The following is a 72,089-nucleotide window of genomic DNA, read 5'->3' on the forward strand; positions in this document are numbered from 1 at the left end:
TCTTTATCTCATTACAATTTACACTTCAAGGGACAAGGTGAAGAGAAAAGCAGTTATAATAATTACATCCTCTCACCCATGGTATATTACCTTCTTTATATTTCAGTGGGCAATCTAATTCCATGATCTAAAAAATATATATGTATTCCTTGGTAAGTGAAAAACAAGATGATTTTCACAATTGTGTGATGCCACGGAAAACAGAGGCAGCAAAAGTGACAACTTATTGGTATGATGTCAAGTACTCAGAAGCACTGATATTATTTTATGACAAAAATACATAAATCCCATGAACTATGAAAAAATCATTTCTACCCACTGCATGTAATTGTAATTAATGGGTTATATACCTCTACATTGATTCCGGTCACTGCGTAGTTATAAGTTTATATTTCTCTCTCTCTCTCCAGATAGATCGTGGTATCTTTGAAAGTAGGAAACAGAATACAAGGTGCTTCCCATAAATTATTTTATTTAATCCTCATACTATTATAAGAGCTTTAGGATCAGTAACTCAATTTTCTAAGACAAGAAAACTAAAGCTCAGAGAGATTAAAAGATTTGCTCATTCTGATATCACCAAGATGGTGATGTAGGTTGTTTCTTACAACTTTGCAACCTCTCACAAGAAAAATAACCTCTCTTAAAGAAGAGGATATCACTGAGAGACTCCCAGATCTAGGGGTGAGGCTGAAGCACCCCCAGGACAGAGACAGACCACATTCGAAGGGGAGAAGTAGCCACACATTGACCACACTGTCACTCCCCCCAGGCCAGTGCAGCAACACACGGGGAGATCTCTTCTGAGTGCCCAGTTCCCCCAGTGGGAAAAGAAAACATAGAGTGAGGACCAGCAGCACCCCCCAGGACTGTGGGCTGCTTGCTGGGGCCTCTGCTCTGGTCTTGCACCATGAGGTCACAGGAAAGTCTGTGGGGCTCAACCCCTGGGATCTGTGATGACGAAAAGGCTTGCAACACCCATCACAGGGATCTTGGCAGACTGAATTTATACCTGCAGTTCCCAAGTAGTTTTCCCAGCTAACAGCTCTGTCCACCTGTAGAAGCAAATAGGGGGTGCACTCTGACCGGAGGACTCAAAGGGGTGCAGATCTGCCTGATCTGGATCCTCAAAGGAGGAGTTTTGCTGGCTTTAGAGCCCAGGTTGCCTCCTCCCAGGCAGGGAGCTAAATCACAGCCCCACCTGCGGTGCAGAGTGTCTTCTGGCCCCCTCTCACCAGAAGGGTTGAAGACAATGTCTGTAATCTGTGCATCCTGGCAGCACTTGAGCCAAGAGGTGGGTGGGCAGAGCTGATAGTTTGCTGAGCAAAGCCAGTGGTCTTGTTCCATCCAGAGACGTGGAGTGTGGGTTGGCTTGAGTTAGAGATAAGACAACAAACAGAAATCTTTACTGGCTTTACAGCTGCTTCTCCCACTGCCCCAGAGCTGAAAAACTAAAGCCTAGTCCCACTCATAACTGAATACAGGTTTCAGCCTGTTCTATCAGAAGACCTCACCAGAGCATGGCGGGAGTCAGCACAGCCCATTCAATGGCCCCACGCACAGTGGCATTCACACAGGGAACATAGCCCATGGCTTCCCCCATCTGCAGAGTAAAACCTGTAGCCTCATCTGACCAGGGAATTTAGTGCACACTCTGGCCTGATCCAGGTCCCCAAACAAAGAGCTATATAGGTCCCAGTTTCCATCCTGCTGCCCTATCAGAGCAGATAAGTTAATTCATGGCCCTTTCACTAGTGAATCCAGGGTCCAGTCCCAACCATGTCATAAACTTCATCAGGAAATACAGGCAGCTACAGAGGCCACCCTACAGTCTCACTGGGACAGAGAACCAGCCAGTAGTTCTATCCAACTGTTCTCAGCCATGGTACATCCTTCAATCCCCATCCTCAGTGCATGTAGATCAAACCACTATGCTGTATTGCTTCACCTTATATAGTGATATATGTCAATTATTTCTCAATAAAACTAGAGAAAATGTTTTCCATTGCAATACAGATAATAAAAGGCTGAGCCACAGTTGATACCCAAATGTGTCTCCAAAGACTTCAAGAGCTTAAAGCTTGCTGATACATACCACCCACAGAAATCTACTCAAGCCCATCATACTGTTTCACACATAGAGCTTTTTTTCAGTTAAATACTTGAAATGAACAATCAAGTTGTGACTGCTTTCCATCACGCATACTTTAGTATGAATCAATACTCAAAACTCCATTTCTACATAGACTAAGATCTTGAGGAAATCAAGAAGAGAGGAGGATAATTCTATAAACAAGCTTCAATTACTATGCAATTTTCTTCTAAAGCTCACAGCAATATGTCAATATTTTGCAAGTATTACACAGATATGTATTATTATTAAAATATTACCTTATGCTAGACTCTAGTGGGTTTGTGATTTTCAGAGATAAAGATTATTTAAAATTTTAGTTTAAGACAACATTCTATTCACTTTAAGTCTTATAGTCAAATTTGAGTCTCTATATAAGAAAATATGGGCTTCCTCAGTGGCTCAGCTGTAAAGAATCCTCCTGCAATGCAGAAGCTATTGGAGACCTGGGTTCTATCCCTGGGTGGAAAAGATCCCCTGGAGGAGGGTGTGGCAACCCACTCCAGTATTCTTACCTGGAGAATCCCATGGACAGAGGAGCCTGGTGGGCTACAATCTACAGGGTCGCAAAGAATTGGACCCGACTGAAGTGACTCAGCTAGCAAACATAAGGAAATATATATGTGTTTAAGGTTATCTGATGGTATAGTAACATTCTGACAATGGGATGTTAAAGCTATTATTTTAATCTTGTTCCCTAGATACTGATTTTAGTTCATTTTATTAACATTTTCCTTTGTTTACTAAGATACTTGTCTTTTCCTACAGAGGATAAAACACTAGAGGATATATATAAGCAATATTATTCCTTGTCATGACTTCACATCAGGAATACACATTTCAGTAATAGAAATTGCTATTTATGATGCAACGCTTATGTCATTTACCTAGCCTTTGCAAACTGACATAAGCCAATTTGACCTCAAGTTTTAGTAAATAGACAATACTAGAGACAAGTTAATGGCTATATGTTTCTCCCACACAAGCTTAACCAATAGGTGTTATATTCTGATAAGAGCTAGTTTCAGATCAAGTTCTACCACATCAAACATATATTTGCAAGCAGGCATAGAAAGTGATCATATTATATTTTTGGTCAAATTAGTAAAGTTCTTGTACTTTGACCTGTTAGTCAGTCTGATCCTTCAAATGAGTTTATTTTGAGGTTGCTGAATATCCCCAAATATTGCTAGACAATCTATAAATCAGGTTGATTAGAAAACACTTTTGGAAGCAAAAACACCACTTTGATGGATCTTAGAAGGGTCTGTAAAGGAAGAAGTCAGAGGTGACAGGTTATAGGGTTTTATCATCTGGGTTCAAATTTTTTGAAGCAGATTTTTAATGGTATAAAATTTACTTGTTTTGAGCAAAGTAGTTGTTAACCTAATAACTGAGGACTGGTACACAACAGAGAAGGGAAGACCTTCAAGCAAGGCATGACCAGTAAATTGTGGTTTGATAAGCAAGGTATTTGCCTTGGTGTACAGATTGTTGGAGGCTTTCCCAGGGGGTGCCAGTGGTAAAGAACCCGTCTGCCAATGCCTATGCAGTAGATGTAAGTTTCAATCCCTGGGTCAGAAAGATCCCTTGAAGAAGGAAACCCACTCCAGTATTCTTATCTGGAAAATCCTATGGGCAGAGAAGCCTGGCAGTCCATGGGGTTTCAAAGAGTCAGAGAGGAGTTTGTGACTAACCAACAACAATTAAGTACTTAAATTCTTTGAAAGGCTGAGTAAATTCCTAATGTCAATTACTCATTTGAACAATTGCCCCAAGAGTATAATTAAAGGTCATTCACACATATCTATTGATATCACTGAGTATTTAAAATTAATTATAGTAAATATGACACTTGCAAATATACAGAAGAGGAAGTGCAGGAAGGAGTATAACATCAAAAAAAAAATTGCAAACACAGATCCCGCTGATAATGAGTAAACAGAATCATACTTAGCTATTTTACTATGCTATTTTTGCAGGAGAACATAAGAAAATATTTACCTTCAAACCATAAAATTTTGCATTGCCTATGCAATTGTGCAAGATATTTTTTCTTCTGATTTATAATTATTTTAGCTTTCAACATTTTTATTATTAATATTTTCAAAAATACAAAAGAGTTACAGGAAGTTTTACTAATCCATACTCACAGTCTAGGTTCGACAATTATCAATACTTTGCCATATTTGCTGTATTTATCTATTTTCTATCTACCATCTACCTAAATTTTACAGAACACTTTCAGAGTGTTTCAGATACCATAACACTTAAGCTTTAAATAGTTAACCATGTGAAGACTAAGGACATTCTCTAGCAAAACCTTCAGAAAATTATTACTAACTCTGTAAAAGTCAACACCCAGGTTATTATCAAATTTTAACATAAATATTCAAATCACATTCTATGCTAATTAAAATATAGAATTTAAACAAATTCCAACTTAATTGTTCTATAGCATTCCAAATCAGAACATACCCATTGTACTATTATAATAACTTCTATGTGTGAGTTATAAAGGAAGAATTTTTTATAATATTTAATCTTACAGAAATATATTTGAAAAATTAAATCAATGCACTTTTGCATGGTAATAAGATTATAATTTTCATGACATTTCACAGAAAATGGAATTCTGCAAAGTGTCAGTGTGAACATCATTAGAATGTATTCTACACTTCCATTTCAGAATATTTTATATGGCCCTATATTGCAGTTAATCAATACATTTTTTTTTGAGGTAATTAGAAGGATGATATCTTTTTACTTTATGTAGTATAGCTTAACTTATATTAATATTTGTGCTAACAACCAAATGCCTTAGTTGAAAAATGCTTATTCTCAAGTCATCCTCTTTTCTTAGCGATGTCACACCAGGTCTCACAATCCCTAGGGAGAGTGCCATGCTACTGCCTTAAGATCTCCAAATTGATTTTTTTAATGGGTCTTCTATGTTGAAGCAAAAGATAGGACATATTCACTGTTGAGTATATTTCCTCCTGAGTTTTATCTTCACCAGGGTCTTATTACAGTAAATGAAGGGGAAAAAAATCACTCTATCAATATGTACTTGTTAATTTTAAAGACAAATAACTTTAACCTCATTCTTCCTTTATAGGCACCCTGCACATTCCTAAAAAATTTTGAAATGTAAACCCAGCCACTGATCCCAATTAGCTCTCGTGCCATCAAAAATACATGATTATTTTCAAAGAATGTATTTAAATAATCTGTGGACTGACTTGAGTTTCTGAGTTTTATTTATGCAATATGTTAAGCAGAAAAACAATGTTGACTTGAAGGAAAAACAAAAGGGACATTATCAATCTTGATGATTTAATGGCAGAATATTATCAAACTGAGACTGGCATTATCCAATTCTGTGTATCCAGATATGAAGAAGCCATTCTAAGAAAATGAAATTATTTTTGCAAAGTAAACTCACATCTTTCCAACTCTGGGGGGGAAAGGCCAAACATAGTGTGTAATAGAGGAGTTGAGACTACCATGCAAATATGAACCATGATGCTATGGTCTTCTGAAGCTTGTTGAAAAGTGAAAACAACATATGAAAATATCCATTAAAAGGAAATATGGCCTGGGTGAGCTGAGCCAAAAGAACAGGTAGCATAGCTCTTCAGCCAACAATTGCTTGAGTGAACAAATAACAGCAAAGAATAATTTGCCGTCAGACATGCATCATCACTTCCTCTATTTCACACCCCGGCACAAGGCACCTTCTCAAAAGATTGCCTTGAAAGCTCTTGTTTCTTGTGAAAGAAATTATTGTGGTTGCATGCAGCTACTTGGGGTGGCGAAGAGTCGGACACGACTGAGCGACTTCACTTTCCCTTTTCACTTTCATGCATTGGAGAAGGAAATGGCAACCCACTCCAGTGTTCTTGCCTGGAGAATCCCAGGGACGGGGGAGCCTGGTGGGCTGCCATCTATGGGGTCGCACAGAGTCGGACACGACTGAAGCTACTTCATGCTTTAAAGTATGTTTTGAAATGACACACACCTGAGAATAGCAGGAAGCTGAGAAAGTACCTAGTTCCATGCTTTTCTTCTTTAATCTGCTACAATAAAAATACACAAGACTTCTTGTTTTAAATATATGCTGCCAACAGGAAATGAACCATCCGGATTTTATTAGCTGTGATGAAGAGATTAGTTGAGCAAAAGTACTTTAATTTAGAATGTGAAGTTATAGAAGGAATTACCTACAGTGTCGAGCATGACATTGGAGTCCAAATATTTGTGCCCAAATCTGTGTCTACCATGTGCTGTACAGTTTTGAACAATTTATGTAAATCTCAGTTTCTTCAATGGAACGCTGAAGTCATTAGAATCCATCTCATGAGTTATTGAGAGGATTCACGTAAAAATTTTGTAAAGGTTTTAGAAAATGATCTGGCATTTGTCGTTATTTTAATCTTATTATTATATTTTAGTTTTATCAGTGTAACCAGAAACACTGCTACCAGTATTATTTCTATGAATGTCCAATAGACTTCACTCTTTATTGAACTATAGTGCAGAAACTGATCTAAGTTTCTATGCATAACATTTTTTCAACCTGTCGTTGCCTCCTAAAGTTCTAGATTTAGAATATATTTGATTTCAGGAAAATGACTTTACATTTTGTGGCAGTCTCCTTTCTGACTTTTCAATCTCATTTCTCTTTTCTGTACATAGCGCTGCATTGTATTTTTCAGTATCCTTAGCAGGCAGGTTTGACAGTGTAGCTGACTTAAAGTTTATGGAGCAGAAATTACACATACTACATGTAGGCCAGGCTCCTAAAGCCCTCTCACCATACTCCTCTAGGTTTTTCCCGGTCTATTTTCTTCATTCAGAAGAGCAAGGCAACACTAGAATCCACATTTTAAATATAGAAAGAACACAGGGTGGAAAAGGTTAGGGTCTCTACATCATGTCTTAAAAGAGGACCGTCTACCTATCAGATCCACTTGTTTTGACTTACATGATTGAAAAATAAACTTCAGTTGCATTTAGCCTCTGATAATGTGGGGTGTAACTATTATAGCAGCTTTTATTACCCTAACTAAAATATCATTCATGGTGGGAAAATCTTATATACATGTTCAAAATTTAAAAGTCAGAACAAATACTCAAATCATCTATAGCCTTAAAAAGCTTGTTTTATCAGGTATTTAGAAACTAACTAATATAAATACAAGGACTGAAATTTCTTGTCTCTTTTTCTAGACATTAAAACTTTATTTCTATGTGGGGCTTATCTAGCTCATGACTGGATCTTTTCCACTATCATTTCTTAAGAATAATCAGAAGCCTATCTGTAAGTGACATCTGAAGCAGAATTCATATTCTGTGAAGCATGAATCTTTCATTAAGTTTGATTTGTGTAGACAAAATGGATTCATGAAAAGTATAATAGTCAGACCTAGGCTTAAATCCCAGGTCTAGTATATTTTATTTCTCTTTAAGCTATTGGTCAAGTTAACTTAAATTCAGGTAACCGGTCTATAAAAAGAGAGTAATAAATTAAATAATTAAAATAATAATTCTATTAATAATAATTAAATAATAATTATAAAATTTAATGCATACATATATAATATATAGCTATATGATATAGTTATATACTTCTCTGCTCATGAAATACATTATGGAAAGAGGAAAGGAATTAATTTACTGAACACATCCTGTGTGTCAGGCACTATAAGTATCTTTTAAGATGGGTATTAATGTATCTAATCCCCTGGAACAGGAAATAGCACCCACTCCAGAATTCTGGCCTGGTGGGGTCGAAAAGAGTTGGATATGATTGAGCACATTGCCTCCTCTCTAATTTATGTAATAACCCCCATGACCCTCTACTATTTTATCAGTTGAGTTCTTGCTGGAAAGCATATCTCCTTCACATGTGACAGGTAAAACGGGAGCTATTATAATGACTAAAATGCTTAATTATGGAAAGCCTTAATGATGAAGGTCAGGAAGATTATGGCTTGGATATAGGACAGTCACTAACCTCTTCAGCGTGAATCACAAGCACAGATGGAAAAATCCATGCCTCAGAAGGAGGATCACAAGTGAAAGTTCAAAGAAAGATCTGCGAAGTTGTCTTACTGTTCTAACCAGGCCACTGAATAAAGTCATGGTGTCTGATTTACACCTCCTTCTTAATCTTACATGAGTTCTTAGCAAACTCTAACTTGGAACTGCACCCCAAAGGGAATTCTGAGGGAGGCAATTCCGAGTTTTAGTTAGAATGGAAAGGTGTTGATGCTGAGCAAGCAACAGATGACCCAGCATGCTTAGATAGTGTTGTCCCCACAATTTAGAAAAAGTAATCATAGTAGCGACAACAATGTATCTGGCTTTAACTGTGTTCCAAGAACACTTCATAAAGTGGTTACATCTACATGCACTTAATAATCACAAGCTCTTTCTCTTTTACCTATTAGGATATAAGAGTAAGCAAGTTAAAGCAACTTGAACAAGAATTAAAACTGCTAAGTAGTAGGGTCAAGATTCAAACCCCATTATTTCTGATATTAGAGGTTGAGGCTTTTAAAAATGAAACCAGAAATAAAATTTTGATATGTTTAATTGCAAAGCCTATGCCATTGACATCTTTATCACTTCTGTGGTACAAAACTTGGGAGTTATTTCCCTCAAGTTAATTATTTAAGATAAAGACAGATAATATGGCAATATATTAATATGCTGTAATAGAGCTGTAAAATTACATAAATAAGTTTAAAATTGTTGGAATATGTGAGAGTCAGCTAAATTAAAGTAACTACAGTGAGATATATAACTAGAAATTAGGGACTTCCTGGCAGTCAAGTGGTTAAGACTCTGTGCTTCCACTGCTGAAGCACAGTGAATGGGTCTGATCACCGTTCAGGGAACTAAGAGCCGACATGCTGTGCAAACAGACAAAAAAAAGTAAAAAAAATGAAGTTGGATATTTATCTTCTACTAAAACACAAAAATCAAAACCAACGAAAATCCAACCAACCAAAAAAAAAAAAAAAAAGACATATAACTAGAAATTAATAATATGATTATTATGGATTTAATTGAATTTCCCCCATTCCCCAAATTTATGTTGAAACCTGGCTCTCCCAATGTGACTGTATCTGGAAATAGGCCCTTTAAAGAGGTAATAAAGAATGAATTAAGTTATAAATGTGGGACTCTAATTCAGTTATTACTGGGGTTATCATACAGTGAGGAAGAGACAGTAGAAATGTGCATACACACACAGAAAAAGTCATAACGACAAGGCAAGAAGCAAGAAGATAACCATCTTCAAGCCAAGGAAGGCACATCAAGGGAAACTAAACCGGTCAACACCTCAATCCTGGACTTCAAGCTTCCAGAAATGTGAGAAGTAAACGTCTGCTGTTTAAGTTATCTAGTCTTACAGAATCTTATTACGGCAGCCCTAGCCCTAGCCCCCATGTAAAGATCTTTACAAATCACAGTAAGAGAGGGAATGAATTCACCTGTGCCTTGGTGTGATGAGAAGTACTTTTAATTTCACAAAAAATGTATCAGTTTACTTCATATAATAGCTGTATCAGTCAGAATTCCTAGATAACAGAAATCAATCTGTCTAGTTAAAGCAGAAGAGGGTATTCATGAAGGGAAAAAAAAAATACTCCTAAAGTCATACATAATGATGAAAGATTGAATGATTTACCTTAAGATCCGCAACAGTTCTCAGAACTTCTACCCAACATATTACTGTGTATTATATCTAGTGCAAAGAGGTAAGAAATAGAAATAAAAAGCTACCAGATGAGATGAGGGAAAGTGAAATTGTTCTTACTCACAAATGAAATCATCTGTTTTATAGAAATGTAAAGGAGTCAACAACAGAAAATACAAAAACCAGTGGGTTTAGCCTATTTTCATGATACAAGATCACTATTAACAATTGTTTTGGTTTGGTCTTATATATGAATCACAAAAAATTGGAGTTGATATTAAGATATGAGAAACAATATTACTAAAATGTGAAGTATTTAGTGATAAATCAGACCAAAGATCTATAAAACCTGTAAATGAACACTACAAAGTATGGCTACAAGATTTTAAGGACTATATAAACAGAGACCAACCATGTTCATGGAGGGAAGACAATATCTGTAAATGACAATTCCCCTGAAGGAGATCTATAGATAGGTTAAATGCAATCCTTATCAAAACCTAGCAGATTTTGTGCGGGTATGCGTATGATGTGTGCGGAAAGCAGCAATCTTAAACTCATATGAACATGCAAAGGACCTAAAATAGCCAAAATAACTTTGAAAAAGAATAAATTAAAAAAAAGAAATTCAGGGAATAAAAAGTCCACAATTCTAAGACTTATCACAAAGCTACAATAATTAAGATAGAGTGGCACTGACACAAAGTTAGAAAAATAGATAAAAGAAGCAGAATGGAGAGTTTGGAAATAACTGACACATACATATACCACTTATTTTCAAGACAGGTAAAAAGGAGATAGTTGGAGAAAAGATAGTCTTGTTTTGTTTTGTTTTGTTTTGAACAAATGATGCTGAAACACTTTCAAAGCCAAGTTTATACCTAACCTATACACAAAAAATAACTGAAAATAAATTATAGAATTTTATATCTTATGTGCTAGATATATTTATGTTTTTATAACCATTAGTCTGGATAGAACTTAGATTAACTGTAAACAGTTTTATCGTTTCAATTCCTGGTATTAAGCTATCTTAGGAGAGGCAGAGGCACCAGAGATCAAATTGCCAACATCCCTTGGATCATAGAAAAAACAAGAGAATTCCAGGAAAACATCTACTGCTTTGTTGACTGTGGCAAAGCCTTTGACTGTGTGGATCACAACAAACTATGGAAAATTCTTAGAGATGGGAATACCAGACCAGCTGACCTGCCTCCTAAGAAATCTGTATGCAGGTCAGGAAGCAACAGTTAGAACTGGACATGGAACAACAGACCGGTTCCAAATCAGAAAAGGAGTATGTCAAGGCTATATATCGTCACCCTGCTTATTTAACTTATATGCAGACTGCATCATGTGAAATGCCAGGCTGGATGAAGTACAAGCTGGAATCAAGATTGCCGGGAGAAATATCAATAACCTCAGATGTAAAGATGACACCACCCTTATGGAAGAAAGTAAAGAAGAACTAAAGAGCCTCTTGATAAAAGTGAAAGAGGAGAGTGAAAAAGCTGGCTTAAAATTCAACATTCAGAAAACTAAGATCATGGCATCTGGTCCCATCACTTCATGGGAAATAGATGGGGAAACAGTGGAAACAGTGACAGGCTTTATTTTGGGGGGCTCCAAAATCACTGCAGTTGGTGATTGCAGCCATGAAATTAAAAGATGTTTGCTCCTTGGAAAAAAAGTTATGACCAACCTAGAGAGCACATTAAAAAGCAGAGACATTACTTTGCCAACTAATTTCTGTCTAGTCAAGGCTATGGTTTTTCCAGTGGTCATGTATGGATGTGAGATTTGGACTATGAAGAAAGCTGAGCATCAAAGAATTGATGCTTTTGAGCTGTGGTGTCAGAGAAGACTCTTGAGAGTCCTTTGGACTGCAAGGAGATCAAACCCATCCAGCCTAAAGGAAATCAGTCCTGAATATTCATTGGAAGGATTGATGCTGAAGCTGAAACTCCAATACTTTGGCCACCTGTTGCAAAGAACTGACTCACTGGAAAAGACTTTGATGCTGGGAAAGATTGAAGGCAGGAGAAGAAGGGGATGACAAAGGATGAGATGGCTGGATGGCCTCACCTACTTGATGGACATGAGTTTAAACAAGCTCCAGGAGTTGGTGATGGACAGGGAGACCTAGCATGTTGCGGTCCATGGGGTCACAAAGAGTCGACACATCTGAGCAACTGAACTGAACTGAGGAGAGGCCAGGTCACATTTAGTCACGTCCTAATTACTCTTTCATCATTCACACTCCTACTGAGGTCAAACCCTTCTTGAACTCTATCCAACAGCCTATGCATTTTAAGGTTTTCCATTCTGAATGAAGGCAAAAGGAATTACTTTTGGTCATGTGTAAATTCTAGAAATTGTTTCTTCTAATCTTTTTTGTTGGTTCTTCCTCAGCCTAGTGTAACTTTGTCATATGTATCCATTGATCATTATCCACGGGAGAGTGGAGAGAAACCTCTGAAACTCTCCTTTGTCCCTACAAGCTTGTCACCTTGGCTCTTCAGATACCTGGTCCCATCTCCTGAATTCAGAGAGGACGGGATAACTTACAGTGGACAATGTTGGATTTGTGATCTCCAAAGAAGAAGATTCAGCTTTGGCACCAGGGACCAGGCTTGATCACTCAAGAGCTTTTTTGTAGCAGTTTTATTAAAGTATAACAAGGGACAGAGAAAACTTCTGACACAGACATCAGAAGGGGGATGGAGAGTGCCCCCCTCACTAGTCTTAGCAAGGGAGCTATATACTTTTCCAATTGGTTATTACAATAAATCAAAAGAATGTCTCAAGGTTGTAAAGATCTTACTGGACCCACTCCCACAGTTTACATTTTAAGGTGACAGGATTAGAACTAACAGTAGAAGTGTCTTACCAGACCCACTCCCATTATATACATTTTAAGATAACAGGATTAGTCAGAAGGTTCTCAAGAAGGAGAAACTGTCCTCAAGCATGATACATTGTTATATAATCCTTGTGTGTGTGTGTGTGTGTGTGTGTGTGTGTTTTAGTCACTCAGTCTAACAACTCTTTGTGACCCCAGGAACTGTAGCCCACAAGGCTTCTCCGTCCATGGACTTCTCCAGGCAAGAATGCTGGAGTGGATTGCCATTCCCTTCTCCAGAGGATCTTCCTGACCCAGGGATTGAACCCTGGTCTCCTGCATTGCAGGCAAATTCTTGACCATTTGAGATACAGGGAAGTCCTTATATAATCCTTAGTACAGAGTTTAAGCTGAGTTGTTTTGCTGTGTAATAATCAGCTCTGTGCTTAAAGAAAAAACACATTTTATTTGACTATGACTAAGGAATGTAGGGGAAAAAAGCTTGTCCTTTCCTCCTCCTTGAGAATTCCAGACCCCTATCTCCTCTTTGAAAGACCCAGACCCTCTCTCCTCCTCAGGGACCCCAGACTTCTTATCAACCTACCTAGAAATTGACTCTCTCAACACCAAACCATGTTTCTCCTTGGGCAGCTATGGAATGTCTCTCAAGACAGAGAAATTAAAAGACTCATATTATCTGTTTCCCATCCTAGGGTTCATTGTCCTTTGTAGCCTGATAGCTTGAAAATTATTATTAATATCTATTTGGCCAAGTTTTTTCTTATATTTTTTACTGCTTCAAACAGGAGGTTACATCTGGTTCCATTTACATCATCTTAGCTACAAATGAAAATATCAAAGTCCTTTTGATTTGGATATAAAAATTAAATGCATTCAACAGGGTATGTGTAGTAAAGAAGGATGGAGCAAGAAAAAAGGAATCTGCAGATGTAGTCTTACCATATTTTTATAAATTAGAGGCTACAGCCAAGGACAGGTCATTTAGCCTTTCTAGACTTAGTGTTCCAATCTTTGGAATTAAGATAATATTATCTGACCTTTCTGCTCTATCCTGTTATTGTGAGGCTTCAGTGGCATGGCATGGTTTATGTATCTTAAAAGGAATATTGCAAGCAGTTTACCAACAATAGACATTTCCATGTTAAGAAAACTGATCATGGAAATATTAAAATACATATTGAGAAGAAAATAAATTTTGCTTTCAGTCTCATGGACTTAAAAACAGTTTCACCTACTTATTAGGAGTTTGGCAAGTTAATTAAAGTCACTGAATCTCAATAGCCTCTTTTTCTAAGTGAAAGTAACTGTAACTGCGTTAAAAGATTGTTACAGAGAATTTTAAAGGAAAAAGTATATAAGATTCCTAGGAAAGTGCATGTGGTAGAATGCTAATGAATGTGTTAATTCTTGAATTGTGAAATAAGGAGTTAAAAAAAGAGAGGAAAAGAACCAGTGGGAAAGATAACAGACAACTCTGTACATAGGTGCTACATATTTGTGTTGTCTTGACTTTTTTCTAAAAAGTGGGCATCAGGGCTACCACCAGTAGACGCAGCATTCTTGTATGAGCTGTAAGTAGAACTCACTTTGATAAATACCAAGGAGCACTGTTGCTGGATTATACAGGGAGTGTACGCTTGGTTTTTTATTAAAAAAAAAAAAACAAACTATAAATACAATGTGTGAACAAATTAGGAAAAGACACCTTTTGCTCCTGGTGATACAGCCCTTTAACAAGCAAACTGTAAACTAGATTTCAGCCTGTCACTCCCAGGACAGGTGTCACTGTGAAATGAACAAATTGTGCAGCTTGATACAGAGGCCGTGGTGGTATCAGCTCCCAGCGTACATTCACATCACTCTCTCACCTTCAAGCCTTCTTGCTCAGAATCCACACCATCAGACAAAAGGGAATAATTTGACAATCGATAGAAAATGACATTTGATCTTGAGCTATTTAGAAATATCTTTTCCTGAGTTCAGAAAAGAAGTTGAGTTGGAGAATGTACTATTTGGGAGAGGTTAGTAATTTTAAAAAGACAGATTTTTATGTGACTCTGTCTAAGAGCTAAACAATATGTGAATACTTTTTGAGAACTGGTCCTTTAAAATAGGTAAATCTTTTGTCTAAAAAAAGACATAAAAGTATATACAATTATTTTTAGATTATATTTCCCTTCTTTTGTGGAGGGCCTTAAAGATGGTGGTGATCCCTCTGAATTAAATGTCCTGGATTCAGGTAGTGAAATATAATGATAAACATCTGGTTTAGATTTTTAAAAGTCAAGTAATTAGAACTCTTGTTATGGAAGCCTATCTGTGGGATCTATTCATTTAAAAGGAAGAGGTAACATAAGTGAGGAGAATGAAGTGGCGCACTGCCAAGACAGGTTTCTGAAGGCTGACAGCATTCCAATCAAGAAACTCTCATTATTTATGAAAAAGTAACAACAGCCAAAAAAGCCATAAATCCATCTTTCAGTGAGATAAAGATGCAACATTATGAATAAAAGTGTTGTTTTACCTGACATTTATATGCAAATAGAAACTTCAAAGAATTTCAGAAATATCTGCATCGTGTTTATACCTTCTTTTACTCATTTACTCACATATCCATACACTTACTGAAAACAACCATGCCATCCTTCAATTTACTGCATCATTTCTGAAGTAAACATCACAGGAAAGGTTTTCAAAAGTGTTGTTTACATACAACCAGCAGTTCCATAAGTTCCTTTTCCCTTCAGCAGAGCCACACTTATTTCCCAAATGCCTACTAGAATTACTTTTGCTCAAGTTAAAAATGACTTAGAACTTCCTAATTTTTATAGTTCCTAACCCCTTCTCATTTTATCCAATTTCTCAATGGCATTCAAAACAGTTGACTACATTTGCCTTCTTTTTATGAAGATAATTTTTTAGAGCAGTTATAGGCAAAACTGAAAAAAACAGAAAAATTGAGACATTACAATGATTTCCCATACACCCTTACCCCAACACATACACAGCCTGCCCCATTTTAAACATCTTCCACCAAAATGGTACATTTGTTACAACAGATGAACATATATTTACACATCATAATCACTCAAAGGTCTTAATTTACATCAGAGTTGGGCTTCCCTTTTGGCTCAGCTAGTAAAGAATCCACCTACAATGTAGGCAGACCTGGGTTTGATCCCTGGGTTGGGAAGATCCCCTGGAGAAGGAAAAGGCTACCCACGCCAGTATTCTGGCCTGGAGAATTCCATGGGTTGTATAGTCCATGGGGTCACAGAGAATTGGACATGACTGAGCGACTTAACTTTCACTTTCTTTCAACTCTTGGTTTTGTACTTTCTAAGGGTTTGAACAAATGTATAATGACATATACCTATCGTCACAGTACCATACATAGTATTCCACTGCCCTAAAAATTCTCTGTGCACCACCTATCCATCCCTACTTCCACCCTCCATGTTCTCTTTCCTGGTAAGCTCTGATCCATTTACTGTCTCTGGAATTTTGACTGCTTCAGAATGCCACATATCTGGAATCATCAAATTGGTTTATTTCACTTAGTAAAATGAATTTAAAAGTCTTCTATGTCTTTGATAATGTAATAGCTCATTTCTTTTTAGCATTAAAATATTCCATTTCTAGGCGGTACCATAGTTTATTTATTTACCTACTAAAAGAAAATTAGGTTGCTTCCAAACGTGGGGAATTATGACTAAAGCTGCTATAAATATTTTCATGCAGGTTTTTGTGTGATATGAGTTTTTAACTCATTTGGACAAATACTAGGTGTTATGCCCGATGTCCGAATCCCTGAGCGGGAAGAGAGAAGGCTTCCAAGACAATGCAACTCTCAAAAAGGGAAGTTTATTGCTGACTCGAGTCAGGGCCCCTGCTGCAACCAATGCAGTGGTGCAGGATCAGAAAGCACTGAGCCCAAGCTGTTACACAAATTTATAGGGTGAGCATAAGCAGTTGGTAGCTGGCTTAAGCGGATTGGTTACATGTTTGCAAAGTAATCTTTTTGGCTCAAACCTTCACGGGCTTTTTTCACACTTGGGCGTTTGCGGGCTTTTCAGCTTTCCCCTGATAGGTTCCCTTTTTCTTACTGGGCGCATATTGATTGGCTGGCTCCAGGTGGCCTGATGGGGGTAAGGAATCTTACCATTTCGGGGGAAATCTAAACTTAGGTCCGGGCCGCCTGTCATGGTGTTAGCCCTGGCAGCCTCACACTAAGGAACACTACTGCTAAACTATACAGGAAGAATAGATTTAATCTGCAAAAGAAAAGCCACCGGATTGCCTTTCACAGCGGTGGAGCCCTTTGACATCCCCACCAGCAGTGAATGAGATTCTGGTTGCTCTATATCCCTGTCAGCAATTGGTTGGCAGTGTTTCGGATTTTGATCATTCGAGCAACTGTAGTCGTTATATCTCATTATCACTTTAATTTACATTTTACTGATGAGACATTTTGTAGAGCACCTTTTCATACATTTCTATGTATCCTCTCTGATGAGGCATCTGTTGAGGTTTTAGTCCTCTTTTAAGTGAGCTGTGTGTAGTTTTATTGCTAAGTTTGAAGAGTTTGTGTATTTTGAACTATCAAATATGTCTTTTGCAAACACTGTAGCCTATGACTTGTCTTTTCATTCTCTTGCATTAGCTTTTCCAGAGTGGAATTTTTAATTTTATTGAAGTCCAAACCTATCAATTATTTATTTAATTAAGTATGCAAGATCTCTAATGTATCTGAACAGTCATCACTAAACCCAAGGTCATCTAGATTTTCTTCTACTTTATCTTCTAGTAGTTCTAAAGTAGTATCTTCTACTTTATCTTTTGTAGGGCTTCTCTGGCAGTTTATATGGTAAATAATCTGTCTGTCATGCAGGAGACCCAGGTTCAATCCCTGGGTTGGGAAGGTCCCCTAGAGAAGGGAATGCCTATTCACTCCATTATTCCTGCCTGAAGAATTCCAAGAGCTTGCATTTTACATTTATATATATCAGTTCAAAATGTTGTAAAATTTCTTTTGATATGTCTTTTTTATTCATGTGTTATTTAAAAGTTTTGTTTAATCTTTATACCTTTTGGGATTTTCTGATTATCTTTTTGCTACTGAGTTCTAGTTTAATTCCATTTTAGTCTGAAGACATTGTATGATTTCTATTCTTATAAAAATTTTTAGATGTGTTTCATAGCCCCAAATGTGGTCTATGTTAGCGAATGTTCTATGTGATCTTGAGAAGAATGCATATTCTGCTATTTTTGAATGAAGCAGTCCGTAGATATTGATTATATCCAATTGGTTGATAATGTTGCTGAGTTCCAGTGTGTCCTTACTGATTTTCTTCCTGCTGTATTTGTCCATTTCTTCTTTTTATTCAGCTTTATTGAGATGTAATTGACATGTAAAATTGTAAGATATTGAGAGTAAACATGATGGTGGTTTGATACATGTATACATTGTGAGAGTGGATCTGTCCATTTCTGATAGGGGTGTTGAAGTCTCCAACCATGAGAGTAGTTTCAACTATTTTCTTTTGGAATTTCTTTCAGTTTTTTTGCCTCATGTAGTTTGACATTCTGCTTTTAGTACATATACATTAAAGATGGTTACATTGTTTTGGAGAATTGACTCCTTTATAATCATATAAAACCCTTAATCCTGGTAACTTTCATTGCTTTGAAGTCTGCTCTATCTAAAATTAATATGACAGTGTTGTCAATCAGTCATGTCTGACCCACTGCCACCCATGGACGATAGCCCGCCAAGCTCCTCTGTCCATGGATTCTCTAGGCAAGAATACTGGAATGAGTTGCCATGCCCTTCTCCAGGGGATCTTCCCGACACAGGGATCAAACCTGAGTCTGCTGCATTGTAGGCAGATTCTTTACTGTCTGAGCCACCGGGGAAGCCACTCCTATTGTCTTTTAATCAAAAGAAGTGTTAGTATGCTATATTTTTCTCCATACATTTATTTTAACCTACATGCCCCTTTATATTTAAAGCTGGTTTCTTGTAGACAACATGCAAGGGACTTATTTTTGCTTTTGCTTTTAATTTTTGCATTGAGGTGGAATTGACCTATATTAGTTTCACTGTACAATACAATGATTCGGTATGGATGTCTATCTTTTATTGGTACAGTCTTTTAAATTTTTTTTCCTTTATGCTTTAAAGGAAAAAAAATCAATATATTTTCTATAGATTAGATTTTTACTTATCTCTTTTCTGAGTCCTTATGGAAAAGATACTTAATTGTGTACCATATTTTCTGATCATCATTCTAAAACATAGAGGTTTCTTTCATAAGTAGTTGCCTGTTATTAGAAACTATATTGTCTACTTCACTTTTTGGTATGGCTGTGTAAATTACAGTTTTTACCAACGGAATGTGAGAGAAGGTGATATGTGTCACTTTTAAGTAATGGATATGCCTACCATTCTCCATGTTCTTCTTTCCCTTTTAATGACAAGTTCCAAGGGTATCTGAATTAATAAAACAAAAGAAATCTTAGTCTTTGAATCATCAAATGGAGAAAAGTCACTTGTAGATGGGACACCTCTGGTCTTAAACTACTGTGTGAAGGACTTGTGATGGTGTTATGTATTTGGGGATATACAAGGAAACTAAACTAATCAATCCTAAAGGAAATCAAGCCTGAATATTCATTAGAAGGACTGATGCTGAAGCTGAAGCTCCAATACTTTGGCCATCTAATGTGAAGAGCTAACTCATTGTAAAAGACCTTTATGCTGGAAAAGATTGAGGGTAAGAGGAGAAGGAGGCAGCAGAAGATAAAATGGTTGAATGGAATCACCAATTCAATAGACTTGAGTCTGAGCAAACTCTAGGAGATTGTGAAAGACAAGGAAGCCTGCTGTGCCGCAGTCCATGGGGTCACAAAGAGTCTGACACGACTTAGCAACTAAACAACAACAGTTTTCTTAGTATTCTGAATTACTATAAGTGAAATAAAGCCAATGCAAGACTATTTGAGTGGAGAGTTCTATAGCACAAGTGGAGGGAATGGGCTTACATAGAACAAGAACACTCTATAAATATGAGAAGAAAGGAGTGTAATGCATATAAAAGTAAAGTAAAATTATTAGCTTGAGATGATCAAAGGTATAGATAACTCTTAGCTGACTGCTTCTATTTTCTCCAGGACTTATGGAACAAACACCCAACAAAGAGTGAGTGGGAGGACAGGAGAGTTGAATAATATAGATGAAAAATACAAGATAGACATCACAACAAAATAAGAAAGTGTATTAAAATTACCTGACAGTGTTAAACATCAATTTGCAATTCATAAATCCTAGAGAATTTCCCTAGTATTATCCAGTTGCTCAGCTGGGTTTACCTAGAGAAAGAGATTAATCAGATGACTCTGATAAAAGACAGAGGGACAAAGAATTAAAGATTATGTATAAGGAAAAATAATCTTGTATCTAAACTAGACTGTGAGAGGAGGGAAGGAACTGTGAACATGGGATAAACTTTGAAACGTGGCTGAAACAACACAGAGCCAGAGAAAACTGAATTCATCATGCAGGCAAAAAAAAAATTGTGAGATTAGAAGGATTTGGATAAGTAAATGAAACGATACAAGGTAGTACTGGGAATCTCAGAGGGAAATAAGGAGTGCAACCTAGAAGTATGAACTTCAATGAAGTCGGGGATTTCTAGAGAAGAAGGAGAAATCATTTGAACAGCTCTTAGTAAAAGAGTTCTACAATACTCTGTCCATTCTTGACCCCTACAACCTGCTGACCTTTGACTGCTTCCAAAGAACCTTTCCCACAGCGCTATAGACCTACATAAGGTGGCGCTCTGCTATTCTTAACAAAGTTATCCTTGAACTGAATTATACTTTACTTGCATTAGTCATTTACTAGTTGGATGAAGGTTGTTTAAACTTTTTAGGTTACAGCTTCTTTGGCTCTTAATAAGAATAATGACATCTACCTCAAAGGATAAATACACAGATTAAAGGGTGTTTAAACAGTGCTTACAAAGAAAAGGTTAAATTATATGGTCTCAAAAATAGAATGTTAGCAAATTATAAATAATTATAAAATTGTCTATTTTTATTCTGTTATTATCATGTTGTGATTTCCAGAAGCAGAATTAAGAACCAGGATTAAAAGTTATAGTAAGTTCAGTATCCACTCAATCCACAGAAGAGCTCTTGAACAGCAAAACTATCCTGACTGAAAAAATCAGTCCAATCTTTTTTTTCTTTTCTCTCTCCAGGCTGTAGGATCATCAGAAAAGAAGGAAGAAAAAAATGGTATTTTATCTTACTTTCTCAAGTGGGCAACAAAATCTCTGTTTCAAAGACCTCTGAGTTATTGCTATAGTCTCAATGTTTGTATCCCTTCAAAATGCGTATGTAGAAATCCTAATCCCCAAGGGGATGGCATTTGAAGGTAGGGGTTTGGGGATGTGATTAGGTCATAATCCTTAGGAAGAGATTAGTGCCTTATAAAAGAGGTTCTAGAGAGCTTTCTTGTTCCTTCCATCATCTGATGACACAGCAAAAAGGTCCCCACTATGAGGAAGCCAGCTTTCACCGACATCAAATCTGCTAGCACTTTGACCTTGGACTTCTCAGTCTTTAGAACCATGAGACATAAATGTCTATTATTTATAAGCCTTCCAGTTTATGATACTTTTGCTATAACTGCCGAAATGAACTAGGACAGTTATCTTTTTCCTCGGTCTATGTTAAAAGATCTTCTCTTTTTCATTCTGCAATGATGAAAACGTGAGCATTAGTGAGATTGTTGAATTTCTGAAGAGGATAGCTATGTGAAAGTCAGAGGACTAAACAACCAGTAAAAACAACAGCAACAACAACACAAAACCATAGGCAAAGGCAAGAAAATGAGATTTTGCAATGAAATAAGAGTTAGGGATTGTATTTCCTTCTGTTCCGGCAGCATGTATGGCGAAGGAGACATTCTCATACACTACATACAAACTAACATTACAACAAGTTCTTAAGTGCCTATCTGAAATCTGGCCCAAGGACTAAATTAAAATTATACTGTTACCATAAAGCAGATTGATCATTATGTCTGACAGTAGGAGGTATTCCCGACCAGAAAACCATTCCTAATAACACAGCAGGATATGCTTCCCACACCTGGATGACATACCTATCTAAAAAATCATCTTTATGCAACCTGACAGAAATTCTTCCCATGTAAATATAGTCTGAATTGAAAATGACAGCTTCCTTTCCACAGTCCCCTATTTTCCAACTCTCTACAATTTCCAAAAGACTCATTTCTTTATTATTTCATTTATTTTGAATGCTGTAGACTTTCATACTTGCATTCATTGGCTTTGATGCCAGTTCCAATTCCACATTAATTCCATCAATTGCACTGAGTGATAATGTGCTGATGCTAATGTACTTGAAGAAAACTTCTTCAGTTCTATCGACTGCACTAAAGCAGGATGCTTAGTCTCAAACCAGACTCTCCTATTTTTCACTTCCCTGGAATCAGTTATTTTTCTTTGTCCAGGTCACTTTCATTTTTCTTGATTATCTTCCAGGAGATGACAAAGACATGGATGCAAGCTGTCTTCCAAATTACAAATCAACTTTATGCAAACAGCATTCATGTTAATCAGCTAGGTGCCTCCCAAAACATCCAAATGTTTGAAACCACCAGTTTATTTGAATTTGTTGATTGCAAGGTTAAGTAACAGTAAAAGAGAGACAGGTTAAACAGACATGAAACACATATCATAATATATTCTACTCAGCAAAATGGTTAAATTTAAATTTCTATACTTTAATACTTTCTATTTCCATGAGCATGTCTTTTATGAATTCCTCCCTCACTACAGGAGGTTTTTCTCCTTTCAATGCATCATGTAATCCCCAGCCAGATCAATCTTTCTAGAATGCTATTTTAATAGTATCATTTGCAGAATAAAAAGAAAGACTCCTTACTCACCTCCCTACAGGATAAATTCCAAGCTCCTTAAGCTACAACTTAAGGGTTGTAGGAGGGTCTGGTTAATCTAACTCCCTTGCCTTTCTAGAGGTAAACCTGTTCTTCCCTTCAAATGCCCCCTCAAGCTAGATAAATGTTTTCACTGTCTCACTTTGGCACCTTTGCACCTTCACTAAGACAGTTTTTCCTCCCTCTTCTTGCCTGCCAAAAATAATATTCTCCATCAAGGCCCATGCCAAATCTCACCCTACTTTCTATATTACAATAATCTTGCTGGTATAAACATCTGTAAGTTACAATCATAAGTAGTTCAATGTTACAAAATAACAAAAGAAAAAGTTACCCACTTTTTCTTAAAAGGCCTAAATATACATGAAAGGAGGCTGGTCACCTCAATAAGTAGTTTTATTATGACAATTCTTATTTTTTTTTTTTTAACCATTTTCACTTATTCTTTGTCTAACCTACTAGTTTGTTTCTTTTTTACAAGCTTCTCATATTTCTATGCAGGGAAGAGACTTTACATTGTTTTTACCCAATATAGAAGATGAAGATAAATAGACTCATAAGGATAGAAAATCTATGTGCCATTTTTCTTCCACTTTAGAGTTTACTCTAGTCCAGTACCTGACACAGAGTAGAAGGCAATTCATATCTGAAGAATCAATAATTGTTCACCTCTATAAAAATTTATATTGGAGTTATAGTATAAGGATCATGCCTATAATATTACAACCAAACTTCATCTGAAAAGCAGTTGTTAATGCATAATTTTAGGAAAATGATGCTATGTCTTGTTAGAAATGTAACATAGAATATGCTATGAATTCTTACACAAAAATTTTTTTTTAAATACCAGAGACTATCACTCTTCAGATGGCCTAAGTATACCTATTCAGTAGGGTTTGATAGAGTCAGATATGTTATCTCCAATTTCCATATTCAAAATATGTTTACTAATCACAGTCACTCTGTAAGATTATGGAAATACAAAAATTAGAAAAAACGCCCTCCGATCCAGAGCTATAAATTGAGGAATTTGACAAATGAACAAATAGGTGCAATGCAATGTAATATGGACTATGATATACCAAGGACAGGTGCTGAGGTTACGCACCTCATAATGGATTACACAGAGAAAGCTTCTCAGATACAATCATATCTGAGTTGAATTTTAAAGAACTAGTAAAACTTTAACTTTATTTAAAACAAATAAATAACAGCAGGGTTGGTGAGATGTTTGAAAGAAGTAAGGCTGTGTTTGACAGAGAATATCTTGTGTAAAATCAGACGCATAAACCCACTCGAGAAATTACATATATTTCAGTATGACTTAAGTGTGATTATATTGGGTTCTTAGGGAGAAGAGAGTGGGAGGATGTGTAGTGGATAAATCATCTATAACTTTTTATATTTGAGGATGCTGTTCAATGCTTTTAAGCATCAAAGTGAAATAGATTCAATTTATGCTTAAGAAACACTATTGACAGCAAAAGGTTGGATGGATTGCAAAAACAAGAAACAGGAAACTAAAGAAAAGAGTTTTGAGATTGTGCAGAAAGCCAGATGAGAAATCATAAAAGCCTGAGCTAAGGAACTAACAGTGAGGATTTAAAAAAAAAAAAAAAAAAGAGGATATATTTTAAAGACATTAAAGGAAATCAATAAGTTTCAGTGACAGATACTGCATTGTGTTAAGAGATGGGAAAGAATTAAAGATGACACTTGAGTTTGTGGCTTGACACACTTTTCAGATTGTGAAAATATCTATCTAGAAAGAAATAAAAGAGAGAGAAACAGATCTGGGATGGGGGTCATGATTTCTTGTGTTCCAAATAGCCAGAATCCTTACTGTTATAATGGTCATTTTAAAAAATAAACATGTTTTTTATTTGATAATGATTAAAATAGAACATGATCCTCTACAAGGATAAATTAGTTGCTATTAAACAATGAATTAGTATTGCTTAGTAGCATTTAAGACTAAAACATTACAGAATTTTTTTAACTAGAAGATACAAACTGCACTTAATCACACTAAACTTCAAATGTTATAAATCGTTGTCATGTTTCTTCTTTATCTTTGATAATTTCATTGATAGAAATGTTTAATATCACTGTGTGATTCAAGAAGAACTCAATGAAGCATTTTTCAAAGAGATTGCTATTTAATCATTCAGTGCCTGACTATTCCAAGTAGAAAGATAACATCAGGGCAGAAGAGAAGGCATTGAGAAGAAAGGGAATCTCTTCCTTTGTCATGTCAACTTAAGACCTTCCCTGCTTTAGGATTTATTCACATTTTTGTCCTTCCTCATATAGAAATGGCAACCCACTCCAGTATTCTTGCCTGGAGAATCCCATGGATGGAGGAGCCTGGTGGGCTACAGTCCACAGGGTTGCAAAGAGTCGGACACGACTGAGTGACTTCACTTATATAGACTACTTAAATAATGACACAGGTGTCTTCAGCTCCATTTCCTTGAAATATCTTCCTTTCTTCCTATCACACTTAAGGTAATCTGGAGAAAAAAGTTTGTCTCCTATATCATTGACTTTACAATGACCATTTTTATTCCATTCACAAAACATAGCATTACTCTCAGTTCATATTTCTATTTCACTTAAAGTGTTTGCTTGAAATTTATTTTAAAAATTATATTAATTAACCTGCATTACTATTATGTTAGTGTCTTTGCGACTACTATGTAACCAATATTTATATAGAGTGTTTTAAAACAGAAAAATAACTTTATCGTATAAGCCTTATAAAAGTAATACAGCGTTACTCTAAATAATTCAGACAATAGAAAAGAAAATAAGAAAAAAATACTCAAAATTCCATCTCTCTTAGAAAATCTATGATAATATTTCGATGAATGACATTTCAGGGGGGTGTGTGTGTGTGTGAGAAAGAGAGAGAGAAAGAGAGAGAGAGAGAAATGCAAATTGGTAACATAATTGTATATTCATGGAGTTACACTATACTTCCAATTTGATACAGTTTTTACTAAACAAAGCATGCTATCTGTCTTTCCATGGGGGCATACTTTCTGCTTGTTTGGGTAAACCATAATTTTCTTTTACCACTATCGTTTAATAAATTTGAGGTTATTTCCTTTTTTATGTCCATATAAATAGTGCTTCAGTATGAATCTTTGCTATTGGATTATCTCCTTAATGAAAACAATTTTATACACATTGCCAAGATGCACAGCGAAAAAGCTGTTATCAATCTCTACATCCACCAACTGCACATAAAATTACTGGTTTCCCTATACCCTTATGCTAATATTGTCTCTTTTCTTCATCTTTGCCAATCTTTTATAAAAAAGTATCACATTAGTTTGCACAAATGCTACTTGGAAGAAAAACTTCTCTAGTCACCTTCTATGCAAAAGCACAATTCTATTCAATGATCACACTTTGCCTCCCTTTTTCTTTTTTCATGGCATTTTCACTACCTGACATACCACATATTGATTTAGTATTTATTGTCTGTCTTCCCCTACTAGAATTTACACTCTATGAGGGTGTTGACATTGTCTCTTTAGTTTTGTATCTCTAGCAACTGGAGCAGATTTTGGCATATAGCAGATATTTTAAAATGTTGAATGAATTTTTAAAAATCATATAATTTTACTTTATAAATCACTTTTTATGTTTAATGGCCTTTTCTCAAACTTTATCATATGCTAAATTCCCATATTTATTCATATTTATATTTTGATTTTTTGCCGTAGTCCATAGATTAATATATCTATGTTAAAGTCAATATTACACACTTAATTTTACCATATTTCCCTAATACATTTAATTCTGAAAGGACATGCTGCTGCTGCTGCTAAGTCGCTTCAGTCGTGTCCGACTCTGTGCGACCCCATAGATGGCAGCCCACCAGGCTCCTCCGTCCCTGGGATTCTCCAGGCAAGAACACTGGAGTGAGTTGCCATTTCCTTCTCCAACGCATGCATGCATGCTAAGTTGCTTCAGTCGTGTCTGACTCTCTGTGACCCCATGGACACCAGCCCACCAGGCTCCTCTGTCCACAGGATTCTCTAGGTAAGGATACTGGAGTGAGTTGCCATTTCCTTCTCTAACGCATGCATGCATGCTAAGTCGCTTCAGTCGTGTCTGACTCTCTGTGACCCCATGGACACCAGCCCACCAGGCTCCTCTGTCCACGGGATTCTCTAGGTAAGGATACTGGAGTGAGTTGCCATTTCCTTCTCCATGAAAGGACATAACCAGTTCTATTTTGTTCTTTGGATGTTTCTAATAATCTCCTGCCTTTATATTCTTGCAGATGATCTTCTGAACCACTTAATCAAGTTTCACATAAATCTATTTAACCTGTAATTGGAATTCATTGACTCTGAAAAAATATTTAAAGAAATTTGACGTTTTTATTGTCATACTAAGACAATGCATGTTTATAATTATAAAACTTCATTTCAAAACACACAAAGCTTCATTTGTGTGTGCCTGTAGAGGATGTTACAGTTTTCTTCATATATAGACTGAACATTTCTTAAACGTCTACATCTAGGTATGCTACACTTTTGTCATCATTGTGTGCCATTGTGACTACACTATAACTCTGTTTAAATTTCTCTTTGAAAGACCTTATATTAGAAATTCTCAGCAACTCTACATACATTATAATGCCATAAAGCATACTGAAACTGAACTAAAACTTTACATATAAAATTATTTTAATAAAATATGAATTAATAGCTTAAAATGGACAAAATCAACTTATATTTACATGGAGTTTAAAAATCAACTTTATTTTTCTTAAAAAGGTACTGATAAGGATATATTCATAATTTTCTAAATGAAGCCCATGGTCCTTTATATTTAAAACAAATATTTTAGAAGTGTAGTTGAGTCATTTTTGCTAATTGTTTTCCAAGATGGTGATTCTCTCTATATAAAAGAAATATTCTTTTTTTCTCAACATATTTAAATAACCTAGAACTAAAGCCCAGTAGTAGATGAGAAATAAACACACACAATTAACATGGTCACTTTCTAGACTGCAATGTGAAAGAACTCAGGGATGCTTTGACCTGAGAAAAACCAAGAATTCTCACAAAGGTAGCTATACAGGTTTTGTTTGCTTGCTTGTTTTACATAAATGTCATGCTAATCTTTACGTACTCATAATTTGCATGGCTTAACCATTAGGGGCAGAACTAGAAAGCTTAAGATGTGTAAAGTTTCCCAAAGGTATTTCTAAGTCAAACTATTGTTGCTGAGTGAATATGACTTCTAATAAATGTGTTCACAATCACTTGAGTGGAGAGCCTGAGTAAGAAGAATGCTAAACTATAGCTTCCTGAGTATTTCAAAACTGACCATACATTTAATATATTATTGGACTTCTGGGTGCTGATTGCTAAATTGATTATAGCTTTTCGGTAGCCCAATCTCTTTTTGTCCTATTTCAGCTTGCAAATATAAACCATAACTCCTACACAGTTACATTTGCCATGACCTGAATGAATCTCCCTGTGTAATTTCCACTAATCATTTTTATTCCTCCATCTGTGCAAAAAATGACTTGATATTACCAACTAACCATCTGAATATTTATGGAAAGGCTGCATAGTGCCTGCTTATGTGAAACCACACATATCCTTTCCCACTGCAAATTGAATTCACTGAGAGAAGAGAAAAATATTTTTAAATGTTCTTTCTCTTATTAAATAAAGATACATAAGATAGTTAATGCAACATAATCAAGCTGCATAATATAAGGGTTAACCACAATATTTCAGTTTCATTCTTTGTGGGAAAAAAAGAGTTTTAAAAATTAATGTACAAAATAAGGAGATGGTTTTAAAGCAAAACTATGCTAAATTGGCAGCTTTGCCTCACAATATTTTGTTGGAAGATAAGAAGGCAATTTCTGCCAATTTTGCAAAAAGACCTCCATTTCTCTGCCTTAGTTGCTATCCCCTGGGCACTTTATATCTTTTCAAATAGACTAAGAAGATGCTTTTCCTCTAGGGAATGAAGGAAGAAGTAATCTTACCATTTGCTATTCACCATTCCAAGCTCTGGTTTTCTGAGATTTTCAAAAGCAGAGCTATGATGTTGGGAACCACATCTTTCACTCCTGGAACCCATTACCATAGACTTAGTCCAGGCTTTCGTCATTTGCAGTTTGAATGTTTTCTATCTTTCCTCAAAACTTCTTGTTTCTTTTGAAATATTTGAATATACTTGACAACTGAAATTGCATATTTTACTAATTTTCAAACATAGCTTGGTCTCCAAAGTTGTCTTTAATAAGATTTACTCAACAGGCTGCATATTTTAACAATCAGCTGGTATGCTTCCTTGATTGTGCTGCATATTTGAATACTTAAGATTTTATATATTTTTTGATTGAGGCTCATACTTTAATGAGCCACACAAATTTCATCTTTGCAGAGAAGGTTTGTCAGAAACTTAGAGTTGAAGTATTTGGGAGACTTTTTTCCTTGCATCATTGCATGCTTGCTCATGTATGTGTGTGTGTTGGGAGAGAGGTTTTGCTGCTGGTTGAGAAGTTGCAGTTAGACATAAGACTAAAGAAAATGCATTTGCTTAAAAAAAAAAAAAAAAGATGAGCACGGATTTCTAGTTCAGGTTAAAACTGAATGGAATTGTGCTTTCATGTAAAAAGAAAAATACTTAGAATCCCATTTCTTTGATATAACATTAATATTTTAGTGGTCAGTCTTCTATACATCTCTGTATGTAGGTATACATGTGAAGCACAAAGGATAAACTCTCAAATGCCCCGGTTCTGTCAGGGGAGTGTATCATTTCCTCGGTTCTGTCTCACAACCAGTGTTACAACTCAGCTTCATTTAGAAAGTAAAGGAAAATAAATCCTCCAGGCGTGAGGGCATGCCGACACAAAAGATGCGAAGAGAAGAGAGGCCCCTGGGCCCAATTTTGGCCTCTCTTTTTATATGTTTTTTTTTCCTCCTTCCCCTGAGCCTGCCCTATATAAATTGGGCTAGCCAGGAGCGCTGTTCGTTTTACCTGAGGTTCTCACACCAGTCCTTGAACCATCCTTTGTTCTATTTTCCTGGGCTTTTCCCTTCTTTGTCTTTTAGCCACTGCCATTCTGGACTCCTTTTTCCTATTCTAACTCCCAGCTTTATAAAGATGTGCTGGACTTATATCTTTAGGGTAAAATCAGACAACAGTTTCATTTTTCACTTTTTACTTTTTAAAAGCTCTGATGGTTCTCACTTCCCTGCCCCTTGTCAGCAATGTGGTCAGAACTCAAAAGTTTAATCGTAACTTTCAGGGAATTAAAAAGTTTAGTCTAAGTAAAATAAATACTTTTATCTTATATTTGATGCAAAGTTTGTTTTCTTTCCCTAGACCAGAGAACAGCAGTAAAAACAAAGTATGTAAGTGTGGTCTTTTCTTTCAGCCTCCTTTCTTCTCCCTCAACTACTATGATTATGAAAATGAAAGTGTTAGGTGCTCAGTCATGTTTGACACTTTGTGACTCCATGGACTGTATCCCAGCAGGGTCCTCAGTCCATGGAGTTCTCCAGGCAAGAATACTGGATGTGGGTAGCCACTTCCTTCTCCAGGGGATCTTCCCAACCCAGGGATTGAACTATCAAACCTGGGTCTTTTACATTGCAGTCAGGTTCTTTACCATCTGAGCCATTAAGGAAGCCCTGCCTCAACCATGATTACAATTTATATATATATATATGTCTTTCAATCACTGGAGCTATCTATTAAACTTTACTGGGTGTCAATATCTTCTACCATGAGTGTGTAAATGTTCAAACACCATTTCTCTGTCCCTCTGCTTTCTCTTTATCTGAAGGGACATTTGTGGATTCTTCACCTGCATTTCCTGCCCTGCTGCAGATTTGACTGGCATGGAAACCAGACTTTGCTGACTCTGACTTCTCACACTGACCCCTCAGACCTGGCTTCTGGCAGGCAATGTGCACCTCAGAGTTTTTTCGATGAAGCCCTGTGCAGGTAAAGTCCTTTTAAGACAGCTTTGCTTCACCGTGTACTAAAGCCAGAGCTGCTCCCTGCATCATGGCGCCGCCATCAAGTGGGAAAGTTTTAGCCCATGGCTTTCCTCTTTCTGCTTTCACAGCTCTTCAGGTAAGAGTGAGATCTGGTAGCCTCCAACTTTGAGGGTGTGTTCCAAGAAATTTTTTAAACTCTTGTTCAACAAACGATGAGTGGAGGATACACTTCAGACCCACAAGACAATCTCTCTTAGGGGCTCAATTTCCCTAATTATGGTTCAGGGCAAGACAGGGGTATTCCCAAGTGCTCCTCCTCTTTCTAATCCCTAAGGCTCATTCCTAATAAAAAGACTTCTGCTATGTAGCATATTGGGGTGACAATCACTGGGCCAGTCTAATCACTGTTAGACCCATGGTGATGTGTCCAGCTCCTGTTTTTAGAGAATTCTTTTAAAATGCTCATTTTAAAAAATATGTCATATTATCTATGATTATCTTCATATGGGTTTTTGCAGTCAAGAATACACTGTGGCATTTTCTCCCAGTCAGCTGGTACAGAATTAATTATTTCTTTAGTGGCTGCATGATTCTATATTCAACTATTTGTCAGTTGAAGGACATTATCTTTCTTCTTTCACTATAATGCTTTAGTAAGCATTTACTGATGTTATACTTTTATGGGATAGATTATCAGAAGTGACTGGGTCAATTTTTAATTTAAATTGTTTTCAAATGAAAGACTGTGATAATCCATAAACCCAACAGCAATGTATGGAAATTTTTTTTTTCTGGAATCACTGGCTCTGGCAGTATTTAATCTTTCTTTTAAACTAATTTCTTTTGTAGCATACTCACAGTATTTAATCTTTAAAAAAATGTATTTTGTATTGCTCATCTTTTATTTCTGTTCTTCAAGCTATTTGTGATATTATTGTTTATTGGTAATTTAGATGTGTTATTTCAAATTTTCTATTCATAACAAATGCTATTTTCATTTTGAATATTTTTCCCATTTCCTAAAATCCTTCCTATCTGGATTCCTTTTATTTCTTTTTCTGCTCTGATTGCTGTGGCCAAAACTTCCAAAACTATGTTGAATAGTAGTGGTGAGAGTGGGCACCCTTGTCTTGTTCCTGATTTCAGAGGAAATGCTTTCAGTTTTTCACCATTGGAGGTAATGCTTGCTGTGGGTTTGTCATATATAGCTTTTATTATGTTGAGGTATGTTCCTTCTATTCCTGCTTTCTCGAGAGTTTTAATCATAAATGGATGTTGAATTTTGTCAAAGGCTTTTCCTGCATCTATTGAGATAATCATATGGTTTTTATCTTTCAATTTGTTAATGTGGTGTATTACATTGATTGATTTGTGGATATTAAAGAATCCTTGCATTTCTGGGATAAAGCCTACTTGGTCATGATGTATGATTTTTTAAATATGTTGTTGGATTCTGCTTGCTAGAATTTTGTTAAGGATTTTTGCATCTATGTTCATCAGTGATATTGGCCTGTAGTTTTCTTTTTTTGTGGCATCTTTGTCTGGTTTTGGAATTAGGGTGATGGTGGCCTCATAGAATGAGTTTGGAAGTTTACCTTCTTCTGCAATTTTCTGGAAGAGTTTAAGTAAGATAGGTGTTAGCTCTTCTCTAAATTTTTGGTAGAATTCAGCTGTGAAGCCATTTGGTCCAGGGCTTTTGTTTGCTGGAAGATTTCTGATTAAAGTTTTGATTTCCTTGCTTGTGATGGGTCTGTTAAAATCTTCTATTCCTAAAATGCTTCTATATATTATATACATTGAAAAACATATTTTCAATTTTTAAATATTTTACTACTAAAATATTCACACATATATAAAAGTAGAGAGAATAATATGGTGACTATCTATAGTTTTAAAATTTATTAGCACATTTCAATATTTGCTTAAGACCCTGGTGCTAGGAAAGATTGAAGGCAGGAGGAGAAGGGGGCGACAGAAGATGAGATGGTTGGATAGCATCACCGACTCAATGATCATGAGTTTGAACAAGCTCTGGGAGTTGGTGATGGAAAGGGAAGCCAGGTATACTGCAGTCCATGGGGTCACAAAGAGTCAGACACAACTGAGTGACTGAACTGAACTGAATTGAGTAGATTGTATTATCTATTGCAATTATTCATCCTTCCTGTAACCAAAGGCACATGACTGAAGTTTCTCCCACAAAACAGACTATATTTTATGTCACTTAACTTGGGCTCATCCAAAGGACTTGCTTCAGTCAATAGAATAAGACAGAAGAAACAACGCTGGTCAGAATCTTGACCTTCAAGAAGGATGTCATACTAGGAACAGAAGGGAACTTCCTTAAGTCAGTTAAGGGCCTCTATGGGAAACCTGCAGCGAATACCAACCTGGATGATAAAAACTGAATGCTCTTTCCCTGGAGTTGGGTAAAAGATATTCATTCTCAGAATTGTTATCCATCATTGTATTGAATACCCTGGGTTCTCCAACAAGGTTAAACAAATAAGATATAATGATTGAAAAAAGGAGAATCATCTTTATTCACAAATGACACAGTTTGCTTATTAAAAATTAGAAGAAAATTAGTTTATAAGATTAGCTGGTCAAGAGTGGAAGTTTGAAGAAATATGAAAAAGCACACATTTTCAGAATGTCTGTACTGAGCTCTCATGAGGTACTACAGTAAGTCAAAGTTGAAACATATATCTATATCTACATCTATCTATCTATCTATCTATCTAAATATATGTGTATATAAGCTGGTTTATGCTGAGATATATCTTTTTACTTTTAGGTATCTGTCTCATAGAAAATAAAATTGTATTGATTTATATTTCTTAATTATTTAAATAGTGGCCTTGAATTGGTGGATTAGAGATGAGATTTTATTTGGATGGTATATCTAGGTTACCAACAACATATCATTCATCTAAGTGACATCATAATAAAAATGATCTCTAACTCTCATGAACCATTCAGCAACAGTGAAACAGATGTGCAGGAGCAATCCTTGATTTGTGTGTTACTTAGAACTCCTTGGAAGGAAATCTAATGGTAAATATTATTTAAAATGATTTTTCTCACACTACTATATGGTAAGAACTGGGATATTACTGGTTGTATTGCTATTCATTCATTTGTTAAAGAACACTAGGGCAAGTATCTTTTAAAGCCAGGTAATGCTAGATATCAGGTAAATAACTGTGGAAAAAACATAGTTCCTGATATAAATACTTTGCTCCATCTGTAATGGACAATTTCAGATTTTAACTCCACAGATTTCAGGCCTCTTCTGATATTTTAATGAGTTTGTAAGTCTGGAATTACAAAAAGATTGATATTTTACTCTACTTGCAAGATAAATTATCTTACTACAGTTGCATATATGCTAGCAGAAAAACATAAAACCTCTGGGCCAGAAAGACAAAGTTTATTACTCACAAAAATGACAGTAGGCAGAATATTATCTTTGTGCTGCTCAACTGAGCCCCAGTTCCCATACAGCAACATGATTAGGGAAGGGTGTTGAATCTTACATAGTGAGAATGTATTATACAGGAGGAAAGCCAGAGATTAGGAAGCCCTCGGTCTTTAAGAGGGGCTGCTGCCAACCTGAATGTCCTATTTTTTCAGAGAGACATCATCTAATTTATTACCCTCGAATGTAAGTGAATCTTCTCTAGAGATGGGAGTGAGGCATCTCTATTTTTACTATACCGGAATATAAATAAAACTAAAAAAAATTGATTATTAATGCCTAGACATGAAGTAACATGAGAGATTCACAGATAATTAATTTCTAGTAAAGGTAAGGCCTCTTTATACTTCTACAAAGGATTAACATATGAATAAGTGGACAACTTCTTGCCTCTATTCTGTACACAGTATTTTACTGAAAAGGTAAAAAACCCTAAAGCTAGTTCAAAAATAAATTTGTCCTGAAATGATGGAGAAAACTCTTTTCACCATTGAAAACACACAAAGTGTAATTGGACAAGATTAGTGTATTCAAAACATGCATTTAAGAGTATAACTTAATAACAAGTTAGTGAACATTGAATATATATTGACACATATGATTGAAAATGAATTGGGCCTGGTCCCTTCCAACAAGCAGCTTAACAGTCAGTTGGTTGGGATCAGGAGGTAGGGATTGTAGGGACAAAAATTATTGCTGTATCGAGTGGAGACAGGATGGGACAGGGAAGTCTGGCATGCTACAGTTCCTGGGGTTGCAGAGAGTTGGATATGACTTAGAGATGGAACAATAACAAGTGGAACGAGGCAGCAGAGCACAGTTATTAAGAATATACATTCTAGAGACTTCTCTTAGCTTCCCTACTTATGGTTTAGGCAGTTTATTTAAACTTTCTCTAGTTTTGGGGTTTTTTTAATTTTTTTAATTGGTAATGACAACCTGGTAGTATAATTTAATTCTTGAAAAAAGTGTCTGGAATAATGCATGTACTAGTAATACATGTAAATATTAATAGTATTTATACTATACTAATAGCATTAATACTAATATTAATAGTACATGTAATACAATAATAAACATACCATACATTTTAGCTATTATTATCATGTTAAGTAATAAATATGGCTATGTTTAAATTGCTTTTGATTTACTGTTGATAAAGCACCAACACTATATTTTTTTAACTTTCTTCATAGCACTTATTACTGTCTAAAATTATCATATATATAAACATGCATGTTTATTGTAGGCTCCTTTCCATATATATGTTTACTCATTTGTTCAGATCTCTCTCATTATATGATAATTTTGAAAACAACAAAGACCTTGTCTGTTTTATTTTTCCTATATTTCAACTCTTAGAAAATTATCTTACACAAAGGATAATCTAAGTAAATACCATCAAATGAAGTCTACATAGATGGTGTTGCAGGGAGGAGGCCAATTCAGACTCCATGTTGGACCTGTTTCTTTGACGTGCTTTTTGTTGCTTTTCTCATTATAAATATACAGACTGGCTTGCCTCAGAGAATCCTGCCCCGATGCCTGACTGATAAACTAGAATGCCTTTGATCAGAACCCTGTCCACTTGTGGATGGCAGAAATGAAGAAATTAACACATCCCCTGCCTGAGGTTTGCCATTCTAGAAGATGTTTGCAAGATTAATGACCTTTTTTACGTTGCTTCCTCACCTCCCTTCATTTCTGATCTATAAAAGAACCTGGCATTCAGACCGCATAAGATGGTTATTTTGAAGCACTATCCTGCCATCTTCTTAGTCTGCCGCCTCCCCGATTAGTATCTTTCTTGCCTCAACACCTCGTTGCTCCGTTTCACTGGATTCATTGGCCTATCATGTGGTGAGCAGAGCGAGCTTGGACTCAGTAACAATGGGAAACTAAAAAGTGCTTGGGACTTCTCAAGCACACATGTGTTGATACAGTATAATGTGTTTTTGGTGCTCATTGGCTGGAAATAAAACTGGAAAACTATGATAAAGATAGTTTTCAAAAATCAAATTTCAAAAACCTAGCGTGTTCTTACCAACATACTATGCTAAGAACTTGAGATTTTAATCTTGAAACAGAGTATCATCAGTTTCTTCAGCAAGAGAACTATCTGCAAATACTTTCTTTATTAAAAAAAACTAGGTCAGCAATATTGAGACGGAACTGAATGGTGAGAGAAGAGAATGGATACATGCATATTATGTAGAAAATTAAAACCTCAGATAAGAGATGACAACTGCCTGCAATAGGTGTCACGGGAAGGACTCAAATGATATTTTGCAGATATAATGGACCAGATTGGTAATTCCATACGAGGGATCAAATTAGGTATACAGTCAACAGAAATGACGTTGCAGATTGCAACTTGAATGTATTGTGTGACTCACTCACTTGAAAATTTCAACTACTGGTAACTCTCAATAGAGGTGTAATGGTTCTCCAAGGGAATTTAAAAGAGAGGCCAAAGTAAATATATCTAAATTGAGTCCATGCACTAATTTCTATAAGAGGAAGGCAGCTGCCTCTACAAAGAGCTAAAGGAATAGAAACAAACTGATATTTTGTTTAAAAAGGTTTAAATGAACTTATTACAAACACCCATCTGGCTGTACTTATTACTCCTGTAATTAAAGACAATGTTATTTCAAGTTTCAAAGATCAATAAAGGCTCAAACCAAAGTCTACAGAAATGATATTAAGGGAAAAAAAATAATCTGCTTCAGCAGAAACTTTCAGTAAAAGTTTAAGAACTTCTTTCCTTATAAATACACATCCCAATTTAAAAAGTGTGTATGGTGATACAGTTCACTATAACAAAGTACTAAAAGAATTCTTCCTCAGAAAGAAACCACAATGTTTCAGACCAAAGAAGCATACAGAAGTCACAGAAGCATACAGAAGTCACAGAAAAAAAAAAATTTTTTTTTTTAAAATCTGGAGCTATACTTTGTCTGGGTCCATGTTTCATCTGGATCTTTGCAGAAAGCAGCTTTATCAGAGCAAACTAGAAAAGATTTTAAAAATAAAATGGAAAGGCTAAAGGTATTTGATGTTAGATATTCAGCTACAGGTACTGAAGAGTCAACCAAGTTATATGTAAAGAAAGTCATGGTGTGTTCAGACCTTAAGGACCTGCTGAAGAATAAACAGCAGACTCTCTTCCCGGACAAAGGAAATATCACATTTGGATGCTGGCTTTGTGTTTAAAACATTTCACCAGCTAGATGAAAAGTGTTCAGTATGTTAGTGGATGCTGGAAGCAAAAACAACTCTGGCTTTTTTTTTTTTTTAATATTACTATTTCACTTTCTAGTCCCATTTGCATACTTTTAGTTATATGCTACAAGATATAGGGTGCAATCAGTTCAGTTACTCAGTTGTGTCCAACTCATTGCAACCCCATGGACTGCAGCATGCCAGGCTTCCCTGTCCATCACCAACTCCTGGAGTTTACTCAAACTCATGTCCATTGAGTCGGTGATGCCATCCAACCATCTCATCCGCTGTTGTCACCTTCTCGTCCTGCCTTCAATCTTTCCCAGCATCAGGGTCTTTTCCAGTGAGTCAGTTCTTCGCATCAGGTGGCCAAAGGATTGGAGTTTCAGCTTCAACATCAGTCCTTCCAATGAATGTTCAGGACTGATCTCCTTTAGGATGGACTGGTTGGATTTCCTTGCAGTCCAAGGGACTCTTAAGAGTCTTCTCCAACACCACAGTTCAAAAGCATCTATTCTTTGGTGCTCAGCTTTCTTTATAGTCCAACTCTCACATCCATACATGACCACTGGAAAAAGCATAGCTTTGACTAGAAGGACCTTGGTCAGACAAGTAATGTCTGCTTTTTAATATGCTGTCTAGGGTGCAATAACAGTAACATATTGTTTTTTTTTTTTTCCTTTTGGTAAAGGAGCACTTTATTGAAAACTTTGAAATATTTGTCTATAATTACTACCCAAAACTACCCAAGGGATTTAAACAGCTGGTTGAGAATGAGGACATGATGAGAGCCTACAGTACCATAGAGAAGAGGGCGCAGACTATGCGTACAAGGATAATCTTGTGGGAGTCTTCTGCTTGCGTTCTCAGTTACCATTTGCAATCCAACTCTTAGTGTTCTAAACAGAAAAGGACAGAGTTCTCTTTGTGTTGTGAAGAGGCCTAAGTAATGTTTTCATGGGCTTTCCAGGTGGCACTAGGGGTAAAGAACCTACCTGCTAATGCAGGAGACCCAGGACACATGAGTTTGACCCCTGGGTCAGGAAGATCCCCTGGAGAAGGAAATGGCAACCCACTCCAGTATTCTTGCCTGGAGAGTCCCATGGACAGAGGAACCTGGCGGGCTATAGCCCATAGGGTTGCAAACAGTCGGCCATGACTGAAGCAACTTTACATGCATGCAGGTAATGCTTTCATGCCATGAAGCATTAAAGCACTCATAGGTGTTTCCTTCTCTATGTAATGTTTTCTGATATGTGGTTAGGTTGTCACCACCTCCCTCACATTTACCTGAATTTAATCATAGATGTGAATTAAAGTCCAGGTCAACACAAGGGTTTTTAAAGGGAAGAAGAAAGGAAGGAGGTAAATGAATAAACACTCAAGTCTATAACCAGGAAAGATAGCCATTTATCCTGTTCAATTCTCAAGAGAATCATTTTGATCTGTTACTAGGATATCAGAATATGATATCCTAGATCTTGAGTATCACATGATCATATTTGTTATGGCTGTATTTGTTAGAGAAGAAATAGCTTATCAAAGAGAACAGAATGGAAGGAGGAAGTGTTGTGGTTCATTCTAAGACTAAATAGAGATGTGCTCAAATAGCGTTATTATCTGTCTCTTCATCTCTGCTGCTGTTGTTGCTATTATTATATTATTATTATTACTAGTTATGCTTTTATTCCATTGGTTGTGTTTTCAAGCCAGACCCCTCATCTGCTCTGACTTATGTGGTGCTTATAATTTACAATTTCAGAAGAAAAATAATAACATAAGTTTTTTAAGAGAAAGCAGCTCGAGCCAGTATTGCTTAGAATCCTAGTCTTGAAATTTACTGGAAGAGTGACCTTGCTTCTCTGAGCTTCTGTTTCTCTATAAAATGAGGATAATAATAGTATTAAAGCTCATAAAGTTACTGAGAAACTAAATAATTTCTTCTGCATAAATCAAATAGTGTTTGGCATATGAGAAGCATTCTATTCAAAAAATAAATACAAGTGTAACCAATTTCCTTCACAGTGTGAATACTGTAAGGGTCCTGCTGACTTGCCTGGGGAATGCACTCACTCACCTGTGAACTGACCTCTGTGCCCTGAGTGTTGACACAGCCAATACACAGGGTGGGAAGTGAAGACCTTCTTCCCTGATATTATCACAGGAATCACATGAAAATGGAGGAGGGAAATTCTCAGAATCAAAGCAGGAAAAAAAAATAATTAGCTGTGAACTATCTTCATTAAGACTGTCCTGAAAACAAGGGTATATTTCAGTGTTCATGTAGAAGTTGTCAGGATCTGGGGAAGGCAGAAGGAATGGAAGCAAAACATGGGTTAGCATTTTTCAAGCCAGGTCCTTCTACTCACCTGCTTCTACTATTTCTCCCCTTTACTCCACTGTATTCTTCCCTTCCCCTCAGAGCCTCAATAACTCTCTCTACTTCCCAGCATCCTAGGATCGCACTGTGGCTTTAGTATGTGAGTATGCTCACATACTCACCCTGATGCTGGGAAAGATTGAGGGCAGGAGGAGAAGGGGATGACAGAGGATGAGATGGTTAGATGGCATCACTGACTCAATGGACATGGGTTTGGGTGATCTGCGGGAGTTGGTGATGGACAGGGAGGCCTGACATGCTGCGGTTCATGGAGTCACAAATAGTTGGACACAACTGAGCGACTGAACTGAACTGGTTACTACATTTGTCCTAGATCATTTACTGTCAAGAGACGTTTTAGGATATAACTGTGTACTTTTATAATATTAAAGACATTAACTACACTTCAACTAGAAAATGTATGAATATAGTTAAAACACAATCACACAAATGGCTTCATATTTTCAGATAAAATGATGATTGAATAAATGAATTATTTAATTTTAAATTGAGACAAAGTTAAAAACCACAACAACTATAGGAAAAAAAACATCCATCCTTTTGTCTTTTGTCTTTTGCAGAAGCAGAGTTATTAATTTTGGGGTAGTAAGTCAATCCAATAAAGTATGTCATTACTTTATTCCAAGTCTTCTGTTCATTATGTACTGATTATAATATTTCAAAGATATGTTGGCAGATAAGACAACAGTAGAGTAAAACCAGGAGCTCTCTACTGAAATGCACACACTGAGCTAAGCAAACATACAAGTATTTTTGCCCTTTTGGGAAGTGCTCAGCTCATCTTTCTTATTTCTAATTCACTCAAAGACTCAGCCTGACTAATTCATACTCAGAACAAATTGCATAACACTCCAAGACTGACACATCCAAAGTTCATCCATTGTGTAGTAGCTTGACATTAGAAAAGGGCAAGTTTTGAAAAACGAATAAAATAGATTTTCTCACTCTGCTGGTCATGTCTCAAAAACAGCTGAAAAGGTTTTTTGAAACTTAAATTTCAAACAGTGCATCATTCAACTTTCACCATTTTAACACTGATACCGTTAAGATTTGAAACAGTCAATTATTTCTGAAAATCTAAATATCTCAACATTTTAAATGTCATTAAAATATAAGTTCCATGAGGATAATTACTTTGTCTCTTTAAGTCATAAAACAAAGGCCTTAACCTGGTGTGTTTCACTTAATAAATACTTTTTAAAACTAAGGGATCAATTTAATGAAGACTTTTTTTAAAGTTTCATTATGGAATATAAGCACTGCAAGATAGCAAAATGCACAGCTGGGTAATTCTCAGGTTATTGATTTATGAAAATAATTGCAGCACTGTCTTGGTTATACAAGCATCAGTAATGTATGACACCAACAATAGGCAAGAACCATTTGAGAAAATTTATATCAGTTCAGTTCAGTCACTCAGTCATGTCCAATTCTTTGCGACCCCATGGAGTGCAGCATGCCAGGCTTCCCTGTCCATCACCAACTCCTTGAGATTACTCAGACTCAGGTCCATTGAGTTGGTAATGACATCCAGCCATCTCATCCTCTGTCATCAGGGTCTTTTCCAATGAGTCAGTTCTTTGCATGGGGTGGCCAAAGTATTGGAGTTTCAGCTTCAACATCTGTCCTTACAATGAATATTCAGTACTGATTTCCTTTAAGATAGACTGGTTGGATCTCCTTGCTGTCCAAGGGACTCTCAAGAGTCTTCTCTGACACCACAGTTCAAAAATATCAATTCTTCTGCAATTAGCTTTCATTATAGTCCAACTCTCACATTCATAAATAACTACTGGAAAAACCATAGCTTTGACTAGATGGACCTTTGTTGACAAAGTAATGTCTCTGCTTTTTAATATGCTATCTAGGTTGGTCATAACTTTTCTTCCAAGAAGCAAGCGTCTTTTAATTTCATGGTGGCAGCCACCACCTGCATAGATTTTGGAGCCCCCCAAAATAAAGTCTGTTTCCATTGTTTCCCTATCTATTTGCCATGAAGTGAGGGGACCAGATGCCATGATCTTAGTTTTCTGAATGTTCAGTTTTAAGCCAGTTTTTTCACTCTTCTCTTTCACTTTCATCAAGAGGCTCTTTACTCCTTTGCTTTCTGTCGTAAGGGTGGTGTCATCTGCATATCTGAATTTGTTGATATTTCTCCAGGCAGTCTTGATTCCAGCTTGTGTTACAGTCCAGCACTTCTCATGATGTACTCTGCATATAAGTTAAATAAGCAAGGTGACAATATACAGCCTTGACATACTCCTTTCCTGATCTGAAACCAGTCTGTTGTCCCATGCCCAGTTCTAACTGTTGTTTCTTGACCTGCAAACAGATCTCAGGAGGCAGATCAGGTGGTCTGGTATTCCCATCTCTTGAAGAATTTTCCACAGTTTGTTGTGATCCACACAGCCAAAGGCTTTGGCATAGTCAATAAGGCAGAAATAGATGTTTTTCTAGAACTCTCTTGCTTTTTCAATGATCCAACGGATGTTGACAATTTGATCTCTGGTTCCTCTGCCTTTTCTAAATCCAGCTTGAACATCTGTAAGTTCATGGTTCACATACTGTTGAAATCTGGCTTGGAGAATTTTGAACATTACTTTACTAGCATGTGAGATGAGTGCAATTGTGCAGTAGTTTGAGCATTCTTTGGGATTGCCTTTCTTTGTGATTGGAATGAAAACTGACCTTTCTCAATTCTGTGGCCCCTGCTGAGTTTTCCAAATGTGCTGGCATATTGAGTGCAGCACTTTCACAGCATCTTCTTTGAGGATTTATAATAGTTCATCTGGGATTCCATCACCTCCACTAACTTTCAATTTATTTTAGTCCATACTAAATTTGCAGATGTATCACTTCTTAAGTATACCTGTGGCATATTATTCAGGCCTGCTTCATTTTAAAGCAGGAACTGACCTAATTCAAATTGGCTTTGTTAAGAAAAAAAATTTATTAGGAATGTAAATATGACTTGTAGGAATCTAGATTGATTAAATCTCAAGTCATTTGGATCTGGGGGCTAAAATAATGTACCAGAGCTCTACTTCTCCCTTCATCTCTTACATCTCCTTTTGTCAACCTCTGTTTATTTTTCAAGTACATCATCAGGTTCTATTCTAAAAAGAAGAGAGCTTTTTTGTCATGTGCCCTGCCCTGAATAATTACTGTATCAGAGGCTTTGTATACACTGATTGTCCCAGATCTTGGGACGTGTGCCTAGTCAAGAAGCAAAAAGAAGATAACTGTAAGTAACAGATATACTAGGGGTAGGGATGGGATTGTTCCTTATTAAAGGGTTGGGTACCTTGGTTACACAAATGGTCGCAATTATTCACATTTCAGTGTTTGCATACCCTTTTCAATACAATGTGACTTTGCAGCTTTTGCTGAGTGGGGAGTCTGTTTCACCATCCTTTGAATCTGGGATGGCTTTGCAACTTGCTTTGGTCAATAGAATGTTTCTGCTTTCTTTCTTGACTGCTGCCAACTCTGATGGGAATAAGCACTGGTGAGACCGATGGATAATGTGAGACATGTGGTGATCTGTCCTAGGGAAGATGTTCCAGATATGGCTGCCCTGCCCTTCAATCTCCTACATATGCATGAATGAACTTAAGTGAGATCTATCAACTTTAGATAAAGCAACTTTAGATAAAGAAATACATAAATACAAACCAACTTTAGATAAAGAAATATATACTGAACCAAAAAAAAAAAGGTGTTGAATTACTATTAAATGATGAGTGAATTTCCATTTTTGATTAAAATTATTTCTAAAAGAAAATAAAATATTTGCCTACAAAATTAGGTAAATGACAACAACATCTAGTGGAATAATTTTATAATTTCCCACAACGGGTATTATGAAAAAAAATATTCTTTAAAGTGAATGTCCTCTTATGTCTATTAAATTGAACAATCTTATTGCCTAAGAGATGCAAGTCCCGAAAGTGGTCAGTAAAAGATTAAAGAATTCATCATTATAAGACAAGGACAGATCTTATGGCTAAAATAAAATGATAAATAATGTTAAAATAGATGTAAACAATATTGTTCTTTTGTGACAGACTACCAGTTAAGCCATAGTTTTTTTAATCTTTTTTCTTTTTTTTTCTTTTTACATTTTAAAGCAAGATGAAGAAATTAATGTATTAATAATACAAAGTATGCAAAGTTAAATGAAGGAGTGACTTCACCTAACCAGAACAAAACCAGTATCGATGAGATGAAAATCTAAAACATACGAAGTTTTTTTTTTTTTTTTTTCTTACTAGAGCAGCAGAGTGAATAACAACTTGAAATATAATGCTTAGGCTAGCTATAGGGAAATTTCCAATGAGTACAAAGAAGCCAGAGAGTCATTTCTTGATATAATTTTCTCACAATGATATCTTGTTACTCAAAGTCTCACTTAATAGCTTCTCAAATATAACTCAAGATCCCCCGAGAGAGTAGCAATCCTCCTAAAGCTGTCCTTGTACTTTCTAAACTACTGCAATAAAGATTAGGCAAGAATATAAAGATAACTTTCTACACTAACTAGATCATGTCTAAAGAACAACTTTATGAGGCTACATTTCTCTGTTTAATCAAATCATATCCCTATTAGCAGTATCTGTATGGATGACTCTATCATTTATAGTTGATTAAATGTTGTGTTTTTAATTGTAAAATGGGCTTCAAGCCCCTCATGAAAAATAGAAAACTATGAAAGATTACTAGTATTAACATATCGGCAACTTAATTCTGAATCTTACCACTTTTTTCATCCAGAAACAAAGTTAAAGTTGGGAAATATCTATTAGCAGATTTTCAACAACAGCAACAAAAAATCTATGTGACATAAAACATGAAAATTGCAATATGACTTCAAGCATAATCAAAATTAATTGAGACCAGTAGACCAGTGTAAGAATTTCTATAAGAAGTTACACAGAGAGGCAAGCTGCAGAACCCCATCAATGGTAATCTCAGAAACCTCCAATTAAAAATCATCCCCAGAAGGTGAGGTCCTTGTCATTAGTAAGAAATGGTATGAACAGGACTGTTTCTTTGCAGGTGAAGTAGTGAAGACATAGAGAGAAGTTGAGGAAAATGCAGAGTGTACTGCTCTGAAAGTATCAGCAGAAAAACACCTTCCAAAAGTAACAGGAAACTCATGTTGGATGCATTAATGGGAGGCAGCATCTGATGAAGAAACTTTGGGAGTGTAGGTCAGGTAGGGAAAAGCCTCTAGCACCTGCTTAAATTTGGAGATGCAGAAAAGTCATGGCTGGACAGAAGACAATATTGGAAAGAAATCTCAAATTATCTTACCAAGTGAGGAAGAAGCCCTTTGCAAAAGCTAGAGAAGTTTATCCAGTCACTCTTGTTTATGCCCCGCTTTGTCAGGAATGAAATTCTTGCAAAGAACTAGCACAGAAATTGCCACTTGCCCAAATATAGGTAATCAAAAGGAAGACAGAAAACATTCAAATAAAGATTAGATAAGTGACAGAGAGCTACTTAAAATTTTTCTACAAAGTAATTCCTCAAGTAAATGTTGCCATGGAGCAAGCATTACAAGCCCTATACCATGAATTAAAAACAATTGAGTAATGATGAACCAAGCAGAGGATGCAGGGAAAGTTCAAGAATACAAGAACTCGAGCAAGATATGGCCAGACAACCCATAAAAGTGAAAGAACTGACAGAACTCCAAAGAGAAAGGATCACAAAGTATAATAAAACTCCTAGAGAAATGATAAAAAGTTAAAGGCCCAACAAAGTATAATAATCTATATTTAACTGCTCTGATTGAAATGGCTCCTTCAATTGCATTATGCCTTTTAGCTTTTTGTTTGTTGGCTTTTGTGGTCTCCTTGTCCACTCACAATCAAGTAACACATTGTTTTATCACTGGTTTAATAAACCTTATAGTGCTTTTGTTCCTTCATTGCTCTTCTTTTCAGTATTTCCCCTCTCCTGCACTCACTGTCATTATTGTTTTATTATTATAACAGTCATATAGAAGACGTCTCTGCATGCATGTGTACGTGTGTGTTTGTATTTGAAACACCTTTATTTATTCAAGTTTGTGAGCCATTCACTTATGTTTTCTTCTAGTATTCATGGCTTTATTATTATATTTTTGCATTTGAATCATTGATTCAATTGCAGTTTACACTAATATATGGTATGTATCATGGGCCAGGTTTATCATTTCCAGATGAATACCCAGTTTGAGCATCATTAATTTAAATAAAGGTCTCTGAAAACAAACAGTCTTATACATTGCTGGAGAGAATACAAAATGATACAGCCCTTATGGAAGGTAGTTTAGCAATATCTATCAAAAATATTCAACTACATTTTCCCTTTTCATCAGTAAAGGTATTTCTGAAGTTATCCTGAAGTTATCCCTCCACAGGTGTAAAGCAATGATTATATCATAAATCTGAATGATTGAAATAGCAACAGACTGAAAAAACCCCATCTATTCCATGATAAAGTCTTTCATAACTGAAACCAAAGTATATCAATATAATGAATTATTATGCTGGTATAAAAAGATGAAGCTCTCTCCATATATATTGTGTATATATATACACACATACATACATACACACATATACATATATAGACAGACATGGGGGAAATGATTCACTATGTACTAAGTAAAAATATTGGAATTGTGAAATAGTATGCTCCTTTTTGCTTAAGAAACTGAGAGAACAAGAATATGTCCACATTTGCTCGTATTTGCATAAAGAAAATTTGAAAGAGTATCTAAGAAACTGAAAAAGTGGTTAACAACAGATGTCAGAAAAATAACAGGGATAGGAACTGGGTAAAGATGGTGACTTCCCAACTGTTTTAAGATTTACATATAGGCAATTACCCATTTCAAAAATTTATACTGTGTCTTTTTAAGAGAACACTTCATTAATGTCTGCTTCAGATCACATTAGTGCAATGTTAAACTATGTATATTATAAAACTAGACAACCCACCTGAGGTTGTTCAGATCAATGACTGTTTATCACCAGGTTATCACATCTATATTTCTCCATAGATCTCTAACATCGCTGCAGTCTTGTAAGCAGAAGCACTGAGTCAGATGTTCTAGGTTTTCTTTTCAAGGATACTTATAGAGCAGGTAGACTTAGAAGAGAAAGACAGTATCTCCATCTGGAGCAAAGAGAGGCTTATTTCTTTTCCAGTATAATAAAGATAATGTCTCCCTACAAAGCAATGGGACAGGTTTGCTTACAGCCCGTTATGAAAAGCTGGAGTTTCCTGAGATGGTGGTTTTTCACCTAAAACACTGACTGTGTGTCAGGACACCATCTTGTCTATCTCCATCAGCGTGGTGAAATTTAGGCTTAGGACCACCACACACACACACACAAAAATATGGTCACACATTGGTTACTACCTTGCAACTGGAAATAGACTATTGTCTCTAAGCCCAGAATCTCATGTTTGCTGCCAGCATCCATAAAATGTCAGTAAACTAGCTTATTGACTTCCAAGTAGCATAAAGTCCCAGATCCCATCACGGTCTTGACATTTGATTTGTATAAGAAGGTTTGTGATAGATATCTGATGGCCATATAAGTTTCCTGATCTCATAAATAATTCTTAAATATTAGTTCAATCTTGTGATCAATTAATGTACTTATATGCTTTTGTGTGTGTATGCATGTGTGTATTTTGTAGGAAAGTGATAGTCACTCAGTCGTGTCCAACTCTTTTGCAACCTCACGGGCTGTAGCCTGTGAGATTCCTCTGTCCATGGAATTCTTCAGCAAGAATTTTGGGGTGGGTAGCCATTTGCTTCTCCGGGGGTCTTCCCGACCCGGGGATTGAACCTGGGGATTGAATCTCCTACACTGCAGGCAGATTCTTTACCACTTGAGCCACGAGGGAAGCCCAAGGATAACTTGTCAGGAGTGGGATATGAACCCACGTCGCCAGGGGAGACTATGACCTAAACACAGCACCTTAGACCATTCAGCCATCCTGATGGACTCTTAAAGAAAAGGGTATAGAGAAATTGAGTTAGACTAGTCAAAGCATTTTGTATCACTTAGAAATGTACTTATGAAGGAAACTGCACTGCACTTATGAAGGAAACTGTAGTCCGTCTAAGACTACATTTGAAATATCTTAGAGGGATTTTCTAGATGACTTTCTTATGAATGGAAAATGCTTCTTAAAAAATTAAAATAATAATGCTAAAAGAAGGAAAAGAACCAGTATCAGATAGCTAATTATACTCAAGATATACTTTGAAAAGCAGCAATTAGACTTTGACCAAACTTGGTATTAAATGATTGTTTGTACTGAACTTCAAATTATCTTTAAAATAACAGAAAAAAATTATAAAACAGTAAGCACAGAAAGACTCAATTTTTATATCAGCATGTGGATGAAACTGGAAGAATGAAAATTTTAATAGTGTTGTCTTGTGAGTACTGATATACCATATAATCTTTAGTTGCCTACTTGTGTATTTCAGTATTTACTGATTTAAAAGCAAAAACAAAACAGAAGCTAGCTTTATATCCAAAGTTTTAACTATTAAAAAATAAATTTTTATCTAATTCCTTTTTTTCCAAAATGGTTTCTGAGTATATAACAATGGTGTCACATGTCCACATTATTTTTCTAATGGCATTTATAAAAATGTAAACTAAAAAATAGCACAATGCAACTCACATTTTCCCTGTAACTCAGAGAAAATGCATGGACACTGATAGGAGTAAGTCACTCTAATGACTGAATGTTTGAGATATCCCTCCTTTATTTAAATATATGTTTTGACAATATTTTACAGTTGCTTCAAATACATTTGATTTATTAATTTAAGCCCAACATGCTACTTTTAAAAATTATGAAAGTCAACACTTTTTAATCTCTTTTTACTTATCACTGAGTTGGCCAAGCAGGACTTTTCTCCATCTCTTTCTCTCTAATATTGCCCTTTTGGAATCATACAGCAGTTTTTGATAACAATAATACTCTGAAGTTTTTGAAGGGGAATATGGTTTAATGTATTATTCCTGATATAGAGGGTGAAGAGATCAAGACACATTTTTCTTTAATTGGTTGAAGATACACTTGTGAGTTTCTTAATGAAAAACTGGCCTGAGTTTGGAGAGCCAAACTCCAAACTTTGTTTACTCCATATTATAATCTACTCACTAACCCAAGGTCCTAATGACTGTCCTCACCATTTACAAAGATTTATTTTATTGAAGCATTAAAGTACTACTTTTTCACAGAGTAAAGAGGAAATATAATTAAAGAACTCAAAAGTTCTTTGAAGTGTGGTTCCCTAAGCTCAGCACCACTGGCAATCATCTCCTAATTCTCTGTTGTTGAGGCAGTGGGGTGAGGGAGGGGAGAGTTGGACAGCCGTAAGGAGAGCGGTATCCAGTCCAGGGCAGCACATTTAGTAGCATCCCTGGCCTCTGTCCACTAGATGCTAGCAATCTCTCCATTCATGACAATCAAAAACATAATATTTCTAGACATTGCCAAAATGTCCCATAAGGCAAAATCACCCCCAGTTAAATACCAATGATATAACAATAATCAAAATTTCCCTTATGTATTAGTAGGTTATGCTAACTGGCAGAAATAGGGATGGGCTCTGTTAGCTAAGAGATATGCTTTATTACAGTCTTAGCCTTGTTCACACTCTTAGATATTGGTAATTTCATCTTGCTATCATTAGTTCCTCAACTGTTTTTACTCAGTAAAGTAAGGAAGCTTCTCGTGGGTGTGTGAGAAGAGGTTGCTGTCCAATGAGAATGAAGCAATGGCATTTGACCCATAAAAAATGTTTACACTGCCAGAGAGTCAAAGATAGACAGGAAGTTATCAGTTACCGCTTCTCTGAAAAATTCCCTTGGAAAGCTTTCTCAATGAGGCAATCCTAGTTCATTCTAGAAAATAAGGTAACCAAATATTCCAATTTGCCTGGATACTGATTGCTTATACTTGTTGCTCCCACGTGATTATTAAGAAAAATTTCTTTCACTCTCAAAAGTGTCCTATTTTAGGAGACAAAGTTAAAAAATATAACCCTTTATCAGTGGTTCAGTACAATTCAGTTCAGTCACTCAGTCGTGTCCAACTCTTTGCTACCCCATGAATCGCAGCACGCCAAGCCTCCCTATCCATCACGAACTCGTGGAGTTTAATCAAACTCATGCCCATTGAGTCAGTGATGCCATCCAGCCATCTCATCCTCTGTCGTCCCCTTCTCCTCCTGCTCCCTATCCCTCCCAGCATCAGGGTCTTTCCCAATGAGTCAACTCTTCGCATGAGGTGGCCAAAGTACTGGAGTTTCAGCTTCAGCATCAGTCCATCCAATGAACACCCAGGACTGATCTCCTTTAGGATGAACTGGTTGGATCTCCTGGCAATCCAAGGGACTCTCAAGAGTCTTCTCCAACACCATAGTTCAAAAGCATCAATTTTTCGGTGCTCCGCTTTCTTCACAGTCCAACTCTTACATCCATACATGACCACTGGAAAAACCATAGCCTTGACCAGATGGACCTTTGTTGGCAAAGTAATGTCTCTGCTTTTTAATATGCTATCTAGTCATAATTTTCCTTCTAAGGGGTAAGTCTCTTTTAATTTCATGGCTGCAGTCACCATCTGCAGTGATTTTGGAGCCCCCCAAAAATAAAGTCTGACACTGTTTCCACTGTCTCCCCATCTACTTCCCATGAGGTGATGGGACCAGATGCCATGATCTTAGTTTTCTGAATGTTGAGCTTTAAGCTAATTTTTCACTTTCCTCTTTCACTTCCATCAAGAGGCTTTTTAGTTCCTCTTCACTTTCTGCTATAAGGGTGGTGTCATCTGCATATCTGAGGTTATTGATATTTCTGCCGGCAATCTTGATTTCAGCTTGTGCTTCTTCCAGCCCAGCGTTTCTCATGATGTACTCTGTATATAAGTTAAATAAGCAGGGTGACAATATACAGCCTTGATGTACTCCTTTTCCTATTTGGAACCAGTCTGTTGTTCCAAGTTCAGTTCTAACTATTGCTTCCTGACATGCATACAGGTTTCTCAAGAGGCAGGTCAGGTGGTCTGGTATTCCCATCTCTTTCAGAATTTTCCACAGTTTATTGTGATCCACACAGCTGAAGGTTTTGGTGTACTCAATAAAGCAGATAGATGTTTTTCTGGAACTCTCTTACTTTTTTGATGATCCAGCGGATATTGGCAATTTGATCTCTGGTTCCTCTGCCTTTTCTACAACCAGCTTGAAACATCTGGAAGTTCACTGTTCATGTATTACTGAAGTCTGGCTTGGAGCATTTAGAGCAATACTTTACTAGCGTTTGAGATGAGTGCAATTGTGCGGTTGTTTGAGCATTGTTTGAGATTGCCTTTCTTAGGGATTAGAATGAAAACTGACCTTTTCCTGTCCTGTGGCCACTGCTGAGTGTTCCAAATTTGCTGGCATATTGAGTGCAGCACTTTCACAACATCATCTTTCAGGATTTGAAATAGCTCAACTGGAATTCCATCACGTCCACTAGCTTTGTTCATAGTGATGCTTTCTAAGGCCCACTTGGCTTCACATTCCAGGATGTCTGGCTTTAGGTGAGTGATCACACCATTGTGATTATCTGGGTCGTGAAGATGTTTTCTGTACAGTTCTTCTGTGTATTCTTCCCATTCTTCTTAATATCTTCTGCTTTTGTTAGGTCCATACCATTTCTGTCCTTTATTGAACCCATCTTTGCATGAAATATTCCCTTGGTATCTCTAACTTTCTTGAAGAGATCTGTAGTCTTTCCCATTCTGTTGTTTTCCTCTATTTCTTTGCATTGATCACTCAGGAAGGCTTTCTTATCTCTCCTGGCTATTCTTTGGAACTCTGCATTCAAATGGGAATATCTTTCCTTTTCTCCTTTGCTTTTCACTTCTTTTCTTTTCACAGCTATTTGTAAGGCCTCCTCAGACAACCATTTTGCTTTTTAGCATTTCTTTTCCATGGGGATGGTCTTGATCCCTGTCTTCTATACAATGTCATGAACCTCCGTTCATAGTTCATCAGGCTCTCTATCAAATCTAGTCCCTTAAATCTATTTCTCACTTCCACTGTATAGTCCTAAGGGATTTGATTTAGGTCATACCTGAATGGTCTAGTGGTTTTCACTATTTTCTTCAGTTTAAGTCTGAATTTGGCTATAAGGAGTTCCTGATCTGAGCCACAGTCAGCTCCTGGTCTTGTTTTTGCTGACCGTATAAGCTTCTCCATCTTTCGCTGCAAAGAATATAATCAATCTGATTTCGGTGTTGACCATCTGGTGATGTCGATGTGTAGAGTCTTCTCTTGTGTTGTTGGAAGAGGGTGTTTGCAATGACCAATGTGTTCTGTTGGCTAAATTCTATTAACCTTTGCCCTGCTTCATTCTGTACTCCAAGGCCAAATTTGCCTGTTACTCCAGGTGTTTCTTGACTTCCTACTTTTGCATTCCAGTCCCCTGTAATGAAAAGGAAACCTTTTTTGGGTGTTAGTTCTAAAAGGTCTTGTAGGTCTTCATAGAACCATTCAACTTCAGCTTCTTCAGCATGACTGGTTGGTGTATAGACTTGGATTACCGTGATATTGAATGGTTTACCTTAGAAATGAACAGAGATCATTCTGTCATTTTTGAGATTGCATCCAAGTACTGCATTTCAGACTCTTTTGTTGACCATTATGGCCACTTTGGAACTAGCAAATAAGTCCATAAGTTCTTATTTATCCCAGAAAGGCTTGTTAAAATTTATTATAGGTAACACCTGAACAGGCAGCTTTGTCTGGTATTTAAGAGCATGGATTTTGGAATCAGAAACTCTAAGCTCACATTCTAACTTCATCACTTATTAACCATGATACTTTGGCTCTTAGTTTCCTCATGTGTAGTATGGGGTTTAACAGCAGCTGCTTCCTCTTAAGATGACAGACATGCAATACTTAAATTACATATATAATAACATGAATAAAATACTTAGAACATTACCTCGCACAATACTATTATGTTTTTGGTTCATTATCTTGGCCCTTGTCTTTTCCTTTATTTTCCCCCATCACTGGATAGTTGACTTTACTGTCTTAAATTGTTCTTTAGTCACTAAGTTGTGTTTTTCTTTTCCTTTTTCCTTCCATTTATTTTTTTTAGTTGGAGGCTAATTACTTTACAATATTGTAGTGGTTTTTGCCATAGATTGACATGAATCAGCCATGGATTTAAATGTGTTCCCCATCCTGAACCCCCCTCCCACCTCCCTCCCCATCCCATCCTCTGGGTCTTCCTAGTGCACCAGCCCTGAGCACTTGTCACATGCATCCAACCTGGGCTGGTAATCTTTTTCACCCTTCATAGTATACTTGTTTCAATGCTATTCTCTCAGAACATCCCACCCTCACCTTCTCCCACAGAGTCCAAAAGTCTGTTCTGTACATCTGTGTCTCTTTTTCTGTTTTGCATATAGGGTTATCGTTACCATCTTTTTAAAATTCCATATATGTGCATTAGTATACTGTATTGGTCTTTATCTTTCTGGCTTACTTCACTCTGTATAATGGGCTCCAGTTTCATCCATCTCACTAGAACTGATTCAAATGAATTCTTTCTAATGGCTGAGTAATATTCCATGGTGTGTATGTACCACAGCTTCCTTATCCATTCATCTGCTGATGGGCATCTAGGTTGCTTCCATGTCCTGGTTATTATAAACAGTGCTGCGATGAACAATGGGGTGCACGTGTCTCTTTCAGATCTGGTTTCCTCTGTGTGTATTCCCAGGAGTGGGATTGCTGGGTCATACGGCAGTTCTGTTTCCAGGTTTTTAAGGAATCTCCACACTGTTCTCCATAGCAGCTGTACTAGTTTGCATTCCCACCAACAGTGTAAGAGGGTTCCCTTTTCTCCACACCCTCTCCAGAATTTATTGCTTGTGGACTTTTGGATAGCAGTCATTCTGACTGGCGTGTAATGGTACCTCATTGAGGTTTTGATTTGCATTTCTCTGATAATGAGTGACGTTGAGCATCTTTTCATGTGTTTGTTAGTCATCTGTATGTCTTCTTTGGAGAAATATCTGTTTAGATCTTTGGTCCATTTTTTGATTGGGTCATTTATTTTTCTGGAATTGAGCTTCAGGAGTTGCTTATATATTTTTGAGATTAATCCTTTGTCTGTTTCTTCATTTGCTATTATTTTCTCCCATTCTGAAGTCTGTTTTTTCACCTTACTTATAGTTTCCTTTGTTGTGCAAAAACTTTTAAGTTTCATTAGATCCCATTTGTGTATTTTTGCTTTTATTTCCAATATTGTGGGAGGTGGGTCATAGAGGATCCTGCTGTGATTTATGTCGGAGAGTGTTTTGCCTATGTTCTCCTCTAGGAGTTTTATAGTTTCTGGTCTTACATTTAGATCTTTAATCCATTTTGAGTTTATTTTTGTGTATGGTGTTAGAGAATGTTCTAGTTTCATTCTTTTACAAGTGGTTGACCAGTTTTCCCAGTACCACTTGTTAAAGAGGTTGTCTTTTTTCCATTGTATATTCTTGCCTCCTGTGTCGAAGATAAGGTGTCCATAGGTACGTGGATTTATCTCTGGGCTTTCTATTTTATTGAATTGATCTATATTTCTGTCTTTGTGCCAGTACCATACTGTCTTGATGACTGTGGCTTTGTAATAGAGCCTGAAACCAGGCAGATTGTTTCCTCCAGTTCTATTCTTCTTTCTCAAGATTGCTTTGGCTATTCGAGGTTTTTTGTATTTCCATACAAATTGTGAAATTATTTGTTCTAGTTCTGTGAAGAATACCGTTGGTAGCTTGATATCGATTGCATTGAATCTATAGATTGCTTTGGATAGAATAGTCATTTTCACAATACTGATACTTCCAATCCATGAACACGGTATATTTCTTCATCTATTTGTGTCTTCTTTGATTTCTTTCATCAGTGTTTTATAGTTTTCTATGTATAGGTCTTTTGTTTCTTTGGGTAAATATACTCCTAAGTACTTTATTCTTTTTGTTGCAATGGTGAATGGTATTGTTTCCTTGATTTCTCTTTCTGTTTTCTCTTTGTTAGAGATTTTCTTTAATATCCACAAATCAATCAATGTAATACACCACATTAACAAATTTAAAGATAAAACCATATGATTATCTCAACAGATGCAGAAAAGCCTTTGACAAAATTCAACATCCATTTATGATAAAAACTCTCCAGAAAGCAGGAATAGAAGGAACATACCTCAACATAATAAAAGCTATATATGACAAACCCACAGCAAACATTATCCTCAATGGTGAAAAATTGAAAGCATTTCCCCTAAAGTCAGGAACAAGACAAGGGTACCCACTCTCAGCACTACTATTCAACATAGTTTTGGAAGTTTTGGCCACAGCAATCAGAGCAGAAAAAGAAATAAAAGGAATCCAGATAGGAAAAGAAGTAAAACTCTCGCTGTTTGCAGATGACATGATCCTCCACATAGAAAACCCTAAAGACTCTACCAGAAAATTACTAGAGCTAATCAATGAATATAGTAAAGTTGCAGGATATAAAATTAACACACAGAAATTCCTTGCATTCCTATACACTGACAAAGAGAAAACAGAAAGAGAACTTAAGGCCCTTGTCTTTTCTAATTTGCACAATGGGGGGAAAAAGTATGGGAGACTAGACACATTTTTTCCCTTGTAATCTGAAATTGTGCCATCAACTTAACTCATCATAGAGTTCTGATGTTTTCCATCTGCTTATTTGAATAAAATTAGAATTGCATTGCAGTTGGTCATTTATAAGTGTTTTTATGCACTAAATAAGTTCACTTTCTTTATATATTTTAATATCACATCCAGCTTATTAACACTGTTACATTGTATATTTTCCTTTCTGGAGAATAATTTTTTGATATTTAATGGTTAGGACTTGGGAAATGAACGTAGACTTCTAACATAGCTCCCAGTGGTCCTTAACCTCCTGATATTCATACTTTTGTGTAATCCTTTCTCTTGATACAGGTTTAGTGACTTGCTTCTAACCTGCAAAATATACCAAAGATGAAGAGATATCACTTCTGTGATTAGGTTATAAAAGTATGATTTACATCTTGTTAGCAGATGTTTCATGCTGCTTTGTCAGCCTACAGGATTTGATGGAGAAAATTTCCATGCCTAGCAAAGAAGTGAGACATTCAGTCCAACAACCCATGAAGAACTGAATATTATCAAGAACCACATGAGCCTGATTCTTGGTAATAGGAGTAGTGAATCCCTCCCCAGGCAGGTTTTGAGATGACTAAAGACAGAGGATTCCTTGATTACAGTCTAAGAGAGTCTGAATCTACAGGCCCACATTTCTGTTCAACACAAACTGTGATATAATAATTATATGCTGTTTTAAGCCTAGTTTTTTGACAATGTAATATGCAGCAAAAGATAAGTCATTTTAAAAAAGACAGAGAACATAGTACATATGCTCATACCTAAAAGAACATTCAATTAAAAATAAATTTGTTATCTGTCTTCCTTATTTCCTTTGTCTCATTTATTTCACCATAACCTTGATTTTTCAGGTAAGCCTCTTTAAAACTTTAAATGAAATTTTGGTATGAAACTGAACAGAAAGTGGAGCAGTAGGGATAAGGAAGAGTTGTTTAGTTGTTTTTTGTTTGTTGTTGTTTGATGGTTTTGTTTTGAGATAGAAGATCCTCTCTTAAGTGAATAATCCAGGAAGAGAGTGAGGCAGATGACAAGGGAGACATGCATAATAAAAATTCTTAAGAATGCAAGCTTGGATGGTATCTAGAAGAATCTAGAAGGAGGAATCCATCTTTGACTGGAGGAGAAATACGTTACCCTCACTTCACTTCTCTGAAGGTGAGAAATGGGGTAAATATTCAAGTATGCTGGCAATTTTGCTGATGATCAGAAAAGAAAATTCGTGAGTCAGAATATGCAATCTGACATTACCAATATGAAATGAATGTAATAAAATATAATTGATGGGCTATACAGGCATAAGAAAACCTATTTCTAATAAAATAGGAAATATTTTAAATCTGCCTTTTTTACCTGGGGAGAATACAAATGTAGATGGCCTCTGATTTTTGATTTTTTGACTTTATGATAGTCAAAAGCAACAGGTGCTCAGTCGAAACCACACTTCAAATTTTGAATTTTGATCTTTTCCCAGGCTAGTGATATTCAGTAGGACACTCTCATGATGCTGGTCATTGGCAGTGAGCTGCAACTCTCACTCAACCTTGTAATCAAGAGGGGAAGTAACTGATACACTTACAACCATTCTGTTTTTCACATTCAGTACAGTATTCAAACCCTACTTTATTATAAAACAGATTTTTTGTTAGATTAGTTTGCCCAACTGTAGACTAAGGTAAGTGTTCTGAGCATTTAATACAGGCTAAGCTAAGCTATGATGTTTGGCAAATTAGGTATATTAAGTGCATTTTTGACTTACAATATTTTCAACCTGTGACAGGTATATTGGGACACAATGCAAGAGACCTGGGTTCGATTCCTGAGTCAGGAAGATTCCCTGGAGAAGGAAATGGCAACCCACTCCAGTATTCTTACCTGGAGAATCCCATGGACAGAGGAGCCTGGCAGGCTACAGTCCATGGGTTGGCAAGATCCAACACATCTTAGCAACTATACCACCAATCCCAACTTAAGGAAGGAGCTGTATACTACTCATGGGTGCCATTTTCTGTTCCACTTTGGAAACTTTGTGACATGTGAGGAAATGCAAGGAAAATGTGTGCTTTTATCTGTCATCAGAAATAATTAAGTGCTAAAACTGAATCAGTACTGAATCTGTAGTCAAAGAATCAGCTAAAATTGAACCTGTACCTTTGAAGAGCTACTCATGTTTTATCTTAGCCTCAAACACTGCTGTGTATTTAAGCTACTATCAATTTGTGTTAGGCAGTCATAAAGAAACAGCTTTATCCTCGCCTTTGATCCTTGAGGGCATGGAAAAATAACTTCTTGGATATGAACTCAAGAGGATTTCAACCTAGTCTCATTATCTAAGGCTGCTGGCTTCATGCCCAGGTACCCTGCAACACAGGTCAGCGGATGAAGTGGTCATGTTCTCGTTTCCACAAAGAGCAAATCATGCCCTTTTGCTGAGTATCAACTTCCAGGACATGTTAAAATCTATCCTGGTTGGAAGAAGACAAATAGAAAGAGAAAGATTCATGGCAAAAGTGCATAATATACTAAAGAACTTCCCCAATGTCAGTATACATCCCATTGACATCTATGATGGAATTGCAAGCAAGAAGCAGTAAAATGAGAACAACTCTCTGGTTGATTCATAATTTTAAATGTCAACATGAAAGAATTGTCCATTATTATGATTATTTCAATATCTAATTTTGTGCTAAAATACATTTTTATATGTCATTGTACATATTTTGGGCAATAGCAATTTTTTAAATTTATTTTTTATTGAAGGATAATTGCTTTACAGAATTTTGTTGTTTTCTGTCAAACCTCAACATGAATCAGCCCTAAGTATACACATATCCCCTCCCTTTTGAACCTCCCTCCCCTCTCCCTCCCCATCCCATCCTCTTGGTTGATATGGAGCCCCTGTTTGAGTTTCCTGAACCATACAGCAAATTCCCATTGGCGATCGATTTTACACATGGAAGTGAAAGTTTCCATGTTACTCTTTCCATACATCTCACCCTCTTTTCCCCTCTCCCCATGTCCATAAGTCTGTTCTCTATGTCTGTTTCTCCACTGCTGCCCTATAAATTAATTCTTCAGTACCATTTTTCTAGATCTCATATATGTGTGTTAGAATATGATATTTATCTTTCTCTTTCTGACTCACTGCGCTCTGTATAATAGGTTCTAGGTTCATCCACCTCATCAGAAGTGACTCAGATGCATTCATTTCTATGATTGAGTAATATTCCATTGTGTATATGTACCACAACTTCTTTATCCATTCATCTGTCAATGGACATCTAGCTTGCTTCCAGGTTCTACCTATTATAGATAGTGCTGCAATGAACAATGGGATACATGTTGTCTTTTTCAATTTTGGTTCCTCAGGGTATTCGCCTAAGAGTGGAAATGCTGGGCCACATGGTGGTTTCAGTCCTAGTTGTTTAAGGAATCTCCATACCATTTTCCATAATGACTGTATCAATTTACATTCCCACCAACAGTGCAACAGCGTTCCCTTTTCTCCATACCCTCTCCAGCATTTATTGTTTGTAGACTTTTTGATGATGGCCATTTTGCCTTTGTGAGGTAATATCTCGTTGTACTTTTCATTTGAATTTCTCTAATAATGAGCGATATTGAGCATCTTTTCATGAGTTTGTTACCCATCTGTATGTCTTCTTTGGAGAAAAGTCTGTTTAGGTCTTTTTTCACACTCTTTGATTGGGTTGCTTGTTTTTCTGGTATTGAGTTGTATGAGCTGCTTGTATATTTTGGAAATTAATCCTTTGTCAGTTGTTTCATTTGCTATTACTTTCTCCCATTCTAAGGGCTGTCTTTTCACCTTGCTTATAGTTTCCTTTGCTGTGCAAAACCTTTTAAGTTTAATCAGGCCCCACTTGTTTACTATTGTTTTTATTTCTGTTAATCTAGGAGGTGGGTCATAGAGGATCTTTCTTTGATTTATGTCATCGAGTGTTCTGCCTATGTTTTCCTCTGAGAGTTTTATAGTTTCTGGTCTTACATATAGGTCTTTAATCCATTTTGACTTTATCTTTTTGTATGGCATTAGGAAGTGTTCTAATTTCATTCTTTTACAAGCAGTTGTCCAGTTTTCCCAGAACCATTTATTTAAGGGGCTGACTTTGCCCTATTGTATATTCTTGCCTCCTTTGTCAAAAATAAGGTATCCATAGGTGCATGGGTTTATTTATGTCTGGGCTTTCTATCTTGTTCCATTGGTCTATGTTTCTGTTTATGTGCCAGCTCCATACTGTCTTGATGACTGTAGCTTTGTGGTATAACCTGACGTCAGGATGGTTGATTCCTCCAGTTCCATTCTTCTTTTTTATGACTGCTTTGGCTATTTAGGGCCTTTTGTGTTTCCATATGAATTGTGAAATTTTTTGTTCTAGTTCTGTGAAAAATGCCATTGGTAATTTGATAGGGATCTCATTGAATCTGTAGATTGCATTTGGTAGTAGAGTCATTTTCACAATATTTAGTCTCCCTACCCAGGAACATGGAATATCTCTCCATCTGTTTATGTTGTCTTTGATATCTTTCATCAGTGTCTTATAATTCTCTGTGTACAGTTCTTTTGTCTCCTTAGGTAAGTTTATTCCTAGTTACTGAATTCATTTTCTTGCAATGGTGAATGGGATTAATTCCTTAATTTCTCTTTCTGATTTTTCATTGTTAGTATAGAGAAATACAAGTGATTTTTGTGTATTGATTTTTTATCCTGCAACTTTGATAAATTCATTGATTAGCTCTAATAATTTTCTGATACTATCTTTAGGGTTTTCTATGTACAGTATCGTGTCATCTGCAAACAGTGAGAGCTTTACTTCTTCTTTTCTGATCTGGAGTCCTTTTATTTCTTTTTCTCCTCTGATTGCTGTAGCTAAGACTTCCAAAACTATGTTGAATAATAGTGGCGAAAGTGGGCGCCCTTGTCTTGTTCCTGATCTTAGAGGGAATGCTTTCAATTTTTCACCATTGAGAATAATGTTTGCTGTAGGCTTATCATATATGGCCTTTACTATTTTGAGGTAGGTTCCTTCTATTCCCATTTTCTGAAGAGCTTTAATCATAAATGTGTGCTGAATTTTGTCAAGGTTTTTTCTACATCTATTAACATATGGCTTTTATCTTTCAATTTGTTAATATAGTGTATCACATGGATTGATTTCCATATATTGAAGAATCCTTGCATTCCTGAAATAAACCCAACTTGATCGTGGTGTAAGAGCTTTTTTATGTGTTTCTGAATTCTCTTTGCTAAAATTTTGTTGAGGGTTTTTGCATCTATGTTCATCAATGATATTGGCCTGTAGTTTTCTTTGTGTGTTGTCTTTGTCTGGTTTTGGTATCAGGGTGATGGTGGCCTTATAGGATGAATTTGGAAGTGTTCCTTCCTCTGCAACTTTTGGGAAGAGTTTTAGAAGGATAGGCAATAGCTCTTCTCTAACTGTTTGATAGAATTCTGTGAAGCCATCTGGTCCTGGGATTTTGTTGTTTAGGAGATTTTTGACCACAGCTTCAATTTCAGTCCTTATAATTGAGTTATTCAAAATTTCTGTTTATTCCTGGTTCAGTCTTGGAAGATTGAACTTTTCTAAAATCTGTCCATTTTTCCCAGGTTATCCATTTTTTTGCCATATAGTTGTTCATAACAGTTGCTTATATTCTTCTGTATTTCTGCATTGTCTGTTGTAGCCTCTCCTTTTTCATTTCTAATTTTGTTGCTTTGATTCTTCTCTCTTTTTTTCGTGATGAGTCTGGCTAAAGGTTTGTAAGTTTTGTTTATCTTCTCAAAGAATGAGTTTTTAGTTTTATTGATCTTTACTATAATTTCTTTCATTTCGTTTTCATTTATTTCTGCTTGGATCTTTATGATTTCTTTCCTTCAACTAATTTTGGGGTTTTGTTCTTTTTTTTTCCAGTTGTTTTAGGTGTAAAGTTAGGTTGTCTATTTGATATTTTTCTTGCTTCTTGAGGTAGGGTTATATTGCTGTAAGCTTCCTTCTTAGGACTGCTTTTGCTGCATCCCATCGGTTTTGAATTGTCGTGTTTTCATTGTCATTTGTTTCTAGACCTTTTTATGATTTCCCCTTGGATTTCTTCAGTAACCTGCTGGTTATTTAGAAACATTTTGTTTAATCTCATGTGTTTGTGTTTCTTGCAGTTTTTTTCTTATAATTGATATCCAGTCTCATAGCATTGTGGTTGGAGAAGATGCTTGATATGATTTCAATTTTCTTAAATTTATTGAGGTTTGATTTGTGACCCAAGATGTGGTCTATCCTGTAGAATGTTCCATGTACAGTTGAGAAGGTGTGTTCCTCTGCATTTGGATGGAATGTCCTGAAGAGATCAATGAGATCCATCTCATTGAATGTATCATTTAAGACTAATGTTTCCTTAGTAATTTTCTGTTTTGATGATATGTCCATTGGTGTCAGTGGGGTGTTAAAATCTACTGTTATTGTGATAGTGTCAATTTCTCCTTTTATGTCTGTTAGTGTTTGTCTTATGCATTGAGGTGCTCCTATGTTGCGTGCATCAGTTCAGTTCAGTCACTCAGTTGTGTCTAACTCTTTGCGACCCCATGAATCATAGCACACCAGACCTCCCTGTCCATCACCAACTCCCGGAGTCCACCCAAACCCATTTCCATTGAGTCAGTGATGCCATCCAACCATCTCATCTTCTGTCGTCCCCTTCTCTTCCTGCCCTCAATCTTTTCCAGCATCAGGGTCTTTTCAAATGAGTCAGCTCTTCGCATCAGGTGGCCAAAGTATTGGAGTTTCAATTTCAACATCAGTCCTTCTAATAAACACCCAGGACTGATCTCCTTTAGGATGGACTGGTTGGATCTCCTTGCAGTTCAAGGGACTCTCAAGAGTCTTCTCCAACACCACAGTTCAAAAGCATCAATTGTCTTTATAGTCCAACTCTCATATCCATACATGACCACTGGAAAAACCATAGCCTTGACCAGACAGACCTCTGTTGGCAAAGTAATGTCTCTGCTTTTTAATATGCTGTCTAGGTTGGTCATAACTTTGCTTCCAAGGAGTAAGCGTCTTTTAATTTCATGGCTGCAGTCACCATCTGCAGTGATTTTGGAGCCCAGAAAAATAAAGTCAGCCACTGTTTCCACTGTTTCCCCATCTATTTCCCATGAAGTGATGGGACCAGATGCCATGATCTTAGTTTTCTGAATGTTGAGCTTTAAGCTTTTTCACTCCTCTTTCACTTTTATCAAGAGGCTTTTTAGTTCCTCTTCACTTTCTGCCATAAGAGTGGTGTCATGTGCATATCTAAAGTTATTGACATTTCTCCCTGCAATCTTGATTCCAGATTGTGCTTCCTCCAGTCCAGTGTTTCTCATAATGTACTCTGCATAGATATATGTTGCATGCATAAATATTTATAATTGTTATGTCTTCCTTTTGGGTTGATCCCTAGAACATTATATAGTGTCCTTCCTTATCTCTTGCAATCTTCTTTAAGGTCCATTTTGTCTGATATGAGGATTGCTATCCTAGTTTTCTTTTGTTTCCCATTTGCATGAAATATATTTTTCCATCCTCTCATGTTCAGTCTATATGTGTCTTGAGGTCTAAAGTGGGTTTCTTGTAGACAGCATATATATGGGTCTTTTTTGTATACATTCAGCCAGTCTGTCTTTTGGTTGGAGCATTTAATCCATTTACATTTAAAGTAATTATTGATGTTCATGTTCATATTGTCATTTTCTTAATTGTTTGGGGTTGATTTTGTAGGTATTTTTTCTTCTCTTGTATTTCTTGACTATATAAGTCCCTTTGACATTTGCTGTATAGCTAGTTTGGTGATACTGAATTCTCTTAACTTTTCTTGTCTGAAAATCTTTATTTCTCCATCAATTTTGAATGAGATCCTTGCTGGGTACTGCAATCTTGGTTGTAGATTTTTCCCTTTCATTATTTTAAATATATCCTGCCATTCCCTTCTGTCCTGCAGAGTTTCTGCTGAAAGATAAGCTGTTAAGCGTATGGGGTTTCCCTTGGATGTTACTTGTTGCTTCTCCCTTGCTGCTTTTAATATTCTTTCTTTGTGTTCAGTCTTTGTTAGTTTGATTAGTATGTGTCTTGGCATGTTTCTCTTTGGGTTTATCCTGTATGGGACACTTTGTGCCTCTTGGATTTGATTGACTATTCCCTGTTTTATGTTGGGGAAATTTTCAACTATAATCTCTTCAAAAATTTTCTCATACCCTTTCTTTTTCTCTTCTTCTTCAGGGACCCCTATAATTCAAATGTTGGTGTCTTTGATATTGTCCCAGAGGTCTCTGAGACTATCCTCAGTCCTTTTCATTGTTTTTACTTTATTCTACCCTTCAGAAGTTATTCCCACCATTTTATCTTCCAGGTCACTGATTTGTTCTTCTGCCTCAGATATTCTGCTATTGACTCTTTTTAGAGTATTTTTAATTTCAGTATTGTGTTGTTGGTCTCTGTATGTTTATTCTTTATTTCTTCTAGGTCTTTGTTAATTGATTGCTGCATTTTCTCTATTTTGTTTTCAAGGGTTTTGATCATCTTTACTATCAATATTCTGAATTCTTTTTCAGGTAGTTTGCCTATTTCCTCTTCATTTATTTGGACTTCTGTGTTTCTAGTTTGTTTTTTCATTCATGTAGTATTTCTCTGCCTTTTCATTATTTTATTATTTCTTTTAACTTACTGTGTTTGAGGTCTCCTTTTCCCAGGCTTCAAGGTTCAATTCTTTCTTCCTTTTGGTTTCTGTCCTCCTAAGGTTGGTCCAGGGGTTTGTGTAAGCTTTGTACAGGGTGAGATTTGTGCTGAGTGTTTGTTTTTTTTTTTTTTTTCTCTGATGAGCAAGGCTGAGTGAGGTCTTAATCCTGTCTGCTGATGATTGGGTTTGTATTTTTGTTGTGTTTGTTGTTTAGATGAGGTGTCCTGCACTGGGTGGTACTGGTGATTGAGTGATGCTGGGCCTTGTATTACAGTGATTTTCTTTGTGTGAGTTCTCACTATTTGATACCCCCTATGGTTAGTTCTCTGGTAGCCTAGGGTCTTGGAGTCAGTGCTACCATGCCAAAGGCTCAGGGCTTGATCTCTGGTCAGGAACAAAGAGTGAGATTAAAACAAATATCCAAACTTCAGCCAAATGGCAGTTACAAATTCAGGCAAAGAATAATTAAAATCATGGAATATACACATATACATATAAACCCATGAGCAAAGGCAAAACAGTCTAACAAAAATGACATACAATAGATTATCCTGGTGAACAAAGGAAATAAAAAATTATATTTACCAGTTAAGACCTGAACTAAGCAAAGCACAAACTGAAAAACAAAACTAAAGCAAGGTGCCAAGTGGGGAATAAAGCAATTAAAACAAAACTAACAAATATATTGAGAGGAAAGGAAAGAAAGAATAGATATGCAAAGTTAAATAGAGGTCAATGAACATTTATATACATAACGATTAACTGCAAGGGGAAAAGAACAGAAGGAAAGGCAAGCAAAGGAATAAATGTAGATAAAATATAATAGGTTTAAAAAATTAAAAGTTAAAATTATAAAAAAGAGAAAAAAAAAAGGTGAAAGAAAAAAGAAAACTCCACAGAACTGTAAAAACCCTACATTGATGCAGAGGTTTATAACAATAATAAAGAGTGTGATTGAATATATACATATACATATATACCCATAAGCAAAATCAAAATAGTCCAACAAAAATAAAGTAGAATAGGTTGACCTGGTGAACAAAGGAAACTAAAAATTATGTCTACCAGAACAAAGCTAACTACAGCACAAACTGGAAAACAAAACTAAAGGAAAGTGTCAATTGGGGAATAAAGCAAAGAAAATAAATTTAACAAATATGTTGAGAGAAAAGGAAAGAAAGAAAAGAAGGAAAGAATAAATATGCAAAGTTAAATAGAGGTAGATAAAGAAGATTTATGTATATTAAAGATTAACTGCAAGGGGGAAAGAACTATAGGAAAAGAAAACAGGAATAAATGTATAAAAATAATAATAGGTTTAAAAAATTAAAATTAAAAAAAAAGGGGGGGGGGAGGCAAACTCCGCACTACTGCAAAAGCCCAACATGGAGGCAGAAGTTTATAACAACAATAAAAAATGCGACTGAGAAAAAAGAAAAAAAAAAAGCTCAAAAGCTTAATTAGATTTCACAATGCCAATAAAATCAACAGCTACAACTGAGGAGGGGTGAAAGGAATAAAAAAAAAATCCAAAAGAATCTACAGAACAAGTCAAAACATAAGAATAACAAGTTTTTCTTGAGTCACTGCTGTCAGAGTCCTTTCCCTCACTGGGAGTCACAGTCCACCTCACCTCCCTAGGAGGCCTTCCAACACCATGCTGATCTCTGGACCTGTTGTGGGGGCAGCTCAGATTCTAACCTGATCCTACTCCTCTGTGTTCCTGCCTCCAATGTCCACAGCCATCAGAACCAGTGTGTTTTCTTTTGTGGGAGTTCTCAGTGATCATAGACACAGAGTCTGCCTAGTTGATCCTGTGGATTTAATCTGCAGCTTGTAAAGCTGATGGGAGGGTTTCGGGTCTTCTTCCTTAGCCACACTGCCGCTGGGTTTCAATTGTGGTTTTATTTCCACCTCTGTGTGTGAATCGTCCACTGGGGTTTAGCTCCTGAGGCTGCCCTGGAGGACTTGGGTTTGCCCCTATGAAGGCCAGGTGTGGAGGGGGTGCAGCTGCTTGGGTCGCAGGGGTTCTGGCAGCACCAGGTCCTCAGGGGGGTTGGCAGCTAGGGCAGCAGGAAATATGGTGCGCTAGAAGGGTGTGGCAACCAGTATTGACCAACACGCTCCAGTCTTCTTGCCTGGAGAACCCCCCAGACATACGAGCCTGGCATGCCACAGTCTACAGGATCACAAAGCGTTGAACACAACCAAAACGGCCCTGGCACATACACGCAAGCCTTTTTTTTCTTTTTTTGCCTGTGGCAGCGCTGCCCCAGTGAGAGTTGAGCAGGCAGGTAGCACAGCTGCTTGGCTTGCAGGGACCCTGGCGGCGCCAAGTGTGCAAGGGACACAGACTGCCTCCGAGGCAGGAGTTATGGCCTGATCAGAGTCTTATTTTTGAGCCTCTTGTAGCTAGCGATCAGAAAGTTTCTTTGCCCTGTCTTTCTCTGTAGTTCTGTCCCGCTCAGGCACTTAGAGGGCTTCCTTGCCTGGGGTCCTTGTCTGTTGTTCCCCACGTCAGGCACATAGAGGGGCCCCCTGTCTGGGGCCCTACTCTGTAGATCAGCGCATCAGGCACTCAAAGGGGCACCAGGGTGGGGTCCTACTGTGTAGTTCAGTGCGTCAGGCATTTGATGGGCACAGCCTCTCTATTGTTCAGCTGCCAATGCTGGTGTGTAGGGGGAGAGAGGCTATGGGGATGGCTCCACCCCCTATACGTGACTTAGCAGTATCACCTTGCTTCTATGGCTGCCCGGCTTTCCTCCAAAGGCATTTCCCACCACAATCTCCTCCCTCACACCCCCTCGATCTCTCTCTCCACAGTCAACAGCAGCCCTCACCCAGGGACTGTTCCACACTCCCTAAACTCCTGCTACCAGCCGCTGCACCTTCTGGGGAAGCAGCATCCCTGTCTGGGGTGTGTATGGCTATGCAAGTGCTGTCTGATTCATTCCATTTAGCCTGCCACAGATCAGCTGTTTCACTGTCAGCCTTAAATGTTTCTCGTCTGACTCAGATAATTGCCCCGCTGTGGGGATCGGACCCCTGGTTCAGTTCCCTCACCCTCCGAGGGCAGGTTCAGTCCTTCTAACACTCCTGTTTTTCTCCCTAGTTCCTTCATCCTACCGAGTTTTGCATGGGTCTATATATTCTTTTATATAGCAACCCACTCCAGTATTCTTGCCTGGAAAATCCCATGGACTGAGGATCCTGGTAGGCTACAGTCCATGGGGTCGCAAAGAGTCGGACACAACTGAGTGACTTCCCTTCACTTCACTTTATATATTCTTTTCCGCTGGTCAGGTCCTCCTGTCCGCTTTCAGCTGGTGTTCTGCATGCACTTCTGTGTCTGAAGGTGTAATCCTGATGTATCCGTGGAGAGAGATGTACTCCACATTCTCCTATTCCTCCGCCATCTTGTTACCCTTCTAGTAATTTTGTTCATACCATTCTTGGAAAAATTAAAGTTGTCAACCATATCATGAAATCCAAAGATTTGGGAAATACTAATCTTGGCTACAATGAATGATCAGTTTTTATTATATAGCAGAGTGGTGAAGAGAGTGTGCTCTGGAGTCAGATGATGTTCATACCATAACCTTAGGAATGGCACTGGGACATTGGGCAGGCTACTTAACTAGTATCTTCCATAGTTTCCTCAGATATAAAAATAAACTAATGAAAGGAACTTAACTCATAAGTGAGCAATTAATTCATAAATATACACAGTGTCTGACAAAGAGGAAGCTTGCTTAGTCAAGGTAGTCTGTGTTCATCTCAAAGCACTGAAACTGTTAGTGCAATTATAATTAATGTTTATTAACATATGTTAATTTAATGTAAGAGCAGTGAAGCTCTGGAAAATATTTTTTTTAATTAAACATACATTTGTTGAGCAACTACTACATACTTGACACTATTCTATAATTTAGAAATACAACATTAAATGAGACAGGATCCTGAGAGAGTCTGCAACCTAAGACTGTTCCTTAATTTTCAATGAAGGGTTTATTTATCTTTAAGCAGATATCATTTTAAACTGGTGACGTGTGCTTGATATTAAGTAGAGCTCTGAGACAGAAATTGGGGAAGATGAAAGTTAACAACAGGAAAACACCACGAAATTGCCAGTGACAAAGTGGACTACAAAGAATTCATTCCAACTAAGGAGAAAGAGATAAATTCAAAATAACTAATAAATGGGAATGTGTTCATTTCTGTGTTTGCAACCATTCAGCATAGAAATTTATTTTACAATTTTCCTTCTAACATAGATAGTACCATTTTCCTCACTGTGCCTCAATTTTAGGAAGAATTTTTAAAGGGGAACTAGTGGAGTTAGTCAAGCCTTTGGTTAGGATTTCATAGAAATCTAACTATTATTTTTATCTGCATTATCACAACAATCAAAAGTTTCAACAAGTTAATACAAGTATTTTCTATTTATAAAAGGTGGGTGAATTGAGTAATACATATGGTTCAATTATTACTTGAAATATTTCCATCATCCATGTCCTACCCCATGCAGTTCATCTTCAGTTCCAGTTGATATTGAAGTTCCCACACAAAGGTACACATCCTCTTAACTTGATATGCATTGCTCTTTGAATTATAACTAGGCTTGGTTTGGTAGATTGACATACTGATATATCGAAAATCAATATAATACAATCTATAAAACTCAGGAAAAATGAAATATTTCCTTTTTTTTCAATTAATTTCCATAGAGACTAAGTTGTTTAGTGCCCAATGTAGACAAAAAATTACTAAATGAACAAGTAGGCCATATCTTTTAAGGCAAGAAACTTGCCAATGTCCATCAATAAGGAAGGTGAAGCGCCTTATGACATTTTTACCATATGCTGAACATATCAACACTAAATGAATGGGATATAGCTTCTTTCATTGTCGATGTATAAATAAGTCTGAACTCATAATTGAAGCATAGAATTTTTAAAACTTATTAAATGAAGATAGAGCCCAAGGCAATTGTATATATATATATTTGTAATGTTCTATTAGGTAGACAATTAGTACACATATTAGGAGTACAAGCAATTTTTGATAGTAAAATTGATGGATGAATACAAAATTCTTAGTCAAAATTAATTTCCTGCTACATTCTATGCCTATCATGTGAGACTTTTAGTCAGGGTCATGCTATATAATAAGTCTTTCCCAGGGAACAATCCAGAGGAAGAAAGAGAGGAATAAGTATACTCCCCAGAAGTCCATAATTAAAGTGATGTGTTGGTCATCACCTGTCTAATCCTTAAATATTGGTTTAACCAAAGTTTCTCTTTCTGGTCTTTTTGTCTAATGAAAAGGAGGTTGTTGGGTTGGTGGGAAAGATTCCTGGTTCTGATTGAAAGCATGAGCTTTCAAAGAATGAGAACTATTCAGACCTGCATAGATGCGTAAAAATAACCAAATATATACATACACTCACACACACACATAAAAAATCTGTCTGTACTTTAGTACTGAAAATATTTGAGTTCTTCCTGCTTAAGATATTCCTAATTGAAATTTTGAGAAAGTTATTTTAAGATTAATGATCACTACCAAAACTACTATTTTGATACTACTATTTGATTAGTATCAAAAATATTTTTAATATATGATGCTTTTTTGAATGTAATAGTTGTTTGGGTTGCTTGGCTTTATTTCAACTTTGTTATAACTGTGAGCAAAATGTAAGCTCTGTGAGGTTTTTTTTTTTTCCCCTTGTATGCAGTATCTCTCTTAAATCATACAAATTTAGAAACACATTAATTCATTGTAGGTTTTAAAGTTGGCAGACACTAGTGAAAAACTAACCACAAGGCATTCTGAAGTAGTCCTATCCCTTTCCCAAGAGGATTCAAACAAATTGCTCATTAATCTGTTTTTGCACTCAAAAGAATGGGTGTTAATAAGTCCAACTTGAAATCACAAACATGAACTCTTTAATCAGCAGTATCAATTTGTGCAAAGAAGATAAAAAAAATTTCAGAGACACATGGGACACTCCGGTATAGCAGAAAGTATTACTTTTAGTATTTCCTATTTGGTTGCAAATAGGAAAAGGAGTACGTCAAGGATATATATTATTATCCTGCTTATTTAACTTATATGCAGAGTATATCATGAGAAACACTGGGATGGATGAAGCACAAGCTGGAATCAAGATTGCTGGGAGAAATATCAATAACCTCAGATATGCAGATGACACCACCCTTATGACAGAAAATGAAGAACTAAAGAGCCTTTTGAGGAAAGTGAAAGAGGAGAGTGAAAAACTTGGCTTAAAGCTCAACACTCAGAAAACTAAGATCATGGCATCTGGTCCCATCACTTCATGGCAAATAGATGGGGAAACAGTGACAGACTTTATATTTGGGGGCTCCAAAATCACTGCAGATGGTGACTGCAGCTATGAAATTAAAAGACTTACTCCTTGGAAGGAAAGTTATGACCAACCTAAACAGCATGTTAAAAAGCAGAGACATTACTTTGCCAACAAATGTCCATCCAGTCAAGGCTATAGTTTTTCCAGTAGTCATGTATGGATCTGAGAATTGGACTATAAAGAAAGCTGAGCATCAAAGAATTGACACTTTTGAATTGTGGTGTTGGACAAGACTCTTAAGAGTCCCTTGGACTGCAAGGAAATCCAACCAGTCCATCTTAAAGGAGATCAGTCCTGGGTGTTCATTGGAAGGACTGATGCTGAAGCTGAAACTCCAACACTTTGGCCACCTGATGCAAAGAACTGACTCATTTGAAAAGACCCTGATGCTGGGAATTATTGAAGGCAGGAGGAGAAGGGGACGATAGAGGATGAGATGGTTGGATGGCATCACCGACTCAATGGACATGAGTTTGGGTAGACTCCGGGAGTTGGTGGCGGTCAGGGTGGCCTGGTGTGCTGTGGTCCATGGGGTAGCAAAGAGTTGGACATGACTGAGCGACTGAACTGAACTGAACGGATTAACTTAAGATACAACCCAATTACTTATCAGCAGAAAGAGAGGCAGTCCCAGGGCTGGACTATTATTTCAGATTCAATTTCTAGTTATCTCTTGAATACCTTTGATGTTACAGAGAAATATGTTGGCAAATTTACAACATTGATCTAATGCCAAAAGTGGTTTTTCAGAATCTTCTCTAACAAAAAGAAAATAAAAACTCTATGAAACTGCATAACATCATTCTCTACTTGATATAGTTTCAGATATTTGTAAATGTTATTGCTCACAGACAAGTTTCAATGTGATTTAATGTTACAATGCATAACTGCTTCTTTTTTGTAAAAATATATTTAAACTTTTGATACAAATGAAAAAAAAATCTATCTTTTAAAATGCTTATAGTTAGGGGGGAAAAGTTTTCAAACTCAATCTCTTTTTTTCTAACCTTCTGTTTGTTCTTTCTTCCACTCACCATGCAAATTCAACCTTCAAATACAACTAAGAGCTACTTTGTTTAAAAACAGATCTGCTCCTAAACAACACAGGATGTGTTCTATCACCAAAAGTATTTATTGAATAACTGCCATGTATCAAGTACTGTGATAAGCACGTGTAGATAAATACCAGTAAAGTATAAAAGCCTAAAATCTTGAGAATTTCCTATTGCTTACTTGTTCTTTATATTGCTTATTTTTCCATTTGACATACATAACTCCAATTTCAACCCAACCAACTTCTGCACCTTGATTTCTTTTTATTCCATTTCATGCACTCAACCCTCCATTCACCCTGAATATTCCAATGCTTTGTATTCCTGTTTGATGTTGTCTATGACATATTCCTCTCCCACCTGAAA

The sequence above is a fragment of the Muntiacus reevesi genome, chromosome 4, assembly GCF_963930625.1.
Source record: "Muntiacus reevesi chromosome 4, mMunRee1.1, whole genome shotgun sequence".
NCBI lineage: Eukaryota > Metazoa > Chordata > Mammalia > Artiodactyla > Cervidae > Muntiacus > Muntiacus reevesi.